Raw genomic sequence first — 67253 nt, forward strand, 5'->3', positions numbered from 1 at the left:
ATTAAGCAGTTAATTAAGTGATGATTGTGCATTAGTGATGAACACCTGCTGTTAACAAGCAGAATCACTGAAGAAAAGAGAAACACAAAAACTACAACATGTGACTTCAGTCACAGCCTTATTAATTGCTTAATTATCTCATTCACTTTAACTCTGCTTCAGTGTTACTTTAACACTATTTAGAGAGGGACCATATGTACTCTGAGCAGAGTTGATTTAACTCTGGGGATTTTACTGTAGAAAGTTTTCATCAAAAACCTTAATTTCTTTTCGACTGAAGAAAGAAAGACATGCACATCTTGGATGACATGGAGGTGAGTAAATTACTGTTCCTGTACTTGCTCTGCAACAGCAGCAGTTCAGCAGCAGCGTAGCAGATCTATTCCGCCAAGACCAAAAACATTAACATTGTCATACCCATTACCATTGTAAAATTTTCTGAGAGTTGTCATGATTGAAATACAATTATATTATTAATAAAATAAAATAATACATCAATAAAAAATAGTATTTCTACATAAATTAATATAATACAATAATAAAAAACATACATTTTATTTAACAACTGAACCATGCTGATGTCAGGATCATTTTACGCGCTCTTAGACATAAGGATGTACGTTAGATAATCTAATGTTTGTCTAGGATATCTCAGCTGTGTATCATTTATCTAGCTCACATACAGACATAAGCACAAACAACATCCTTCCCGTCCTTACTCATGATTGGCCGTCAGGATCACACTGAAATGTCATGACAGGAAGACATTCCGCAGATACCAAAATAAACAAGAGCAGAGCACCACAACTTACAAAGACATCCTGTGACAGAGGAAGACACTCTTATACAATTACAAACACACATTCTAAATTGTTACTTTAGCTTAGTATTTGATTTGTTAAAAGGAATTAAAAGGAAGACACATTTCAAACTATTACTTTGTTTTTGAAACTGAAACTTTGTAAGTTGGAAAGTCCCCTTGTAACCTTTCGTGTAAGTATCCACTAAATACTTATCAATCATTGACTAAGATGCCAGCCAAACCTGGGGGCAAAACCTGATGGTTACCTTCACTTTTTGTTTTAATCACACATTTCTGGTTTGCATACAGCGCTCAGCCTGATTTTCTACTCTTTCAGGGAAGAGAGATCTGTATGCCTGGCACACTTCGTTGTGATATTGTTGTGGTTGTGGTTGAATTGTTATGGTTAGAGTTAGTTTTGAACATTTTGTAGAAATATAATGAAAAATATTTGAGAAAAAAAATGAGAGAAAGAGCAAAGAGGAGTCAATGTATACAGGCCAGAGAGCAAAAGGACTCTGTGGCTCCTTGCTTCCTGTTTCCCACTGACGCCTATGGAAGCGCGGCCCTAGAGGAAATCCTTGTACTCTAGGATGGGCCTGTCTGAACTGGAAAGCCTGATAATTGTATCCTGAGTCCTGACTGCTGTCCCTGCCCTGTCTCCTGGGTTCCCATTGACAAGATCTGGTCACTTCCCAAACATTTCTCTGCATTTGACATGTGCTTAGTTGTACCATATGGTCAGTAGCAAAGGCTAATAGATCAGATATCTGTACTAATAAAATGCAAGCTCACAGGGGAATTTACAAATGATGATATCAGCAAAAAAAGAAATAGACACCATAGATTAAAACTGTGGATTAACTCAGAAATACAGCAGAATTTCTTTTGCAATACTACATATTAAACAACTATATATATGCACAGAAACAGAACACGAATAACCAGAAAAAAAATCCCTCAGGGAAACATCAGTGTCAGATGTTTAAATACACACTGAGCGGAAGCCGTGGTTTCCCTGCATTCTGAAAAACCGAACCACCCACAAAAAAAGTGAGAGAAAAAAAAAGAGAAAAAAACGGAAAAGCTGCACAGCCTGTTCCTTGTTTTAACACTTCTCCTCTAATTTCCCAGCATCGCTGGTTGTAATGCTTAATGATGGTAAGGAGACTTTTGTTTTTGGTTTGCTAAGACCAAATGGACAGAAACCTTTGTAGGTTATTAATTAATTATTAATAATTTTATAGATGTTAAGTTTTAAATATTTTAAGTATATACACATTTTTTGTAGCAGATTATTTTTGCTTCTTTTTTTATATATAAATTTAATAGAAACAGTGTATTACAACAAAAACTATATTTTATATATGTTATATATATATTGTTAAATATATACATATATATTTTACATACACACACACACACACACATATATATATATATATATATATATATATATATATATATATATATATATATATATATATATAAATGCCTTTTTTGTACCATAAATCTAGTACACTATAAAAAATAACTCAAATGCTATTAAACTGACTTAAAAAAATTGAGTTGAATCCCATATAACTTAATAGCTTATATAAAGAAGTTGAAATTGCTTAAATTATTTGGACGTATTTAAGTAATGTAAATGACTTATTGACCATATTTTTTTTACTGTGTATAGAACTCTAAAAATAATAATAATAATAATAAAAAAATTAAACAGTAAATTAAACTTTATACTTAAAAATCTATATAACTCAATGGGGTTAGATGAATTAATAGGCCAATATAACATTCTATATATGTCTTGTTTTAAATGTTGATTTTTTTTTTTTTTTTTGCATACAGTACTGACACATTTAAAAAAAAAAAAAAAAAAAAAAAAAAAAAAAAAAAAAAAGGATTTTTTAGGGACTCCCAATGTAGACTGCTGACTATGCAGTACAATTTCCCAAATTTTTGTAGTGTCACTGCAAAAGAATCCCTGCCTTCATGACAGTAATCGCTGAGCCACACCTTCCCTGTTTCTCTCTTCACTAATGCTGGTCACTGGGGCGTGAAGAGCAATCACATGAGCTACGCTGTGCTAAACCTTTGTGGTCTCATAGACTGGAATTCATACCAAAGTTCAGTCAGAAAGACAGAACTCAACCTATAGCTGACATTGGCTAAAAAAAAAAAATCTGTGAGAAATGAGTTAATGTTTAAATCCTCCAAAATAATTAACTTGAAACATTTCAAATTCGTTTCATAATGACTTTGCTTTCGCTTTTTCCCCCAGCAGCACGAGGAAGCAAAAGAACAGGCAGGGGAAAACACGAGAGAAAGTGTCGAGGGACAATGGCAATTAATGATGATGGGATTGCTTGTGAAAGCCTCCCATACTGCTCATCTCAGTGGGGTTAAGCAGGGCTGTAACTGTGACAACGACGGCTGTTGAGGGAATTGAGCATAAACTTTTAAACTTTCCTTCTCTCTTCACCTTGTTTTCTATCTTTTCCTCTCTCTTTCGCTCTAAACTTTAATGTCAAGCAATGTTTGACTCATTCCATTTGGCCTCTGGTTTCATCACATATATTATGAAAGGCATGTGATTCAGAGAGAAACGGAGCTGACTCAAAAAAGCTGCTTACGTGTCTGGGAGTGGGATGGAATTTGCAATGTGTCTCGCTCAATATAACCCTACAGCAGTGGGCCATAAAAGCGGCCAAATATGATACAAACAGGACGGGTTTTGCGGGAATTATTGCATTTTTAGGGTTGAAAGTCTGTTATATTCACAGTAAAACAAAGTAATCATATTGATTCCATATGAAGCTGGAAATATTACACTGGCATTACAATGAAAATTTACTGATCATATTTTCACGAGGTCTGAAGCTTCATAAAACAATCATGAGGTGTATTGAATCGAGTGCTAAACAAACGCATGATTTTTTTTTTTAATGCCTTGTAAAAGAAAGTAAGAAACTGTGGTTGACTCATGCAGGAGTCTGACAAAGAGAATAACCCACGCCTGTAGTTTCTTAACAGTCATGCGCTTGCTCTTCTATATGATGGCAGAGAGAACACACTGTTTGATTTTTCAACTCTGTTTTGAGTTCCTTTCTCATTTTCTGCAAGAAACAGAAACATGGAGATGCCTCTGGCTAAGAGTGCTTGTGATTTCAAGGAAAACTTTACCGCATGTGCCACACCAATTATCTTGATCTCAGAAGGCTTTTGTAACAGCTCATCTTGATCTCAGAAGGCTTTTGTTTAAGCGAGTCCCTCCATAACTATGAAAACTTTATGTTGAGGTTAGCAGTTAAACAAATCCAGATTGATTCTTTTTTTTTCATTACGCGATTAATTAATGCAATTTATAATGAACTTTGACTTGTAGGCAGTTCAGGCTTGAAATAGGCTGACCACATTCATGTTTCTTGCATTCAAAGACCGTTTGACGAACCTTTCACAGATTGCGATGACACATTTTAACAGTTTATATATATATATACATATATGTATATTTACAACACAATTGTCACTTGGAATTAAATACCAATAAATCAATCAATAAAAATACATATTTCTCCCTTCTGAATGCCATAATCATTAATATATATATATATATATATATATATATATATATATATATATATATATATATATATATATATATATATATATATTATTTTTATATATATTTATTTATTTATTTATTTTTTGGAAGGTCATGGAAATTATATAATTTTTTTTTCTTTTGCTATTGAAGCAAATGGAAATGCAAAAAAACTATCATATTTTCATATTTCTAATCAATGGTACATTCTTTGTTGAAGCCATTAAACCTATTATTTCAACTAATTGCATTTAACAGTGGAATTCCTGGATGAAAAATGAAATTACCCATGATTATGCAGTAAAAATGTCCACCAATCAGAGAATCACAACAAACTAATCATGCCAAAAGAACAGTTGTAAAATGGATAGTTCTGGTCCTTGATTATGATTGGAGCCCCATTAGAAGCCATTGTAAATGACTCTACAAACATACACCTGTGACCGCATTACATCAGAATGACTGCGCCACTGCGTCTGTGTGTATTTTGGCAAACATTCCGTTTCTAAAGAAATACATCGCTTGGTGTAAGAATAATATTTTTTATCAATAGCATTACATTTTTGTGTCTGTGTGTTTATTTTATGAAACCTTGCCAGGTATGTGGAATAAGCCCCACAAAGCTGAGGTTTAAAGTCAATTTAGAAGAGCGAAGGGGGTTTTAGGCACTCTGCTCCACGTTGTGTCTAACAGCGTCCCTTAGCTGTTCTAAATTCACTGTAAACCACAGCTTCTTGGGCCTATTGCTTCATTTTAGCGAATTTACAGAATGATGTAATTGATGACAGTCTCTGTTCACTCTCAGAAATGTTTGTTTAAATTTTATGCATATTTTGCTATTAATATAAAATATATTGTTTATCTATCTATCTATCTAGAAATCTATAAGATTTCTGCTTCTGAGGACACTGGAAATGTGAAAATGATCCATGGAAAAGAATGAAGAGCTTTTCTCAGAATGCTTCTAAATAATAAATGTAATTAATAAGTCAGCATATTTTGTAATTCATTTAAATAAAATTGTAATCAATTGTATATTCAGAAAAGTGGTACCGTACAGCTAACAGAAACCTACTGAAATAGGTCACAGCACAGAAAATGTGACATTAAAATGACTCAGCAAGCATGGTTATGACTTTCCACTGTGTTTCGCCCCCCTGTCTGATATGCTAAATGAAGTTTAAAACCTCTCTGGAGAGTTTTGGTTATTTCACACACATATCACTTCAGCATTAATGTGAAAGGGACTCAATGTTATGTTGAAAATGTTTGAGAAAACTGCTGAGGCAAGCGATGTGTCGTCTGCTGAACGATTAAGTAATCTTTTGGCTTAAATTTCCTCTAAATAGAGACTTTCTATGCAGCAAAATGGGAAGTTAATCAATTAGGTAATTTTGTGTCACATTTCTTATACGTGATACTATATAGCGAACAAATTTGTCCCAGACACATCTGTTAGCTTGGCCTTTGCATCCAATCAAACTGCCACATATTCATCTGATGCCTCAATACCAGTGTATTTTTATAACAGAGTCTATGGTTTCAACTCCTCAAATAACTGGAAATCATTTTGCCCAATCCTTTATTTAATTTGAATAAAAAGGCCATTACAACCCCTCAATGTTCGAGACATGGTTAATTTTATAAAAGTTAAATGCCAATTGTGAAACAAGCATATAGTGTCTTATAGCAGGTGTTCAGGTCCTTCTTGTTTATTGGTTTACTGCAGTACTTCAGCTGCTTGAAACCACAATCTCTCAGTGAGTCAGCAAATTATAACGCAACCTCAGACTGTTTGCAAGTTCAGCACGTTCACTCAAAACATCTTCTTAATCATAATACTTATAGGCCTATATCTGTAATTCACAATGCATGCAACTTTAGATGAATCTCTTATGGTGTTTAGCAGTGTTAGCCTAATGATTGAGGGTCTAGGCTGATAAAACAAAAGGCACCATGATCACAATCCTATTATCAGAAGATAATTAGTATATGGGACTGACCCTGAAATTTGTGTCCTTTAAGTTGGATGACATCTACAAAGTGCAGCTAACTAACTGTAAATGCTATCAGACTACGGGGAAACAGAAAAGAGATAAGAGACAGGCCGTTCGAAAATAAATGATGGTTGTTTCCCCTCACACACACACACACACACACACCCACCACATGTTGAACACCATTTTCTACCCACTCACAAGATTACTGTGCAAACTGCACCGGCTCTATGTTTTCTAAGAAGATCTCTTTGGTACGCATACATGGAGAAAGCCACAGAGAGCAGATAAAAAAACAAAAAACACAGTGCCCTTTACAATTAGTGCTGGCAACACATTCAGAGAAAATGGTTGTCACTCGTATTCAGCGTGAGTTGAATGTCTGACAAACAGCACAACAAATCAAGCAAGTATTAAACACGCCACCACTTAAAGATCTCATAGTCTGATGCAACAACTGGGAACTTCATACATGAACCGGTGTGTGCATTTGGTTGGAGGTTTTGATGTTGTTTAAATTATCCCCATGATTATGTTTTTAATCATGCTGCATATTCAACTGATCAGCCGTGAACATCATGCAATCAACTAGCAGGAGGGTACGGCAGCAACTCACTTCCAGCAGGCTGTGTACACCTATGTTTAGATCTGACACTTAAGAGTTTGATCTATCGCTGTGTCAGCTAGCTTGTGTTACAAGCTGAAGTGCTATTCAAACTGCACGTACTCCCTCAAATTTATTTATTTATTTACTTTTGGTTGAATTCAGTTAAGTTTATTGCGATTATTATAGGTAAAAAGGGGGGATTATCATCTATTCAATGCCATGTCACTCAAAACTACACTCTAAAGAATGCTGGGTTAAAAACAACCCAAGTTGGGTTGAAAATGGACAAACCCAGCGATTGGGTTATTTTAACCCAACTGTTGGTTTAAATGTTTGCCCAACCTGCTGGGTAGTTTTACTTAACTCAACTATTGTTTAAAAATTACAGAATTGCTTACTTAAATTGAACCCAAATTAGCTTGAAAATTAACATTTATTAATATGTTTAATAAATTAACATTTTAATTTCATTTTAGATTCATTTTAAGTCAGCCATATAGTCATTTTCAAACAATAGATGGGTTAAATAAAACTACCCAGCAGGTTGGGCAAACATTTAACCCAACAGTTGGGTTAAAACAACCCAATCGCTGGGTTTGTCCATTTTCAACCCAACTTGGGTTGTTTTTAGAAAGTGTAATTACAAAGTTGCTTAAAACCATATTTTTTAATATAAAACCCTAGGCCACAAGTGAGCCAGGACTGTTACCGGTGCCTGCTTAAAACAAATGACGTCCATGATTACAAGCCAAGACTTTAACCTTAATGCTCAACAGCAAGTGCTCAAGAGAAAGAGAGAATTGGGGTAGATGGGGGGTTACACGAGAGAGAGAGAGAGAGAGAGAGAGAGAGAGAGAGAGAGACAAAGCCCAGTCCAGACGGAAGTATTCAATTTATTCAGGTCTCAGAACAGCTGTTGCCAAAATAGCTTAGTGATTAAGAGACCAAAGGCTTAAAAGGACAAAATCTTCCAGAGCAGCCAGACCTGGTGGTTACAGTCAACAGACGGCTGGACGGAACAAGCAATATAAACATTTGAGAGGTCATTAGTAATAAACTTGTGAGCATTGTTCATTTCAGTCAGCACTCTCTTCATGTTTCACAAATTTTTCTGAAGATCTTCAACATTGAATTAAGCCAATTTCAGTCTGATACATGTCAGTTTAAATGCCACATATATATATATATATATATATATATATATATATATATATATATATATATATATATATATATATATACCATATTATATGGTATATTATATATATACATACACACACACACATAATGCATGCCATATATATATAATGTGTGTGTATGTATCTTGCATGTTTTGTATTGTAGTTTTTCTTTTATACATTCTATAATGTTTCTGCAATGAATTCACAATTAAAAATGGCTTATCTTCTAAAATTATACTTTTTGACATACAAATCAGCTCATTATGCTAATTAGGCTTTGTGCAAACAAACTTAAATGCTTTCATTAGATCCTATTCAAGAATTATTATAAACAAAACCAGAATGGAAAGTATAACTATGTTATTACACCATGCTAATGAGACAAAACTGTTGATTAAAAAAGCAAGAAAAGGAAAAAAAAAGTCACTATCTTTAGAAAAGAATTTCTTTCATTCTTTGTTGGTCCATTAATGACCCATTAAGAGGTCAATGCAGTCAATACACACACAATACACATTTAAGCTTTGAAATCAGATAGGGCTGTTGGGCCCAGCTACACAGAGAATGCTTAAACTGCTGGAAATGAAAAGACTTGCCACTTTACACTTGTGATCTAGAAAGATAGGGTGGAGATCTGTTTACAGAGGACCACAGTGGAAACTTAAGCAGAATAAAGAGGATCCCTGAATACACATAGCAAAAAACGTTAAAGAGTTTTAGAGAATCAAATGACTAAACCATTTGGAGCTGATATTATAAACGCAGTTTTGTTTTTTCCACAAAGTCACTTTAAGCCATTTGAAAAAACCAAAACAGGAGCACAAAGCCATTCAATGTGCCATTAAAAGGCTCTGAGTAACTTGTTTATGTGAGAGACCGCTCACGGCTGAGGAATTCAGACTTTCACAATCTTTCAAAAACACTGCAGATGATCCAGAGTGAGGTTTAAAAAAGGAAATAACCTGCTGACTACTAGCCTTTCTATCTCTCTTTAAAGCGCACATGATAGTTTCATTTATCGAACTTGCAAGAGTGACACAATCTTAAAGACAGTGCCTTTTACCATTACGATATAGGCTAATAATGAGAAGTGAACTGATTTTTAGTCATCTTTGAGTTCGAGTTGCCCAATACTCTGCTCTGTGATGTATAATTGTTATGGTGATGGGAGAGTATTTTGGTTTTGAAGAGAAGTAAAATGAGAATCGCCTACCCATCCACTCACAAATCCACTCCCTTAGTCTGTATGTATTGTTAGTGATTACTTCAGGTGTGAGTTTCTTTATGTTTACATATCAGCATATGCTCTTGATTATAGTATTCAGGCCAGGCTCATTGGAAAAACATGCCTCTAACTACATTTTTTCAAAACTCAAAAACATACCTATACTATTCACTACAGATTCCAGGTGAAATGACAACTACAGGCAGTAATACACCAACAACTTCAACAATTTGCTTGGTTCCTTGCACAGTAAGTTATGACCTCAAAATGCATTTACCCCAGCATATGATTTGTAAACAAATAGATTTTGACTTTTGCGATACATAACCATCTACATAATGGCTTTTCTGACATAGTAAACTTGCTTGGTAGCTCACCTGGTGCAACATTCCACTGGAGATAAATATTGCTCAAGTATGACTGCAGTGAAACACAGTTAAATAGCTTAAATAACTGTAGAAGCAAGCTGACATGGTTGCTTCATAATACGCGTTTGCTTGCTTTTATTAACACTATCAGTTAGGTTTAGACCGGCAGGGTTTAGTGTTGGTTCTACGTTATTTTCAAACGTGATACACTGTAAACAAAGATTTTTCATTTAAAGGTGCTACAGAGGATCTTTTCGTCGACTGAGAAACCAAAGACTGAGTTTTTTAAATGAGCGCATGCGTAAGCACAACCCTCCTCCTTCATTTCAAATGAACGCCTCTTAAAACTCGTGCACGAGTATTGGAACACGAGTGTTTACCACTGGCATTCGCTGTGTCGTGTTATTGGATTCATTATGTCGGACTTACCGCAGGTAACTCATAATCTGCAGTTGTTACTCCTGTCTCCTGACAAAAACATTACATGCGGCGCCTGTGGAGTGTGGAAAGTTACTGGAGCGCGCAGCTGCGCTCATCTCTCAAAAGGAACGTCATGGCAGTGATTGACAAGCCAGAGGGCCAACCGTTTACGTGATCATCGCGTAACCGATTGGCCCTCTGGCTTGTCAGTGATGTTGGCTTGGCAATGGCTGATGTTTTTAAAGGAACACTCCACTTTTTTTGAAAATAGGCTAATTTTCCAACTCCCCTAGAGTTAAACAGTTGAGTTTTACCGTTTTCGAATCCATTCAGCCGATCTCCGGTTCTGGCAGTACCACTTTTAGCATAGCTTAGCATAGTTCATTGAATCTGATTAGACCGTTAGCATCACGCTTAAAAATGACCAAAGAGTTTTGATATTTTTCCTATTTAATACTTGACTCTTCTGTAGTTAAATCGTGTACTAAGACTGACGGAAAATAAAAAGTTGTGATTTTCTAGGCTGATATGGCTAGGAACTATACTCTCATTCAGGCGTAATAATCAAGGAACTTTGCTGCCGTTCCATGGCTGCAGCAGTGCAATGATATTACGCAGCTCTTGTGAGCCCCTGCTTGCACAGGGAACGTGCCTTGCAACCATGGAGACGTTTGTGAGAGACGCTGCGTAATATCATTGCACTGCTGCAACCATGATACGGCAGCAAAGTTCCTTGATTATTACGCCTGAATGAGAGTATAGTTCCTAGCCATATCAGCCTAGAAAATCACAACTTTTTATTTTCCGTCAGTCTTAGTACACGATGTAACTACAGAAGAGTCAAGTTTTAAATAGGAAAAATATCAAAACTCTTTGGTCATTTTTAAGCGCGATGGTAACGGTCTAATCAGATTCAATGAACTATGCTAAGCTATGCTAAAAGTGGTACCGCCAGAACCGGAGATCGGATGAATGGATTCGAACACGGTAAAACTCAACTGTTTAACTCTAGGGGAGTTGGAAAATGAGCCTATTTTCAAAAAAAAGTGGAGTGTTCCTTTAAGGCCCTACCTTGTGCACAGATGATGTATATTAATATCATTCCTTTCAGTGCACCTAATAAATAGTCTTTTATCAGTTAGTAAAGACAGTTATATTGCAAAAATGTATAAAACAAAACATCCTCTGTAGCACCTTTAAGTTATATAAATAAATAAAACAAATTTATTGGCATATTTGCAAGAAAATACTATTTCAGTCTTTCTACTTCAAAAATTCACATTTAATTCAATGTGTTATTTCTTATTTCTGTGTAATTATTTGTGAAATGTATTAGCACTTTATGAGGGAAAATCGTTTCTACACTGTTTTCTACAGCAATAACTGTATAATCTGTTTTGGATAAAAATGATCATACATAGGCTACATTTCAATTTGGAAGTATTGCAAAATATGCAACAAGCGACATATTTTGCAGAAATGGCACCACAGGCATGTTTTTCCAATGTGCCTGGGTTGATCTTTTCTCTAGAACCACTGAAATCAAAATGAAAATAGTTCAGCATATATAATACCCGCTCTTTCCTCTCTATAAAGAAACAGTTACAAAGTGAAGTTCAAATAGTCTCTTTTAAGCATCTCTGTTATGCTAATAGTATTGCTGTTAACAGGATTAGCCAGTTAGTTGAGGAAGTGCTGGAGCCCCGTCCCCTAGAGAGACATCTGTGAGCTTATAGCGTAACCCACTCAATGACACTGCTAATCCAATTAGACTTTGATATACAGGTCTGTCCCTTTTCGTAAACTAGGCTAATTCAGCGACATGTGTCTGAGGTTGACTGTGTTTGTGTCTGTGTGTGTGAAAGACTGATGCAGCGCCAATACGAATAGTTCAGCATGTCTCTCATCAAAACCAACTGTGACATAAAGAGAACAAATGTGTCCTCTTCGCCCAAAGGCTGTCATCAGCTGGTGGAAACTGCGGGGAGGAAATTCATGACTTCCTGATCACTTTGGACCAGCGCTTCTATGGCGGTAAACCACCATTAGTGTCCATCAAGATGAGACGGAGCCTTTGTGAGGACATTGCTTGTTCCCATGGTGACAATATGTCTCAATCCAGAATGTGTGACATCTGTGTAGACACAGACAGGAAGGAGATTTCTTGGAAATAGAGTCATATTCATCCTAACAATTCCCTCTCTGTCAACATGGAGAGAAACTGTGCTACACTTTTAACTTTCACATAACTTAGATATGATATATAACTTAGCTATAGCTTCAATTTAAAGAAATCCCCTGAATATCGTGCATCTGGTGTCTTGAATACAACAGAGGTGCAAGATTGACTGATAAAACGCAGTGTGCAGCAAAAACGTTTCCATTTTAAGGAGTGGTTGGTCTCCCACTCAGGCCTCTGATGGTGGAACAGCCCAGGAAACCTCTTTCCACCCACACACACACACGCATGAAACCTCTGACTCAACTTGAAACCATGAGCTCTGTGGAGGCATCCTGCTGACTGCCTGGTGCACCCTGCCTCATGTTACAGCGTTTGTCACTGCAACCTGCGTACTGTAGGTCATCTGTGAAAGAGTAGGTAAACATGCAGTTTAGCTACTAAATAAGCAGTACACCAGCAACAATACAGACTGAAATCAAATTTAGGTTGTGTCTAACACAAATTGTAGTTGCAGAACATGGAATTAGGTTGGGTTTTCTTATATAGGCTAATATCATTAGATCAATGAACATGCATGCCTTCCTTAAGGAAATTCGAATTGCGCACAGGTTTAAATAAGTTTAATCGAAGTTATATTTCATTTACGTTGACTCGTGCATCCTAAAATAGACACAAATGAGATAATTGTTGACCAAAGGTAAGAGCTATAACAATATGGATAGTATATAATAATTCAGATTTGTGAGAATTGGATGAAAAATGTCAATTTTTTGGTATCTCTGCAGTTTGAGACATCTCTTAAGGAGACCTGAGAAAAGAGAAACTTCAGTCTCAATTTGTTCTTCGTTTAATATTATTGATGCTTAGGAAAAACAACATATATTTGCTTTTCTATGGGTTCATATCTTACATCCACCTGACTGCATGTCGCCCTGACAAACACTTGATATGCAATATCAACACTGGTATTGAGTCATCCAGGGGTGGGGCATTCATCTTCACAGCGGAAAAGGGACAAACTTAACCTATATTTAGAACGATTTTCGCTGGCTTTAATGTATATTTCCACTGTCTTTCACGTTACTTTGTTTATTTTGTTTGGTTTATTGTCCCTCGCAGTTGAATTTCAATAGGATATTGATAGCAGACTACAATGCGCACAAAAAATATTCGCCTCTTTTGGACCACGTCGAGATATTATGGTCAATTCAGCGGTGTTTAGCTACAGTGTAAAACTGACTAAACATTTCCATGAAACGGAACGCGTTGTGTTTGCAATCCAGCCCTTGCAAACTTCAACAGTAGTGCGTACTATTGCGAAGCTCTGTACTAGATGTCGTCAGACCCGAGGGGCGGGGCCAACATGTCGCAATCTTACTAAGAACAGCATCATCGAGTCAGGCTGGTGTAACACACTGAGCATATTAGACGTGCCCAGCCAAATTGAGACTTTACAGTCGGACGGTCAGGCTGAGGGGCCACGTCTGATTTGTGATCTCATAACTAAAGGGACCTTTATTTCGCTAGCAACAAAAGACCAACTAAAGGACTACTGTTTCATTTAAACGCTGTCACCAATTCGGACGTGTTCAACTTTCTTCGGACAATTCCTTGTTCGTCGTATAGCAAAACTTCCAGCTAAGTACGTTTAACAGCATCTTATCAAGTTTTATTTGTCCTACACTCACCGTGAATGATCTTAAACTTCATCCGACCAAAGGACATTTTACCAACAGTGAAAACCTAGATCCAAGGAAATACTGTCCATTCAGGACGCGTTCATTCAGCGGGAATAAGGAACAAAGACATTCGTGCCAACAACTGAAGAGCTTTTGGTGTTGCCGCCAGACTCAAAAGTATCAATTTGCTCAACTTCCAGGACAAAGAAAAAGACAAATTACGGATGAAAGGGAGCTAAATGTGCACGAATATCTGCAAAACACATTGAAACCGGAGATTCTTTACAAATCACCTACTGTATAAGGCACGCGCGTCCTTTCAAACTGACTCGTATTTATTCTGTATTCACTGGAGACAACATTATCTCTCTTATGCTGAGACTTAACTACAGTTGACAGTTTCCCAGTGTTCATTTCATAATATTTTATGTTTTTCCCTGCTGGAAATGTTCTCTGACAAGTAGACACAACTAAGTGCGCCTGTAGTTTTCATTGTTCTGTTTTGGAGAGGAGCGGGTCCTTTGTCTAAAGCAGCGAGGTAAGTCAGTCTTGTAAACCTTAAAGCGTTACCTTAACTTCTAGAAATCACTACTTCGTACTTCCAACCAAGAGTCCTTACGATTAATGTCAATTATTGATCTACTTTCCCATTTAAACGATTATTGGGAAACATTTTGGTGGTTAAACTTTACATATAGTGTTGCAGCGCATGTTGTTGTTGTTTGAACTTTACCAACTTGCACTATGCATTGTATTTACTAAGCATTTTTTGAGCATGTTGCTTTAGGGATATTTTATAGGCTACTTTATAACTTTTCTTGACTGCAAGTTGTGGCGCAGTGGTTTACGCATATGCTCTGTTCGAGTCCGACATGATTGGGATCAAGTTCTGAAACCTCATACCCACATGTGATTACTCAGTGTAGTCTTATAAATAAAGGCGAAAAAATTCTTGAAATATTTTAAAAGAAAAGTTAGTTTAAAAATAGTGAAGTGGAAGAAACTGGGCTACGTCATTCTATGACGTACGCTTGAATGTGTAATAACTTAAACACTGTATGACTCACAGGCGCCAAGCAGCATTTCGAAAGGAACTCCAGTCAGTATGATCAAGCAACACTGGTCATCACATAATCATTCAACCGTTTTAAATGACCTCCTTTCATTACACAACATTATTGAACCTCCCATTCTTGTTTAGTTAGTTAGTGTGAGTTATTATCCCACGGTTACTGAGTGTTCAAGTGTGGCGCAATGATCAAATGCACTCATTTTATCAATTTTTCGTGTCACCTTTGTGACTCTGCATTCTTCATCCAATCAGCATTTATGGTATGTTAAGTTATGCTGTCACAAGGTCATGAACTTGCACTTGTTTTTGTCACAGATGAGTATGAACCTGTCAACTCCTACACCTCCACTGCGACTGAAGCGAGTAGACTTTGAGGACTCTCACAACACTGATACCTTCAAATGCAAGCGCCGCAGGCTCAGCCAGCCTCCTTCCCCGGGTCTCGCACCCTGTCTTCGCCCCCTCTCCCAAAGCCTTGAGCAGCCGGGGGCCGAGAAGCACCACGTCTCGCGTATCGGACCCTACATCCTATTGGAGGCCACCGAAGGAGCTCAGACATTTAGAGCCGTTCATCAGGTCACAGAACAGGAATACACATGCAAAGTGAGCATAGATTCTTTATAATAGTGGATTTTAAGTATTTTCTTTTAATATAAGTTCTAGAAGTTTTACATAATGAAGGATCAATAATCATCTTGTTTTGGTTTGTTCCCACCAGGTGTTTTCCATAAAGAAGTATCATGAGTTTATTGCACCCTACACTCGTCTGCTTCCACACAGCAACATCTGCAAGATTTCAGAGGTGGTGCTCGGGGAGAACAACGTGTACATTTTCTTCGAGCGTAACTATGGAGACATGCACTCGTACGTGCGCACCTGTAAGAGACTGCAGGAGGATGAGGCAGTGCGCCTGTTCGGACAGATGGCAGCCGCGGTTGCGCACTGTCACGAGAACGGTGTCATTTTAAGAGACCTTAAACTGCGCAAGTTTGTGTTCACCGATCCACAGAGGTCAGTAACTATTTTTTGAATTGCTAGTTATTCAAGTCAAATCAGCTCTTGATAGTAGGGATGCATGATATTTGATGACAACTAGCAAATATAATATATATATTATATATTTTAACAATATTCAATCTAAACTGGCCAGTATTTTATTGTGCATGCTCTTTTTCCCTATTTTTATATTACCTTTGTTGCCAACTTTAAATTTAAATTTTAAAAGTACTAATAATTGAATAGCATTTTTTAATGTAATCTTTAGCAAATCGCAAAATATCCATTTTTTTATACTGTACATATAATTATGTAATACCTAAATTCAACTAATATTTATTTAATATTTTATTTATTTATTTAACTTCATTTTAAGTTTGTTTAAACATTATAGACTTTTATATTGGTATTTATATTAATATTAAAATTCACATTTTATTTCTCATCCGTCATAGCATAAAATTAATGCTTGGTATCGGAAAAAAATTAATATTGACACATTCCTAGTTTTTATTGTCATTGAACACATGTAACAAGATTATTAAAAATAAACAGATGTTTATAGGTTTTTGATTATTAAAATGACCCATTTTAAATAGTATAAAATAAATTAATTATAAATATTTATAAAATGTATAAAATAATGCATAACTATATTAAACTATATTTCAATAATGATAATAATATAAAAAAATATATATACACACAGTCAAACCAAAATTTAGACACCTTATAGTTTTAAAAAATGGTAATAAAATGACCTCAGAGTTAAACTGTCAAAAAAAAAAAAATCTTAATTATGTCAGATAACACTTAAGCAAAACATGGTCAGGTCAAATTGAATAATTTTTGGTTCCAATTTTTTATCAATTTTACTGGTAGTCCAGTATATTTTTTTTTTTTTTATTTAAAAAAAAAATGCATATCCATACAACTTACAAACTGTGCATACCTTATCTTGCTCATCTGTAAAATATTTTCTATTCACAAACGTAGGTGACTGATAGATGTTCTTTTGTTTCCTCAGAACAAAGCTTGTCTTGCAAAACCTGGAGGACTCCTGTCTTCTTAACGGGAATGATGATTCGCTGACGGACAAACATGGCTGCCCGGCCTACGTGGGCCCGGAGATCTTAAACTCACGGCACTCGTACTCAGGGAAGGCTGCCGACGTATGGAGCCTTGGCGTTGTTCTCTACACCATGCTAGTAGGACGTTACCCTTTTCAGGACGTGGAACCCACAGCACTGTTCAGCAAAATTCGCAGGGGTGCATTCACCATCCCAGAGACTCTTTCACCCAGGGCTAAGTCACTGGTGTGCTGCATGCTGAGGAAATCTCCCTCTGAGAGGCTTGAGGCTGGAGATATACTTGTCCATCCGTGGCTCCACTGCAACAACAATGTGTCCCTCAGCCAGCACTCCAGCACCAGACACTCGACGGATCAGGTGGTCCCCGATTTTGAACCGAATGAAACTGAAGAGCATTAATGAGCCTGTTTACCCACAATCAGGGGGAATGGACTCTATGAAGAGAGCGGTATTACCTCATAAAAGGTATGCAGAGTTCAAGGGCATCGAATGGAACATATTCCACAAACTGTGGTTAATGGCAGTGAGGAACTGCTGAGGTGTTCAGGACAGGCCAGAGACTGACCTTGTAGTTTTTACAAACAGAAGTAACTGTTTCTTACCTCCTGATAATATCCATTTGTGGTGATCCCTTCAAGAAAACGACACCCGGAGAGCAAAGTGCTGCTGCTAAAAACTCTTTCCTAGCAGACGTTCGTTCACAGCACGGCTTCGGTTCTGAAAAATAATCATGAGGCTCGTGCACACAATTTTAACATCAGTATTGTCTAATAAGTGCATGGATTTCCCATTGTACACCCATGTTGTGTAAATTAAAGTACCTCTAACTTAATTCCTGGTATACTTGATGCACACTTTGTGCCTTTTATGTACTGTTTACATATTTTTGCAGTGGAAAATACAGATTTGACTATTTAAAGTGCCTTTTTCCAGTAAAAACAGCTGATGTTGTTGGACTTGTTGAAGTACCAAAGATTTGAGTTCCCTCTGAGCGCATGTATCTGCAACGGGTTAGCACAAGTGCTCATGTTTCCTTTTCACGTGAAGAATTCAAAAGGGTTCTGTGTTTTCTGAGATTCTCTTTTGTAAATGTCTTTCCATTTGTTAAACTATGTATTTGTGCTGTAGAGCAGGTTTGACCCTGAGGGGATGTGGAGCACATTATGCGCCACAGGAAACGTCCATATAATGGTTTAGAGGTGTGCCTGACGAGAGAAACAAAGGCTTTACATACGTTAGTGTTTGTGATGCCTGCATGCAATGCTTTGACACTTTTTTTCGTTAAAGTACTTGTCATTTTGTAGATATCGTTTTTGTTACTAGTGAGAAGTGGACACTACATTTGTTGTTGTTTCAAGGGGTGACATACCTACAAACAAGTATTTTGTTGTTGCCAGTACAAATAAAATGAAATAAATCAAGACTGTATTGCTGCTTATTAATGGTTCATTAATATTTAATGTGGTCTGATTAATGATATTAAAATAATCATGTTGACATACAGCCCAGAAATGTACAGCAGTACTTTGAGCCTGGCAAGTTTTTTTTTTTTTTTTTTAAATAAATAAAAACGTAAAAATAAAATCGCAATCAGTGCACATTAAGTCAGTAGATATTTATTTGACACATCATTTTGGAAATAACGCAAAGGCTCTTTAAAAGGAAATTTATAAAAATGTTTTAAGCTGCCAAGAAGGACATGTTAATGTATCAATGCATCCAGTTGGGCTCATCCTGGTATTTTTGCCAAAAGCATTTGTAGAAATAATGTATGCAATTAACAACAAAAGAGAGCTTACATCTGTTTGTTTCCTGTTCTTATACTGGCTCAACTCTGTGGTACATCAAAGTGCTCGAAATTACATAGATGGGTCACAGTCAAATCTAAAACAGAAAAGGAACTCAAAAGATTACGACTTTACCACATAAGGCCCTCCAACACATAACAGTGGACAATATGAAATACAGAGCTCATCATGAAGTATTATTCAAGCCACAGTAGATGAATCTGATCTAACAAATTCCTTCAACATCAAGCTATATGATCTCAAACGGGATGTATTAAAGTTTAGTAACAGTCACCGACGTACTCTTAGTTTATAGATCATAATATCTTTCCACAAAATTGTTAGATAAACACATCAAAGAATATGAAGAGAAATTTTGCTTTTATAGTCAAATGCATTCTGTCAGACAACGGAAAAAAATAATTCACCACAAACAGGTCTCCACGGAAGCAAGTGGAACTGCAATATTTACTTCACATTATATACACCACACAAATGTTACGAAATCCAAATAAAAACCATTAACGACTAATTAAAGGCTTTATAAAAATCAAATTTTACAGACCCATCATGGTTTTTCTTTCACGTATTTATTAACTTTGGGGGTGAAACTAAAAAGGGAAGTTGATCCATAGGTCAACGCATTAGTAAATCTACTGGGCAATGTTTAAGTTGTTGTCTGTTTATATATTTTTTCCTGAGGCAAGAAAATTGCAGGAAAATGTATTAAGGCCTAAAAACAAACACTCATCTATGTAGTTCTATTATCATTAAATGAGGCAAAAAACAGGAAAATCTTTATGGGAAAAAAAAAAAAAAAAAAAGGTGTAGGCCTAACAAATATTTAAATGTGAACTATGATTTACTATCTTCTCATTTCATTCCTCAAAATGCCAATGAAGTGTAACCAGAGACAGGAGGCAAAGATAATGATCTGTTGAAATATGCCACCTAGTGGAAATACTGTGACATTTATGGAGACATAAAAACTAGTGGAAATAATGAACATGAATAAATAAATGAGGTTTGCGGTGGAAAGAGAGGGAGAATAAAACACATCTGCATAATTCAACTTACACTCAGAGACAAATAAAAAAAAGTCCTCTTTGGAAATTAAAAAAAACATCACAACATCACGCTGGTTCCCTCCAAGGCCAGTGTCAGAGGTAAGTCTAGTGAATGCAATGCAAAGTACACAGAAAAGTAAAGGAAAATTTTAAAGTGCAATGAATTGCACTTGAAAATCTCTGGATTACAACATCTCTCCTTACATCATTCCTAACAATGACCGACAATATAAAATCTAACACATAAGTAACAAAAGATCAACAGGCATAAAAACTCAGGCAAGAGATTGCTGGCTTCAGAGGACAGGGACGAGGGCTTCATCAGGCACACAGTGCACCATACCTGTGGAAAGATCCATCAATCCATCACTGGTTTCAATGAAACAAGCCGCTGCTTGTCAGGCTGGTAATATCAGAGTAATTCTGTCTGTAGTTAGATTGTTACTTTACTAGCAAATACACTGGAAGCACACATGGTTTATTTGCAGTCATTTGGCTATCAAATCTTAATGATGATAAAGCAACAGTGTGGGTGTTTGTGATACAGTACTTCCTGGAGAAGTGATAAATAATAATGGTGCAGTTTTGCAGTTCCTCACCTCTCTTCATCCATGTTCCCCTCTTCCTCTTCCTCATAGCTGCCCTCATCCAATTCCAGATCCAATTCTGTGCCGATGCCAGAGTCTCGTGGAGCCATGAAAAGACTAAAGGACACAGAAGTCAAAGGTCAAGTTTTCACACCCCGACTCTTAATGCATCGCGTTTCCTTCTGGAGCATCAGTGAATGTTTGAACCTTTTTTAATAGTTGTGTTTGAGTCCCTCAGTTGTCCTCAGTATGAAAACACAGATCTTAAAACCCTACAGTCACTGCTGGAAAGGGTTCAAATATGCAAAAATGCTTGAAAACTGGTGAATCTGCAGGAGCTGGAGGATTTTTCTGAAGAACAGAGCTCAGTTTAACTGCTCAGGACAAACAAGAGACTCATGAACAACCATCACAAAACAAAAAAACAGTCGTGGATCATAAGGTAACCACACACAGTATTGAGAATCAATGGTTCACAAACCTATGAATGGTGTTATTTTAATAAATTCAGCTATTGTTTTGTCTTGTGAACTAAATGCAAAACAGTTTCAACTAAATGCAGAGCAGACGAAACTTCTTTTAAAAACATTACAAATCTTAGTGGTTCCAAACTTTTGGACTGTACTGTATATATATAATATATATATATATATAATATATATATATATATATATATATATATATATATATATATATATATATATATATATATATATATATATATATATATATATATACAGTAAAATCATGTATATATACAGTAAAAGCAGTAATATTGTGAGAAATTATTACAGTTTAAAATAACTGTTTTCATTTATTGTATATTTTAAAAAGTAATTTATTCTTGTGATGGACAAGCTGAATTACTCCAGTCTTCAGTGTCAAATGATCCTTCAGAAATCATTCTAACATGCTGATTTGGTGCTCAGGAAATATTTTTTATTATTATCAGTTGAAAACAATTGTGCTGCTTAATATTTTTTGTGGAAACCATGATATATTTTTTCCAGGATTCTTTGACAAATATAGAGCTTAAAGTTTATTCTAAATTGATTTTTTTTTGTAACATTATAAAATGTCTTGCTGTCACTTTTGATCAATTTAATGTGTCTTTGTTGAATAAAAGTATTAATTTCTTTATATATAAATAAAAAAAAAAATCTTACTGATCCCAAACATAATACACAATATATACTACAGTCATTATCTCTTTCATTATAAAGATACTCTTTTCATAGGTTGATGCTGAATTGCTTTATCTCTGACATACAGATCCTCACCTGACAGAACGGCATGTGAAGAACACAATCCTCTTCAGTCTTTTGTTATAAAAGAAGTAGTTGAAGGACCATAGGTTGCCTTCCTCCCCATATGGGTCTGAATCCAGGTCAGGATTGTAACTGTCACAGAATCCAATCAGAACAAGCATCATAATTTAGTACTGTATCATTCAAAGAAACACTACAGAAAAGTCAAAAGCATTCATCAAGTTGAACATGGGTTTTGAAAACCGTATATCTACCTGTATATGTCACATTCAGCGAGGCTGATCTCCTTGTCTAGGGCTTCCCATAATTGAGGCTGTAGGTGACTGTACGCCTCACCCGCAGCGGCAGACAAACTGCTGTTCACTGCATTAAACACCTGCGGAAAAATTAACCATTTGATGAACCTCGGTTTATATAGTTAAATGTCCATTCACAATCAGGTGAACATGACTGATTTACATTATTGATTATATATATAGTTAATATAGTTATAATATATAATAGTTAATATTGTGTTAAGTAAGTGCATATGTCATTTTAGAAATTTAAACCATTTTATGTCAAAATTACCCAATTAACACTGGGCTCCTTGCTGAAATCATGGCCTTTGGTGCGACTGAAGTCATAGTCTGGCCGGAAGGATTCATTGAGAGTGGCGATCAAATAAAAGAGAGTCTTTCTGCTGCACTTATCTGAAAGAGGACCCTCCCCATCATCCAAACTCTGACTCAGTCTGAAAGCACAACATATTTCAATGAGCACATAATGACCTTCTGTAGAAGATATTTGTACATTGTGTAACTGAGTGGGTTGATGGCTGTGAAATGCTTATCTGTACCTCAGGAAAAGACTTGGACTTACTTGTTGGGGCTGATTCCGGAGCTCTGCGGAGGAGACAGAGCCTCCAGCACGTGCGGCTGCCCCTCCTGACAAAACTGCTTAAACATCTGCTTGTCGTCACCAGCCATCTTACAGGAGTAACTCTCAATGCTAGAAATACATCACAACAGTGACAGTGACTTGAGTTACACCCACAAAAAACTAACATAAAATACTGCAAATAACACTGTGACACCAGAACAGTGTGAATAACATGCTCTTTACTCAGTTCCTCTTTATGTGATGTGATAGTGTTCAGATATGCACGTTTTTTCAAAAGCATGTTGTCACTTAACCTTAAAAGCGAGGATTCAGTACTTACCGTCCAATTATCTTACAGTCTCCCGTTTCAATAGTGAGGAGACTGTTTATGGCCTCAAAACTTGAGTTTTCCAGGAGCTTCATGGTTTATTCAACTATATTATATATACTGACAGAACTGCAACAACTCTTTACTACCGCTAGATGTCAGTCTTTTTGATAAACAATCATAGGCCAGTTATTCTGCCGTTACACCAAACCTAAACAATGTTAAAGCACGTTAGTTTGGAAAATATACGACACAAACTGAAGATTATCAATAAGAAATAAGTAACCAATACAGGGTTAAAACCGAATAACCTCTAACTTCGATGTATCCTAAGGAAGCCCCTTTAAAACCTCTCAAATTCGAGAAAAACAGCTCTCCATTACATTCAAATGTTAAAAAAAAAAAGAAAAAAAAGAAAAGAAAAAAGCCCCCCTTGCAGATTCTTACGACCGCGTAAATAATCTTCGCCGGTTGCTTAATTCACTTCTATGTCTAATAAATATATCTTCCTTTTTACTGTGAAATTTCCAATACCTGCCATTAAACAAGCTAAAATTTAGAGGGAAATTATGCATCCCAGCTACTGAATCAGAACTTGAGGAGAATTCCAAGGCTTATAAAAGCCTTAATCCTCGGGTTATAGTTGTCTATTTGTGTGGAAGAATGACAACAGCAGAGGACGAGCGTTTTGTTTTGCAGTTTTCGGTCGCAGTAATACGCAGTTGTCTCTTTCCTGTTTTTTTACGGTCAGGATGTCACAGTGATACAAGTGCAACATATTTACCACCACCTACTGGCCTGGGGTTTAATAACGTTTCCCTTTTTCTCAGAATCATAACGAGGAAATACATACAATGGGCTCCACAAATATTGGCACCCTCGGTAAATATGAGCAAAACTGACTGTGAAAATGTGTTTTGGCCATTTCTCCTATTAGTCTTTCATTCAAAATACTCACAAAAACCTTTAATTGAAGTTAAATGTGGAATAAATACATACATATGGTTTTCTTCATGTATGTGCCAAAATAATTGGCACCCCTACAAATTCTATTGAGTAAAAAGCTAACTGATGTATATTATCATTCATATGGTATGTTTTTAAGTTCATCTTAGTGATCAGGAACATGACTTCCTGTTTCACTGGGCTCCAAATATGAAGTGACACACAAGCCAAATTCCTATAGTCATCCATCACTATGGGAAAGAACCGAGAACACAGTAATGATGTGTGAAAAAAAGTTATTGAGCTGCACAAATCACGAAATGGCTATAACAGTTTAATTGTTGGAATGTTCATTTCCACTATCTGGGAAAGGATTAAGTTAATTTTCTGAAATGTGAAGATGAAATACCATAATTTAGAATTCAATGATTTAAAAACTTTCAAAACTGAAACACTAATAAATCTTTCATAAAGGCATTTTATTTACAAAGACATTTTTGAAGAGGTGCAACTCAGGTGAAGGCAGACAGAACAGATTACATTATTTTCACATCCCAGTCCCTTAATGCATGATGTCAGTAAACTAAGGTGAATAAAACCAAAGAGAGGACATAGTCAAGACATTTACAAAGAAAATAAAATCTACAAGTCAGCAAAGATTAGCAAAGCTTAAGGATTTTCCCTGAGAACACAGCTTTGTTTACATGTATGCGTTCAGAAGTCCAAAATTGAACTGCTAAAATAATTTGATATTCATTTCACTAAATGAAAAGTTGTAGATGGTCCCCAAGGAAATTTCATGTAGCATAGCATTTATAATACAACTGCTTTCGCACAAATGAAAGAAGGGGGAAAATATCCATGACCTTCAGCTCTGTCAGATCATTAAACGATAGGATCATAAAATGTTATTAAAGGCTACCAATTAAAGGTGAGGGAAAGCACCTGTTAAAATAATGTTGATAATGACAGCCAAAGAACATTTAATAACTCAGATCATAAATACAGGACTCATAACGAACACTAGGAAAGGTGTGGCCTTGCTGTGCCTCTCTAATAATAAAAAAAAAAAAAAAACAATTTTTCGGCATACACAGTACACAACTGAAAACTTCCTGTCTCTGTAACTCATGATGATTGAGTGCTATAACACGACTTCCAACACAATCATAATACCTGAGGCTCATGATGGCTTGTTCATACCTGCAACAACTAAGTTTTTTCCTTTTTTGACAGCTTTAAGAAGTCAACTAAAGAAAACGATGAGACTAAAGCACTCTCAAGCACTATTTGATGAAGAAATATTTACATTTGACAAGAAAATTCTAAAAGGAACAATAAAACAGATCTTTGAGAGTTTGAAAATAAAAGAAATCTTAATTTAAAATGCTGTGGGGTGAATTATGTCACAGTCCTGTTAAATTCATAGTGGCAGTGGGTAGTAAGTAAAGGGGTGACCTCGCTCATTTCTAACTGTCAATCATCTCTGAGAGTTCTAAAAGAAGGTCGTCTTCTCCCTTGCCCGAATCCAATTCCAAGTCATCCTCAAGCCGATCATCAGTAAATTCATCTAAAAGGTCTTCAAAGTCATCCATCGATGAACTGGTAACAGCAGGAGCACGACCAGAAGTGGTGCTGGACCGCCGAGAGCGCTGCACACTGGGTGTTCGGATCACAGGGCTACAGAGGAAGGAAAAAAATATTTATCGTTTCTGCGTGACAATTTATTTAAGTTTAAATCAATTAAAAATATTGTCTTCCATCAGTTGAAAAACAAGAACATATCCCATACCTTTGAGGGACTGCAACAGTCTCAGCCGATGTAGTGCTGGCAGGCTCAAGGCAGCTCGTAGGCACCATTTGAATATCCTCTGTGTTGGAGGGCACCTGCTGAGTGTCGGACTGAACATCTGTCAGAGAGGTTGGTGACGCCACCTATACAAAAAAAAAAAAAAAAAAAAGTTTAAATCATTGTTTCTTTTTTTTAAATCAGCAGCAACAAAAGAATTGCTTAAGAAAATAAATCTCACCTTAAGGCGCTTGTTAGGAATAACCAGCGAGGAAGGTGTGAGACAGGCAGCATTAAGAGGTTTCACTTCAGCAGCAGAGTGAACTTTTGCAGCTTTCCTTTTTTGGGTGGACTGGGCGGCCGGCTTCATTACTGATGGCTTTACATTCACCTTGGGCTTCACTAAAATGCAGACAAATGCAGCAAAGCGAGTATGAGTTACAATTCACACACACTTATTTTAGTTTATATTAATACTGATTTAAACAAAACAATCCAGCCAGTAAAGTGCCTTAAAAATGGAAATTGATTTACACAATCAAATGAAGAGAATTGAATTTAACTCCTACCCTTGGTCTCCACTGTTTGAATTGTTCCTTCCGCTAGCTGAACAGGAATCACGGGTGAAGTCGAGGGCTTTGGTGTGTTTGACGATGGAATACCGTCTTTAGACGGCTCGGGGGAGCTTTTCTGGGGCACCACAGCAGCAGGGAGCGGAGAGGTCTTGGGTTTGAGGGCGCTCCTCTGTCTCACTGTGGTCTGAGGCTGGGCGGAGGATTCAGATGGTGGCGGTGAGGCAGCAGGTGCTGCGTCTTTCTGGTTGGTGGAGGTGACTTGCTCCTCCTGCAGCTTGCGGAGTCTCTTTTCTCGCATGATCTCCTCAAACGTCTTCACTTTTACAGTCTCACCAGAGGGTTCACTTTGTCCATTTGTCTGCAAGTTAAACGGAGGAAACGATATACAGTCAGGAAACAATAATATCCTTATGTGCTTGTTGTCTTGGGTCTGAATTGTGTCTTACCTCTGTAGCAGGTTCCAGTTTCTTTTCAGATGTGTCTGGTTTTGTCTGATCTACAGTGTTTGCAGCTGCTAAAAAAAAAAAAAAAAAAAAATATATATATATATATATATGAACACTTCCTTGGCTATTTGCCACATTTTTAAAATTATTTCCTTGAAACAAACACCATTTCATGCAATAAAAATATATGAATGTGTCTGACTTACGTGAGCTTTTATTAATTCGCAGAATGCGCCTCTTTGGAGGTCCACTTGACTCTGCTTCACTAGAGGTTGGGGTCTTGTCATCTGCACTCTCTTGAAGTTGTGCTTGCATCCTTGCAGCTTTCTCCCTGCGTATTTCCTCCAAGGTTTTAACACGTACCTCCCCAGCTGCCACAGGGGCCTTGACTGCAGCTCCTGCAGAGGAAGGTCCTTCACTCCCTTCTGGACTTTTGACAGTTGTGTTCACTTCCTGGACTTTTTTCTCCTGCATTTTTTTCTTTTCGTCAAGGATTTCAGAGAAAGTCTTAACTTGTGGTCCGCCAGCTGGTTTGACACTTTTCTTGGGAGGGCTTGGCTCCTCCTTCGGTACTTCTTTCACAACACGCACGACTTTACTTGCATTGAGGTTTCTGGATGCCTTCTCTTGCCGAATCTCCTCAAGGGTTTTTATACGGATGTCTCCGGATGATTTTGGCTCACTGTTGGTGCTAGGCAGGTCGGCGGTCAATCCAAGTCTTTCTCGCACTGGTTTCTGAACTGAAGAGAGGTAATAACGTAAATAAAGTGTGAAAAAGATACAAAACGTCTCTACAGCCACAGCAGGCACAATAAACAAGTCTCGTACCTTTCTGTGGTAGCACGTCTGTGGAGGATTCAACAGTTGCACCGAGACGTTCAGCAAGGCTTCGCTTCAGAGGTAGCTCTTCTTCCACAGGACCATCTTAAATCAAATGACAACATCTTCTGTCAGTTTTTGGCATAAGTATGTAAAAAGGGACTACAGATACATAAATGTATTACAATATCAAGCAAACAGTTGTCAAACATACCTCTTTTCAAAATTCTTTTCCCAAGTCTGTCTGTAATTTTTCTTTTTCCAATTTCATTAATAGACAAATCTGCAACAGATTTTAAACAGGTTTTAATATGAACAAATGGTTTGATACTATGAAAAGTAAAGTTCAAACACTTGAACTGCGTACCATTTCTGGCGTTATTAACTTCCAGACTCGAGAGAGACTGAATGTTTTCCTTTTCAATAGCAGTTGCGTTGTTTTGGTCAGAGCTCTGCATGGTGGACTGCCCTGAAAACAAACAATAAGTGAAAATTAAGATCAAATGTCTGAACAACAGATTACTGGAAAGCAAAAAGATTTGAGAATTTATTTACCAGCTCTCTTCAGATTGGCCATGAGGGCTTTCCTCAATCTGATCTCCTCCAGTGTCTGGATACCAAAGTTCAGCGGATCATCTGCATGACAGACCAATGATTAAATAAAGCTCTCAATACAGAATAGAAAATATCTAGAAAACATGGAAACAGTCTTTACTTTTACTTGTGATCAGTTTCCGGGGTGAGCCTCCAAGAGATTCATCTCCTTCCTCTGAGAACTGATCTGCAAATAATGAGTTTAAAAAACACACACACACACAAAAAAAAAAAAAAAACAGTAAGTAAGTATATCTAGACCAGAGATGCCTAACTCTATTCTTAAAGGGCCACCTGTAGACCATAGCCCGACCCTAATTAAAGACACCTGAACCAGCTAATCAAAGATTAATTAAGAGTTGGAACTAATGTGCCCTTCAAGTGAAGTCAGAAATATAATTATGAGTTCTGAACTTGTGAACAGAGCATAGTCATATTTACAAGTGGGGAAACTAGAAATTCTACATGACATGAGTTGTGATGTTAGAAGGGTGTACTGATTTTAAAACTCTGATCTATTCTATAATATAGATATCATATAATATAGGCCTATCTATATAGACATGGGTAAGAGGAAAGCCAATCTGGGGTAAATGAAAAAGATTTTTCATGTTTTTACTTTTACATGTTTTATTTCAATTATATTCATCATTTTGAATTCAGATGTATTCTTTAAAATGACACGTCACAGGAATGTGGGCTCACCATCCTCATCATCATCATCCACAGGGTTGATGACCACTGGTGGATGGGTAGGGCTGGGGACATTCTCCTGGGTCTCAGTTCTAATGACCCCTCTAAGCTGTGGATTAGTGGGGTTTGCAGTGGGCGCAGGAACTTGGTTGACTTGGTCCTCATGTGGGATCTCTTCTTTCTCCTTTCGCACTACTTGCCCTGTAAAAATGATAAAAAGGCCAGTTTATTTATTTGAACTGTTTAGATTGTCTATGAATATATTATTAAAACACTGTAAAGACAACCATATACCTTTGTCTGGGGCAAAATAATTCCCATCAATAATGCGTGGCTTCTCATGATGAAAAGCACAGTGAGGTTTCTGGCAGCCAGCTGGCTGGTTCTCCCAATAGCATGCGATTTCTTTGCGGTTTTTCTATAAAAGTAGTAACAGGATGGATCATTTTTGAGATCCCATTTAAGAAACAATGAAAGGATTTTAACATAAAGGGGGTTTGGAAATGGTCACAAACCTTTATTTCCATATGACGAAACTTGCAGATGTTACGGAAGCACCTTTGCTCCTGCCACAGGTTGCACACCGTCTCGCTACCCATGGCGGCCTCGCAGTGTCGAAAAGGACAGTTGTCACCCTAAAAAGGCAAATCGCAGGACAAAACATTAATTTTTAATTATGATAATATTTTAAAAATATATATGTATTTTAAATAAAAATAAGTCACAATAACATATATTACAATTAATTTTTATTATACATATATATAAATACATTTTTGATGGGTTTATGTGAAGATTCAAATCTTTTTAATGAATCATTTTTTTGAGAACTTTAAAAACTAAAAGCATACCAAGTGATGTAAAAAGATAGGAGTACATTACATACAGTGACCTACATAATCAAAACTGAAACATGGGGGGGGATCAACTTTGAACAAACAGTTGTGACAGTTTTTCGACAAAAGGTAAGTTTAGATGACAACAATGTGCTAAAAAAGGTAAAGGTTTCCTTTGAGTTTTTGTGTTTTTAGTTGAAAATGGTGTTGTGTAAACCGATTAATAGTCTCTCTACACTTCATTTTACCTTAGTACAGGTGGAATAGTAGAAGAAGTAGCAGTCATCTCCTTGCATGGTCATTCTGGCACAAGTTTATACTCTTCCAGGTCAGGAGCTCTTCAGTGATGCTGGGATCTCGTTCCGGATGCCTGCGACAGGGTCCACGGGAATCTCCCTATTTAGAGTGTTACAAGCCTGTTCATGCTCCTGTTGATCCTTTCACATTTTCACTTTCACATTCTGTCCTGAATGACGCAAAATGGTGGCCGATATTTAAATAGTGATGAGAGAAAGCGTTGCAAGAACTTCGTTCACCTGCAGTGGTTGAGACCTTCCCTGGTGATCTCAAGCGCTTCTTGAAGGGTCGCTCCGCACTGTTTGGATCCTGAAGGAATACTTGACTGATGAGTAAAGACTGAACAGGGGGAGAGGGGGCAACTTTTGCCTCTCTTAGAGACCTGTTCCCATCAGACTGCTGTGTTAAAATTGGCAGATGGTGGAAAACGTCCGTTTTTTTTTTTTCTCCAATATTGTTGATAATTGAGTGGTGAGGGGGTTTGGGGGAGTTTAAAAAAATCCTCAAGCTAGATGTTGTCAAAAAGTAGAGCCAAGGGCAAAGATGTGACTGGATATCTTGGAGATGTTGAAAAAAAGAGAGAAAAAAGGAGGGATATCTTCTACGTCTCCTGAAGCCGGGTGGAAAATTTAAAAGGGGGTAGACTGGAACTTTAAAAAAAATGCCCAATAGGAGAAAAACAAAAACCTATGGTGAGATAAAAAAGCAGCAATCTTCAGGGAAGCCAATTCATTATCCAAATCCAGTTATCCTCTGGAATGAAGGACAAGATCTTGCATAACCTACATTTCAAAAAAGAAGACAAAAACACTCCCCATGTGCTGAATAAATGGTTATTTGAATAAGGACAGGGACACAATACATGGGAAATATTCTCATGGGAGACATGTTTTTGGATTCATAGAACATTGAACACAATAATAGGTGGTAATGCATACAAACAACTTTAAAAACGAAATTGTCTTGACAATCTTAACCCATTTTGGCTCTTGGTGTCATTTTTCGAGCACGTTAAACCACATTTATCATGTTTTAAAATTGGTATCATCTGAATTAATATTTCCTCGATTTTGTGTGTGCACCTGTAAATTTAGGGTGCATCTAACAAAATCAGCGTTTGTGAATCTTAAATATTCAAGCCACATTTTTTCAGATAAATAATCAAATAAATAAATGAAACGAAAGAACAGCGAAAAACGCTGGGATTTCAATTATTGAAATTTCGCGTTCGTTTCCATTAACAGTTTTTCAATCGTTCGATTACAATGTGGCAAATTCTGATATCCACTGTTAAAAAATAGTTGTATCATTCGTCGTGTTAGGCCTTGGTGTCCTGTGTTTGGCCTGACTCCTTTTACTAGGCTGTCAGATGAGAAACACTAAAGACAACCAACGTGTAAAGAACGAGTATTTTGTATATCTTACGTCCAAGAGCTGTGTACGTGAAAATAACACAGTATTCTATGGCTTTCGAATAGCATGTTGCTAACTTAAGGTAGCATGGTGTTAACTTTAAAACGACTACTACACTTAACTAATAAAGTAAGTAACGTTAAATGAATCAATAAATAAATGTTCAGTCACAAATAAAGCGTTCACAATTACCAGTTTATACCGACTGGAATTAAGTTTGATCGGTTTGGTGCATGTAGAGTGGTCGACGCTCCTGGACTGGACTTAATCCTTTTACGACTTCACAAGCGAACAAAATGGCGGCAGTCTGTACAGGCAGGAAAGTGCTTGCGTCAGTGTGACGGACAGACTCCTTAAAGGGACAGTTCACACAAAAAGGAAAACACCGGTCATGTTGTTCTAACCTCAACGACTTTCTTCCTTTTATTCTTTCTTTCTTTTTTTTTTTTTTTGCGGAACACAAAGGTGAATTAAAACTGAATGATGTCCGTTAAGCCAGACGAAAAATCATCATAGTATCATTAAATGCTTCATGAATCAGTTTTGTAATCAGCCATCACTATATAAGACGTTTTTTTTGTTCTTTTTGGCGCACCAAAAGTATTCTCGTCACTTTATAATATTAATATTGAACCACTGTACTCACATGATCCGATTTAAATATGTTTTAGTACCTTTATGGATCTTGAGAGAGGAAATGTCATTGCTCCCTATGGAGGCCGCACTGAGCCATCAGATTTCATCAAAAATATCTTAATTCTGTGTTCCAAAGATTAACGAAGGTCTTACGGGTGTGGAACGACATGAGGTAATAATTGTCAGAATTTTAATTTTTGGGTGAACTAACCCTTTAAACCCTTTAAAACCCTTTTTTAGATGCCACGGACTCCCAAACATGGTCATTCTCATGTGAGAAACCCCCATCCTAAAATTTAAAAAGTATCTATATAGTTTCTTTTCAATAGACCCAATTAAGCTACCACATCTGCCTCTTTTTCATCATTTTTTACAGAGGTTTCTCAATCTTCGGATCTCGCTTCACCTGATCTAAGTCCTGAGTTGCTTGAGCTTCTTCATTGTTTTTCTGTTTGGACTTTGCGATCCCATTGAGGACTAAACATCATAAATCTACCCCTGCACCATGGTTGAATAACACCATTTGTGCTTGGAGACAGGCATGCAATGGCTGAAAGAAAATGCAAAAAGGATAATGATGCAATGAGATCCAGGCAGACATGCAAAGATTATGTTAGAGATCAAATTTGATAAGGGATAACTCATTTATTAAATAATAAAAGTAAAATTATAGAAACAAACAAATTAATAAAGTAAATAAATAATTATAATAAAATCCAGAGTATTGCATCTAGCAGATGCAGATTGTGCAGATCAGAGTAGGCCTATAGAGAAAGAGAGACCCAAAAGAAGATATTTGCAGAAGAATGAAAGGAGAGGTAGAAGAGATGAAGCAGAAGTGAAGAGCAAAATAAGAGCAATGAATATATATATAGGAAACTTAAATCCTCTTAAACTGTTGTGTTGGATTTTCCTTAGTTGTCAGTTATAATCATCAAAATTAAAAGAAATAAACATTTGAAATATATCAGTCTGTGTGTAATGAATGAATATAATATACAAGTTTCACTTTTTGAATGGAAATAGTGAAATAAATCAACTTTTTGATGATATTCTAATTATATGACCAGCACCTGTAATGGGCCTCATATAGAGCTGAGATCTGAAGATCCCACGTGCAACCTATGCCATTGTTAAAAATAGGAGTGGTGCTACACACTCAGAAGGGCCTGCTGAGTGCTGATAAATAGTTTTTATGAAAATATTTCTTCATAAAAGGCATAAAATCCTTGTGTCCGCAAAACACCTATATGAGGCCCATTAAAGTTGGAATTGGGGCATTCCTGTACGACTTAGTAGCTTTGCGGACACGGTGTTTATCGATGATATTAAGCTTTTAATATGAACTTATATTGATCAGACCACCTCTACTATACTGAGTAGGGCTGGGTAAAAAAATTATTGATTTCTCTATTTTAATCGATTCTCATTTTTACGAACCGATATCGGTTCTTAAATCCCCAGAATCGATTAGTCTAGTCTGTTTTCAGTTGACGAATAAGCAGAATATGTAGCGCCTCCCATCCAATGAATCGCAATAATCTTTGTGCTTTGTTACTTTTGATATGAAGCAAAGTCTCAGATTTCAAATGACATCCATCTTATTATGAGATTCAAAAAATAAATACCGTTTTGGCACTGTTTAATGTGACGTAACTTTAGCACCTCAGTTAAAGAGAAGCGGCAGCACGGAGCGCATGTGAACTTATCCTCTCCTCCGCTTTATTACCAGTTACAGCATGAAATAAACACGACTAAACATCTGAAGGTCTGTTAAAATATACAGTACAACTTACCGTATCATGTCTCGTGTAATAGCTCAATCAGTGTTGCAACCTCGGAAATACATCAATAAAACAGCTTGTAAACAATGTCACATAACGTCACATTTACCTCAGAAAAACATATTCAGTGACCATAAACTCATTAGTCAGCTAGAAAATGAACTCTAGAAAGCAACATTCTGATAAATATAGCTATGCTTCGTTACATATTCATTATAATTTTTTATGTTCTTTAATATTTAATGCATGTTTGAATAAATCAGTTATGACAGACGCAATTTAAATGTTTATATTTCAAAAAAACAAATTGGAGTAGAAATATGATTATGTAATTCTAAACTTTATTTATAATAAAAACATAATTGAGTGTAATTTAAGTGTTTGTATATAAATAAGTTAATTTAACCTTCAATATTTTTATAGTAGTACCAACTGACTTCGATATCGAATCAAAATCGTAATCGAATCGAAAGCATGTGAATAGTAATTGAATCGAATTGTGAAAATTGTGTCAATACCCAGCCCTAGTACTGAGCATACTCTGCTGGACAAGTCATTTTAGTGCTTAATTGACCCTTCGCAAAGACCTGCCCCCCTTAGTTACTGTTGCTTTTATAAACAGGATATGTTTTCACGCCACACGCAGTGAAAAATACATTGCGGAGCAAAGAGGATACTGACAACACGTCCACAGACAAGACAGAGCAGGTTACTTATGATGTTAAACAAAGTCCCAGCTTTCAAATTGTGTAGTTTTTAAAGAAATTCGAACAATAAAAAACGTTTTGTGGCTCTTTAATGTGTTGTGACAGATTGCTGTAGCGCCTCAGCTCAAGCTGCTCATGAACTGATCATCTCTTCCTACTAGTTCATTTATAGCATCAAATAAACATGAATGAACACGAGAAGGAATGCTTTTTCCGTGGAAAGACATCAATACACACCATTTTTCAAGTTTAAATCCACGAGGTTAATCTTCTAACTCCTGACTGCTTTGTCAGACAAAATGGCGGATTCGGCATTCTGATTGGTTAGATCGCTTGTCAATCAAACTCCCTGCGAAGGGTCAAATGGCAAAGAGTGTCCACAGAGCTCCTATACAGTCCCCATTAAATAGGTAGCAAATAGGACCTTCTGGGAGGAGTAATGCAGTATGGATAGTATTGGATAGGAGCTAGGTGGACAATTTCTGTATATGGTATTATTCATATGAAGGATGTTTATTCTTGATTAAACCACCTCTGCTGTACTCATCACAGTAAATTTGACTCATTTATTTGATTTGCATATCATAAAAACGTTTATTTTGCATAAAAAATGAGTGTCCACAGAGCTCCTATCCAGTCCCTATTAATCAGAATGCCTCTTTGATGCATATATAGATAGCCTAGTGGTGATGGAAAAAATAAAGAGAAAATGTCATTTTCGGTCTAAATATATAGATTAATATGCTAAACAGGTGTCTTTGACTGTTGCAACTCGTCTGCTTTTTCAGTTTCTCGCTCCGTGTTTTAAAATGCAGTGTCAACTTAAAAGTTTAACATCTTAAAACACGTCTCGACACCCTGCGCTCTTTTCCATGTTGTTTGCATTTTAAAATCACAAGCACATTCCTTTATTTAGCTCACTATACATACATACTCTAATATGTGGCACTGTAATAGATAATTTTCAATAAACAGTTGATTCAAAGAGCTGATCAGGTAATAATGAAGGTGTTAAGCAAAATTGATAGTCTACTGTGCTTAGTAAATGTAGTTTAATGTAAAATGTAAAATTAAAAAAGTAAAATGCAATAAATAGGGTATTGAAGTTATTAATGTACTTAGTTTTTTTTTTATTAGCACCCCCTTTGAACGGTTAGATTCGACCCCGGATGCTGAATCACTGCCAGAAGATATCAGTCTTCTATTAGCCTGAGAGCTTCCTGGGAAAGCCAGGAAAGAGCAGAAGTTTGGCCTTGGCCTGGGTCAAAACATCCACCAACTCCTCATTCGTGGGGGTGAGAGAGGAAACTCAAAACATCCATCTCAACTCCCGTCTCTTTTATCTCCTATTTCTCCTTTTAACTAGACCCGGCCAACAACATGCCAGAAGAAGCCGCAGAGGTGGGTTCCGGATCTGGCATGAGAAACTTGAGAAAGGGACAAACGTGTCTCAAGCTTCTCAGCCAGCTCCATCTGCTATCCTACGATGGAAGTCGCCATGCCACCTCAGCAGCAGCGGGACCTGACCCACCGGGTACAGATGCCTGGCTCCCATCACCCTTAAAACGAGTCAGGCAGGAATAGAGCTTTTTCATTGTGCAGAAATCACAGTAATCATAGCCAGCCCCCTCGAGAGCTGACCAAGTGTGCTCCGCTCCTAAACAGATAACCTAAATCTGCTAGCCATGGATTCTTATTCATTTCAAACACAGAAACACAGGGAAATTCACATGCACAGACAGACAAATGGCTTCCTGAAGACATAGAAGCTGATGTTTGACATAAAGGCCGCAACCTTAGAGGTCCCCATAAATTAAAATAACATAGTCAAATATGAGCCTTTACTATCATATAATATTGGGGTATTTTAGTGGATTCACTCTGCATTTAAAAATGGAAGTCTATCCTGAAACTCTGCAGTGTATACGTGCATGAAAAATAAAACTTTTATTCAAATTGTGAATAGATTAGAAAGTGAGCAAAGAGCACTCCCTTTATAACCGCTGAAGCTGTCAGTTACTTCAGTTGCACCGCGATTGGCTACAGTGCTCAGTGCTGCAAATCGCGTTGTAAATAGAAACCTTTGACGGTCTTCAGGCTAGAGAGAGTGAACACAAATGGGACCATTTGAAAGCAGAGGCTCACTAGCTAGCTCTGCCCCCGAGTCAGTTATGACCGGATAAGAAATGGATCTCTGATTAAGTAAACTGGCGCTCCAATTTCTCGCTTTCTGGCCTTCCCTCTGGTTTAGTGCCCTGGGCACATGTCCGGTAGACCAATGCTAATCGGTCCCTGATGGCGTACCTGTGACGCCACCTGACTGCAGTAGCTGGTATGTGTTCACACATGCTTCAGACACCGGTTCACGCAGAACCTTCCCATAGTGCCAACACCATGACACAGCGGCTCATTTCCTTTCTCAGGGATCCGGGTTACATATGTAACCTAGACGATTAAAAAAAAAATGAGAGTGAGAAAATGATTATTGAGGTTAACTTATTCTTTAAATATGCTGAAGAGCTTTTAGTTGACTACTGATAGGATGTGACTTATACATGATTTTAAAACTTTTATTATTCATATTAAAAACAAACAGGTAGCGTTATAAAAAAAATGTCCCTGAATAGTCACTAATAAAATACACAGACAATGTTGTTTACCTACTAATGTATAATTTTAATGACACCAACAATAAAATAATAATTATGACAATAATTATAAGCAAAATTAAATAATGATCTTCATATTTTCCTGTAAATGCATGCAATAGTACAACTTTTGTTTCACATTACAATTGTAGAGGTAATTTGCTAAAACAGTTTTGTTTTAGAAACAGTTCTTACATCCAACAAAAATTAGTGAGACACTTTTCTATGATAAATTAGTTGCTTGACTATTGATTAAATTGGCTCAAATGTAAATTAAAGCATGTCAGCTTGTTTTTTTAAATAATATATTGCAGTATATATTACAAATGATTTATGTTTGCACAGTCATTATCTTTTTTTAAGAAAAAAAAATTCATGTGCTCGCTTAATCTTTAATCACAATAATTTCCCCTCCCTCTTGCAACAACATCTCTTCTTTCTTTGAGGATATGTTTTCTAAAGTGAAGTGGGACAACCTGTCACTCACATGAGACAGCAATAGCCATTTTTCCACCCTACATTTTTTTCTTGATCAAGAAGCCATTTCATTCTGATATACGTCACAATGGGGAAAAAACGATATTTCAACTTCTGTTTCATGTTGACGATTGCTGAAGACAATTAAAAAAGGATTTCACAGTAACAATCACAGCTATTCAAAAATGCTCAACATGTATCCATAAGTAGGCTGTGACCTATCTTACAGTAAGCTAAAAGAGATTTTAAAACTTGTGTTGAGTTGTCTTTCAATCATTGTTTTTACATTAAATCAGTAGGCAATGCCACATTAGGAGACTTGCACTACCTAATGTAATCAAAAATATCATCTGTGATGGTTGTGCCACCCCCGAATTATTTAAAACGGCAGGGGTGCACCACGTGATACTTGTCATTCCTCCAGTACAGCTATAAAACGAGTTAAGGGAATCCATTCTGTGATAAAGGCCATCTGATCTATTTGCGCAGAACTGACTTCCCAGTGCTGGAAGAGAGCTGAGAGTCTTCACACATGTTGGCGGTGAAGATCCCTTCCCAACTGTTACAAAAGTGTTGTTGGAAGTGCTGGTGTTTGTAGCCATGGAAGCACACAATTCATCTTTTGCTCCTGTTGTAAATAAATAAATAAATATATTTCAGATCCTTATCATAAATAACCATTCAAAAAAGGCAAAGCAATGTATTTAAGCAAATCTCACCAAGTATTAACAATTTCTTTAGATTGTTGACTAAAGGATAATTCCCTTGTCCACAGAAATATCCAGAAAAGTCATCCAAGTCTAGAGCCCACACAAACGCACCTCCAAAGCTATGTTCCTGTAAGTATTTTATCTTAACAACATAAAGCAGAGCTGTTATTTGTCATGTAAAATAATCTTTAAGTTTAGACATAGTATTATGTGACTTCATCGAGTTTACCTTAATCTCAAAGCTCCTCAGATTGTCAAAGCCCACCCAGTCGCTGCCTTTAATAGAAAAAGGAACTTTCTGGTCTTCTGTCCACTGTACTATGCCACCATGTATGAAAAGACATATCTTGAAAAAAAGAAAATATTCCTTAAATATCACTGACAAGCATTTGCAAGCCATTTAAAAAAAATGTCAAACAAAAGTTTCTGTCCAGAAAAGATGTTTACTTCATAGTAAGACCACAAGCCCATCTCTTGAGTATAAGGTCCAGGAGAAGCAAAGTTATTGGCTGGGGCACCAACTCCATTCTGAGAGGAGGTGAGGATGAAGGAACGTCCATATGTGGCAAAACCCATCAACAACTTCTCGGCAGGAGCTCCCTGGAATCTCCAGTATTGTAGAGCAAAATCCTGCATGAAAGATGAAAACATGCTTGTAGTACAAACTTGTCTTGAAGCCCATGCTTAAATGATAGTGCTCAATGTCAATCACTGCGCTTACGGTGTTTGAGTTGACATTTTCCTCATCATGGATGGCACTGTACAAAGGACTGTGATGTCTCGCAATGCCGTCTTTAAACGTATGAAAATCAAATGTCTTGACACTAATAAAGTCCAAATACCTAGAAAATGTTTTTCCACATTTTAAACTTTCAAACTGCCATTTTTTAAAGTTATCATAAGATAGGACTGACATGGAATGATATGTTGCTCTTACTTTGAGATCTCTGGAATATTGTAGCTCCTTTCAATAACTTCTTTCTGTGCTGAAACAGTTGCTGTTAGAATAAGTCTTGCATCTTTGTTTGACATGCCTTCAGCTAGAAATGCTTCCAGAAGTTCCTAAAGTTTCACAAAAGTTTTTTTTTTCTTTTAAACAAGGGTTTATTTAGTCCATTATTTTTCTTGTTTTAAGCATAAAACTCAATAAATTTTGTAATATTTCTGCAAATATAACACAAATGCTGTTACTTTAAACTTTCTATTATCCAATAGGCATAATTCTGAAAAAATGTATTATGGTTTCCACAATAATATTAAGCACAACTGTTGTGATAATAATATGATATATTTCTTGAGCACCAAATCAGAATTTTAGAATGATTTGAAGAATCATCTGACAGTGAAGACTGAACATTCCGCTTTGTCAACAATATTACAGACCCCAAATGTTTGTATGGTATATATTTATGTGACATGTACTACTAAAATTTTACAAAGATGAGGTGTCTTTCTGACCTGATACATTGGAAAACTCTTGAAACCCTGTTTGAAAACATTTTAGTTTTAACCTTGCACAGTAGAGTGAATTTCAGCTTATCTTCCGGACGTATCTCTGGAGTTCCCTTGTGTTCCCAGTCCAAATCCAGCCCGTCAAAGTTATACTTCCTCAGAAATTCTATAGAAGACTTGATGAATGTCTGACGGTTTGTCCAGTTGGACAACATAATGGAGAATCTGGTGTGAACAAGAAAATGTATGGCTGCTTATTTCACTGGTAATGTGGCTTACAAATATTTCAGATTAAATGCAGAATAATCACGATCTTTGTGGATAAGCCATGTTTTTATTAAAAAAAAAAAAACCAAAAAAAAACTTTTATAAGATATAAAAATGGTATGTTACCAGTAGAGGGCAACTTTTACTCAGAAACATAGAAGGAACACTTACTGTGAATCCTGGTCTCTGACAGACAACAAGGTTATCAACTGAGGATTTCTTTAGAAATAAAACAAACATTTATGTGAACTCTTTGTCACACAGCAGAACATTTGACAAATCAAATATAAATTCAAGACTAGAAACACATAGCACTGAGCTACAAACATGCGTACTTGTTCTTAAGTGCATTGAAGGTCGAATAAAGGGCCACATCATTCCACTCACTGCCTGCTATGTTATTGGCATAGTTTATAATGGCAAATGCATAGATCAAATGAGTACACAAGTACGGGTCCACATTCTCGGGAAGGTATCTAGCAGTTCCTGCTCTGTACTGAGACCAGTTTGTGAAGTAACACACCAGTCTTGAACAGGTTACTGAGAAAAAGAGTATAAAGATACAAACATATGTCAGCAGTAATTTGAATGAATAATCTTTCATGAAGTGGATTGAAAATCACCTTACCGAACTGAAAGAGCAAATTCAGGCCTAACAAAAATGGAATAAGATCATTAGTAGATGCTTTTACATGAGATTAATATATTAAGAAACATATTCAAATACAAAAATAGACAAAAATACCTGTTAATTGCGTTATTCCCCTGTTCATTTTGTTCCTGCTACATGCCCCTTTAGTTTTGAGTGGGGAACTCCGCATGGAGTATAGTGAGGGGTGGGGAGAAAGACAGGGAGGGCTGCACATGTATAAATTAACACTAATTTCATCTAAGATTTTTTTTCTGGCCTATACAAAACACAGGACTTTTGTCAGATTTGGCCAATCAAAATGTACCCAATTATAGTAACAGACCAATCAAGATTCATTTATTTCACAATTTACTTTTTTTAAATGAAGATTTTTTTTCTTTTTCTTTGACAGACACAATGAAGATTTAGTGTGTCTCTCATGGTGGAATCAATGGTGTGTATATCCATCCCTTGAGGCTGTTCACAATAGAATGAAATGGAATGCTATTCAAAACACTTGAGAATACAATGAAAACTTCAAGCCACTTTATTGACCTGAGATTGTGAAGAAAATGCTGATGCATATAAATCTTATTTTACTGTATATTATATTTAAAGCTCTTCACATTTAAACATAAACACCATAAATATGGTCTACACATCTTATCTGGTCAGATAGTCTTGTTGTCTTATCTTAAAAAAACGAAAAAACAGATCCTAAATGACCTATTTTCAGGTTCACCTCAAGCTCTGTAACATTATTATTTTTGAATATGAAACTAGAAACTCTAGGAGTGTAACTAAACTGCAGTATCGTTGCTTAAGTCACAGGATTTGTCATCATCAACGTGATATGTTTCAGGCCTGTGGAAATTTTGCCTTGTGGATAGACAAAGATTTATCACATTATCCTCAACAGCTGTAGGACGAACTGAGACATTGCTTCTGTAAGATCATACAGGGGCACTATGAGGCCAGATATCTATCAGTAACTTCAAGCTATTATTTATGATAGTGTTGTATAAGACAGTTACATCAGGTCATTGTTCAATCAGATAGATTTGTTCTTTTTAGTGTGCCTTATTTTTGGTGGCGGGTGTGTCCAGACAAAGACAAGGGTCTAGATAGGGACAAGGGTCGTACATGTCACCCTGTGATAAAATAAGCACATCAATAAAATTCATAACAAAATCACTTGAGATAGCATCCATGGCTTCAGCTTATCCAAACAAGTTGCCTATCAGTGGGATCTCAGCTCGGAAATATACGCTAATGTTCATATTAAGTTATGAAACGTTATTTCTGAACGTTCTCCTCTGAATGTTCAAAACGTCCAGTTTTCAGATATATAAGACACTTTTTACAGAAAATGTTATATTGTTGTGGTCTTGTGAATGAGTACTAAATTATTAATAAGTAAAAATATAACCATTTGAGAAAAAGCTGAAAAAAATAATGACATAAATAATGTTTTTGTGCTAATGTTTAAAGAACATGCAGATAACTTTGAACAAACATTTTATTAACAATACTAGAAGAACGTTTGTGTATAACTTTGAGAGAACCTTGCTAGAATGTTAATCAAAGTTCTGATAACTTTCCCTATTAGCTTGGACAATATGATACTAATATTAATAACATATAAAACGTTTCTACCATATACCATGTTTTGTGTGGTTGATATTGATTTAGTTTATTCTTTATGTTCTGATTTCATCATACCTTCGTCTTTATTTTGATTTATATTTGATGCATATATATTGACATATAAATATTTATTTCATTCATGGCAATGTGAATTTTAATATAACAAGTACTATTCTCAAACAGTGAATATCGGTAGCACATGTTGTTGGTTCAAATTATACTTTCAGATTCAGATTTGTTCCATGCCTCCTGTTTTGTCCCATGGCCTATGCATTTTAAGAGAAATGTATGCATGCAAGGGTTTATTTTTTGCAGTATATTATTTACATGTTGTATTATTTATTAGCATCATATCCACCATATTTTATATTACAGTCTCAAGTACTCATTTAAAATTATTGTTATTTTCATACAGACACAATATTAAAGTCACCATGAAATCAAGATTGACAATTCTTATTTTTTATACAGAATACTGCAGTATATATTATAAATGATTTGCACATCATCATTGTTTTTAATTCACATGGCCTCATAGACGTTAATCAAAATAACTACACCCTCCCTCTTGCAGCGACTTCTTTTCTCTGATGATGTGTTTACTGGTGCGAGGGCGGGACAACATGTCACTCACATGACATCACAGCAATAGCAAACCACAACCATCCAATCACTTCCTGATGGACAAAATCAAGTCCTGCCCTAAATTTTTTCTTGTTTCACTCAGATATGTCACAATATGAAAGAAAATACTTACGTTTCACACAGACTTTAAGGCCTAAAACACTTTCCGCAAGTAAGTGAACACAGATGGGATGATGCCAATATAGAGGACTGGAGTGACACTTAAAAAAACAAATGAAGGAATAATTTATCAATTCAATTCAAACATAAATAGAATATTTATTCTAATTCCCACTCATTTCACTTCTCTTTGAAGGAGGAGTTTGCTCCAGAGACAGTTTGAGCTCTGAGCTAACTTAGAGAGTTAGATAAAATAAGGATACTGAAGAAGGAATCCGCTTGTTAAATCATGACATACTGAATACTGATTCCGTGTCCAAGTCTCCACTCTGAGCTGTTTATGAGCACTATTAATTTATAGCACAAGCTTTAAGCTAAGCTTTTAAAAACTCACGCTAACAGTGTCTTTGACACCAATATTTTGACAATGCTGAAGGATCATGATTTTTCAGTAGTTCTTCCAGCACCAAACTTGTTATTGTTATGTGCCATCACATTTCATCAGAAATAAAAGACTTTCTTTGTGCAACCAAAGCCAGGCCTGTAAGATAAACGACACTGAATCCTCTTGAATCAGGCATGTTGCTGCTGACAGTTTGACATGAGACGACAGCAACACAAAAGAGGGGCATTCTGACCTCATAGTTTCATCATGCAGTAGTGAATCAAAACAAAACAGAAGTAGGTAGTCATTGTATAGACGATCACTAATGGTGGTTATATTTAGATTTTAGAACCAGAGGGAAAGTAGATTATAGGCCTACCAGTGGGATGTTTATGTATCAAATGAAGAATTCTATCTATCTATTAAAACAAGTCAGATGACAAGATGACAAACATGTTGGGTGACAGAATAAATGTTGCAATTGCATTCATGCTAGCTGTTTGTGGATCAGATTCAGAGATTGATGCATCACTCCTTATCAACAGACAGAACTGAGTTGGACCCTAGGTGCGCTGTCCAAAATATAATATCATTACAATCGTCAGTAGTTTCTGTGATGGAAGTGGTTTGTTCAGGTCATATTACACCCAAGAAACTAAAAGTCTAACTTTTTTGAGCTCTATGTCCACATTATAACCCTCATCATCAAGGTAAAAATAACATTTTAAAACATTCTGTAGGATTATTAAAAATTGAACAACTAGAATAACAGTTAGAAACGTCATCAGTCCCCTGATTTAATACTTCCTAGAGCCACCTTTTGCTTTATTTACAGCCATTAATCTTTTTTGGATATGTCTGTACTAGCTTTGCACACCTAGATTGGGGAATATTTGCCCATTCTTCCTTGCTGAATTGCTCAAGTTCAATCAAATTCTGTGGTGAGCGGCAATGGACTGCTCTCTTCAAGCCATTGCATTGTTCTTTTGCCAGTATGTTTAGGATCATTGTCGTGTTAGAAGGTGAATGACCTGCCCATCTTCAGGTGTCTAACAGAGGGATGCAGTTTTTCCTCAAGAATTTGGATGTACTTGGCAGCATCCATTTTCCCTTCAATAGCCGAGTTCCCGCTACAAAGAAAAACACCCCCACAACATAATGCTGCCACCACCATACTTCACAGTGGTGTGTTTTGGGCTTGAAAGACTTTCTTTCGAAAAGCAAGCACAGCACACCACCCAAAACAAACAAACAACATACCTACTGTGAAGCATGATGATGGCAGCATTATGTTGTGGGGGTGTATTCTAGTTTTTCAATTTTTAATAATCCTCCAGATTTTTTTATGTTATTTTCACTTTGATGATGAGGGTTATAATACATTGAGTTGTAGATACATTTTCTTGGGTGTAAAGTGACAAAAGGTAAAGATTTTCACAGGGTATGATGACTTTCTTTAGGCACTGTATATATCATTATCTTATCTATCCACATCAATGGTGCCACTAAGTTACTTTTTAATCAGTCATCCTTGCCTCCTTGGTACAGAAGGTTAATTATGCTCATTAAATCTTTACAGAGTTCAAACAGTTATTAATCATTAAATAATGTATTAAATATAAATATTGTCATTAAATAATGTTTAAATTATTGAGTGCCTATAGAGACACTTAAATCATGCAATAAAAGCATTAAATGACATTCATCATATTCAAATTCCTAGTTAAAGTGAAAGCCACCTGACAGCTCTCAAATATAAATCATTATTTGGTTTATCAAAGTGTATTTGGATAAAGTCATGTTTAAGTTTAGAAGGTAGATTGTTTGCACTCTCTCGTTAATGACATTTTGTTATTTGTGTATAGCTTTATGTGACATTCCATTTAAGGGACATATGGATTTTGTAACTATATGTCAAGTATTTAAGAATTTAAATGATGACCAAGAGCATATGACTCATTCATTTATTACCATGCAATATTTTAAATTGTACAGGTCTCATCAACTCTTTAGTTAGACAAATTAGATTAACTAATCAAAACATCTTAGATAAATTATCTTTGTAAAGATGTCTGCATATAATTTTGACCCCATAAACGCATATACACAACATGGATACCTTCTATTTGGAGGCCAAATATTCATTATAGATTAGATATCAAGGCTGAAGTAGCATTTTTTTTTTCATTTGGTTTGGTTAATCATTACTATTTCAACTTGATCTCATGAGAATACGTCTGTATTCATACTTGAAGTATGGTTTTACCACGTGTAGCTACATTTATTGGGCTTTCTATATAGAAATGTAGAACATTAACATATTTATAGCACTAAAAATACTTACATATTAACAGCAAAAAATGGTAAGTCATTTACGTATCCAAGTGTGAATGTGTATGAATTCCCATGTATTAATATTAAAATCATGGCATTCATGTTTTAAATCTGTTGCATTCAATTGTCATATCAATACATGTTTCTAGACGAATTTATTGAATGCAGTGTACTCATCTACTTAATATGAAATGTGACTTGCGCTGCAAACTTGTTTCAAACCATGTTAAACAAGACTACACTTTGAAACCTTAAAATGAATAAAATATCTTTAATTTTTTAGCCATTTTGTAATATTTACAAACCCGATTCCAAAAAAGTTGGGACACTGTACAAATTGTGAATAAAAAAGGAATGCAATAATTTACAAATCTCATAAACTTATATTTTATTCACAATAGAATATAGATAACATATCAAATGTTGAAAGTGAGACATTTTGAAATGTCATGCCAAATATTGGCTCATTTTGGATTTCATGAGAGCTACACATTCAAAAAAAAGTTGGGACAGGTAGCAAGAGGCCAGAACAAGTCAAATGTAAATGTAAATAAGGAACAGCTGGAGGACCAATTTGCAACTTATTAGGTCAATTGGCAACATGATTGGGTATAAAAAGAGCCTCTCAGAGTGGCAGTGTCTCTCAGAAGTCAAGATAGGCAGAGGATCACCAATTCCCCCAATGCTGCAGTGAATAATATTGGAGCAATATCAGAAAGGAGTTTCTCAGAGAAAAATTGCAAAGAGTTTGAAGTTATCATCATCTACAGCGCATAATATCATCCAAAGATTCAGAGAATCTGGAACAATCTCTGTGCGTAAGGGTCAAGGCCTGAAAACCATACTGGATGCCCTTGATCTTCGGGCCCTTAGATGGCACTGCATCACATACAGGAATGATACTGTAATGGAAATCACAACATGGGCTCAGGAATACTTCCAGAAAACATTGTCGAGGACACAATCCACCGTGCCATTCGCCGTTGCCGGCTAAAACTCTATAGGTCAAAAAAGAAGCTATATCTAAACATGATCCAAAAGCGCAGGTATTTCTCTGGGCCAAGGCTCATTTAAAATGGACTGTGGCAAAGTGGAAAACTGTTCTGTGGTCAGACGAATCAAAATTTGAAGTTCTTTTTGGAAAACTGGGACGCCATGTCATCAGGACTAAAGAGGACAAGGACTAGGCCAAGTTGTTATCAGCGCTCAGTTCAGAAGCCTGCATCTCTGATGGTATGGGGTTGCATGAGTGCATGTGGCATGGGCAGCTTACACATCTGGAAAGGCACCATCAATGCTGAAAGGTATATCCAAGTTCTAGAACAACATATGCTCCCATCCAGACAATGTCTCTTTCAGGGAAGACCTTGCATTTTCCAGCATGACAATGCCACATACTGCATCAATTACAACATCTTGGCTATGTAGAAGAAGGATCCGGGTACTGAAATGGCCAGCCTGCAGTCCATATCTTTCACCCATAGAAAACATTTGGCACATCATAAAGAGGAAGATGCGACAAAGAAGACCTAAGACAGTTGAGCAACTAGAAGCCTGTATTAGGCAAGAATGGGACAACATTCCTATTCCTAAACTTGAGCAACTTGTCTCCTCAGTCTCCAGACGTTTGCAGACTGTTATAAAAAGAAGAGGGGATGCCACACAGTGGTAAACATGACCTTGTCCCAACTTTTTTGAGATGTGTTGATGCCATGAAATTTAAAATCAACTTATTTTTCCCTTAAAATTATAAATTTTCTCAGTTTAAACATTTGATATGTCATCTATGTTGTATTCTGAATAAAATATTGAAATTTGAAACTTCCACATCATTGCATTCTGTTTTTATTCACAATTTGTACAGTGTCCCAACTTTTTTGGAATCGGGTTTGTAGTTTGTTTGCTGTGCGACACAGAAAGCGTTTTCTCCTATGCAGCGACAATACAATCAATCATAAGATACAGCAAAACACAACATATATTCACAAATCAAATCAATTTTATTTGTTCGCTGTACTCCAAATCTTTAGAATCCATATGTTTGTAAGGAACAGATCCAAATTCAGCCCTTTATCCAGAAATCTTTATCTTCATCCTCAGCAGCGACCATCACAGTCAAAGCCGATGCTCGTAACGATTCAAATTTGAAAGTTGCGCCGCCGTCGAGAAGCTTTACGACATGGTTTATGGCACTGATATCGAACACTCATTGGTTCTCACCTGCTTCGTCACAGATTACGACATGCTGTGTTTCAGTGGATTGACATTTGTAATGAGTGTGTGCCTTCATGGAGAGAAACCGAATTCATATTTTCATGGATTAATAAATTAAAATCTGCTCTGTACCCCATAAAAAAGTAATACCACCAGAGTTTATCTACAAAATGATAAAAGGGAAATTACTCATATATCTTTATGACATGAAAGATTTGTATTTTACGTAATATTTTTACGTTTTAGAGCTATAAATACGTCAATATTGTATGTTTCAGCACCTTTCTAAATGTACAAAAATGTACGTTTTGTGTCTTTGAAAGTTACGTATTAATATCTATGTATTAACAATGAGACCAGGCTGACTATTTCTAGAAATAAGTTTAGGAACACCTTCACACACCAACATACCAAGCCGATACATAAGTTTATTTTACTTGTTCTGTTCTTCAGAGTATTGATTGTCTTTATTATCTCTATTATTGTCTAAATTATTACAATTTTTAGCCTATTTATTGCACATTGTCGGATATTCAGTGTCATTGCTGCAAGACATCATTGTCATTTCCTCTGATACATGTTGCATCATGACTAGAACAGAGCACATGATTATGAATAAATATGAATACTTTATGATCTTGGCACAAAATTATAGACATAAATATTATTCATATGTATGTATGAACTGCTCTTTATTTGATCAAATACACAATACAATAATTTCTACAAATCTGGCTTCTGCTGAACAAATTAAAATGAAATTGCTAAATCCATATTAAAAATAGCAGACATACTGACATTCATGCACATTTGACCACAGCAGTTCTAATTGTACATCTTATCTATAAAGCTCCACATAAATTGTGCTGAATAGGACAAAGGTTTTTTTATTCCCACATGTTTTTGTCATTTCAGTCCATAGTTTAAAGGAGATATCATATCTTACAACATCCTAATAAAGCATCCCATATTAGGATGACCTAGATAACACCCAACTCCTATAAAAACCCTAGGGTTTTGATGTTCATCTTCACATTTTCTTGAGGTACCCCAGGTATGTAACCATCAGGGAATATCTATATTGAGAATCCAGCTTATAACATTTATTTCTGCTATTAGCTTTAATGTAATTAAGGAAACTGAACTTTGTTTCTTATAGAACATTGGCAATAAAATGGGGAAGCTTACACTTATAGCAGGTAAGAAATAATGTACACTTCAAAGTGGAATTTTAAATACATTAGTATGTTTTAGGCATTTACCTGATATTATTGCATATTCTAGGTTTGGGCTTGGTGCTCTGCCATGTTGGTGAGTTATTGAGTATTTATTAGCTCACATAATTGTATTTATATCTTCTTTTTAATGAAGTATTTATATTTGACTGCAATGTTGAGAAGAGAGATGAGATATTGCAAGTGCGTGTCTTGTCTAAGAGCTTCTTTGTGTATCCATAACCAGCTTTCTCCATGGAAATGGGCTGCTACTTCACCAACTGGTCCCAGTACAGACCTGGAATTGGAAAGTATACACCTGCAAATGTCGACCCTTTCCTTTGTACACACCTTTTCTATGCATTCGCAATGATCAACCATGCCAACGAGCTTATCACATATGAGTGGAATGATGAGACTCTTTACAAGGCTTTCAATGAACTCAAAAACAGGTAGTTGAAATATCACGTTTAACACTGAAAACACAGCTGAAATTCTTTAATAATTTACTTTTTTTTTGTGAGATTGTAAGATATTGTTTTTTACAAAACAAATACCAAAAAATTTAAGAAATTAACACTGTAGTTATACACTCAAACATAAAATCAATATATACTGTTATATATTATGGAATCCGAAAATATCTCCATTATCGTCACAGAAATCCCTCTCTTAAGACTCTTTTGGCTGTTGGTGGATGGAACTTTGGTTCATCACAGTAAGTGTTCTGTATTTTTTTGTTTGTAATATCATTATTACATTTGAGCAGCAGTTAAATTGGTCAGCTGAAATGCAATCCAAAATTCATTTCAGGTTCTCCATCATGGTGTCCAATGCAGCAAACCGTCAAACCTTCATTCAGTCTTCCATCAAATTCCTGAGAACTTATGGATTTGATGGTATGGACTTGGACTGGGAATATCCTGGATCAAGAGGAAGTCCGCCTGAAGACAAACAAAGATTCACACTTCTGTGCAAGGTGGGTCCATTTGTAATCCAGTGGCTTTTTAAGCAAAAATTGTAGAGCATTTTCCTAACTTAAGCTATTTTCATTTTTATTTATCTTTCTCTTCACAGGAACTTATTGAGGCCTATGAGGCAGAGGGCATAGCTACTGGCAAACCCAGACTGATGCTGTCTGCTGCTGTATCAGCTGGTAAAGGCACAATTGATGCTGGATATGAGATTGCTGAGGTTGCCAAGTAAGTATGACGACACTGAATCATGACATTTGCAAACTGGCAGAGCGCTGAATTGAAAATATGCAGAGTCATGAGATGTTTTAAACCTCTCCTAATTTTTGTCTCAGGTACCTGGACTTCATCAATATTATGACTTATGACTTCCATGGAACTTGGGAAAGATTCACAGGACACAACAGCCCCCTGTACCAAGGCTCAAAGGATGAGGGAGACCTGATTTACTTCAATACCGTAAGAAATGATTTACTGTAACACAGAGGAGGTGAAAACAAACAAGTAAACTAATTTTTGAATTCCTCCATTTTAAAATGAACTCTCTTCTCTTCTTTCAGGATTTCGCTATGCGCTACTGGAGGGACAACGGTACCCCTGTGGAGAAACTCAGAATGGGTTTCGCAACATACGGTCGCACATTCCGTCTGACATCTACAGATACTGGAGTTGGAGCCCCAGCTAGTGGACCGGCTTCAGCTGGAACCTACACTCGTGAGGCTGGATTCTGGTCTTACTATGAGGTGGGAGATTTGGAAAAGCCATTTTGTTTGAATGGAATATATTCATTCATATTCAAAAGTGTCTATCGAACAATCTCCACATCTTATACTCTCAATGTCTTTATAGATCTGTGGCTTCCTAGAAGGAACAACAATCCAGTGGATTGATGATCAGAAGGTGCCCTATGCCACAAAGAACAGCGAGTGGGTTGGATTTGACACCAAGGAGAGCTTTGAAACGAAGGTACTTTTGAGTTTTTACTGGAGTTGGATTTCGTTGTCAGCAATTGACTAACAACTCACTCTTTTCTTCTCCATTTATAGGTCCGTTATCTGAAAGACAAGAAATTTGGTGGAGCTTTCGTGTGGGCGCTTGATCTGGATGACTTTGCTGGACAGTTCTGTAATCAGGGGAACCATCCTCTCATGGGCCATCTGCGCAATCTTCTGGATATCGGTAGGGATATTCACAAATTGTCTTTCCAAGACTGTTTGTATTTCAAGTAAAGAAAACAATAAAAACTAATGCTTAATTAATATGCTTTTTCCAGAAGTGCCTCCAATGCTTTCAACCACCACTCCCTCTGGACAAACAACCACAAAAACCACCACCACAACTACCACCACCACCACTCATGCTCCAGGACCAGGATTCTGTAACGGGAAGCCAGATGGACTCTATCCTCACCCTGAAGACCCCAACAAGTTTTATAACTGTGCTGGAGGCAATACTTTCGAGGACAAATGTGCTGTAGGCACAGTGTTTGATGACACCTGTAAGTGCTGTATTTGGCCCTAAGCACTAAGTGATCACTATTGAAAAACCTTCTGAAAAACATCTGCAAATTGTGAAACAGGACACTGCACATTTGCATATGACACGAAACATCAACTGTTTCACGTAAAGCAACATTAGTGTAAACTGAACATATTTCTCGACTGTGTTATGTCTTCATTCCATCTGGGTGTAGTTTGTAAGTGAAAGTACCTCTTTTTAAATGACTCCTTTGTAAATTCTGTTTTCTCCTTGCTTGGAAGAAATGAATAAACTGACTTGTCATCTGAGGAGAACTCCATGGAAATTGTATTTATTTATTTATTTATTTTTGTTTGTTGCAAATACACTGCTCCACAATCATAAATTAAAAACTTAAATTAAAAACAACACTCAAAATCAAACATTTTTCAAAGCAAAGCAGCAAATAAAAAATACAGGCTACATAGGCCACTGGATGCATGACAGGATCAAAAAAAAAAAAAAAAAAAAAAAAAGGGGGGGGGGGGTGCATTGTTAAAGCCATGTGAAGTACTGTTCCATCATTAATGAATAACTATTCAGGAACACATGAGTAAAACAGTAGCCTTTTAATATTTTAATAACTGCTATTAACTAACAAGAATGATTAATGAATTAGTAAGTAATAACCCTCAGTTGAATGAGGTAGTTCACTATTAGCTAATCAGTAGGGGTGTAACGGTACACAAAAATGAAGGTTCATTAGGTACCTTGGTTTTGAAGTCACGGTTTGGTACGGGTTCGGTACAGCAGGGTGAGAAAACAAAACAATATTTTCTCTTTTTTTGTTAAGCAATTTTTTACTGAACAAGCTGTGTCTCTGCCTTTATATTTAATTAAAATTTTCTTAAAGATAAAAAAATCTATCTCTGCTAATGCTGTAAACTTACTTACACATTAGCTACTATAATAAAGGTTACAATTAACAACAGAGCCCAAATTATTAAATTCAGTTACTATTTATTTTTAGATATAATCATCAACACTCAAATAATAATAATAATAAAAAATGATGTATTGTAAACATGTAAATTACACATAAGGCAGTTTTTGTATTAACTTCTGTTTCTCCAAATTCATTATTGAAATATAATCATTTACACAGTGGCTGTCAAACTTGTTTTCATGACGGATTTATTTAGGCCTTACATATCAGGTTAAGTAAAATCTAATTAATATATAGGCTAATAAAATGCATATATTTAGTGAAACAGTTTACCGCGAACTAACAAGCTGTTTACACTGAATGGCTTTTCTAGGGTAAATGTAATACTATAACATATTGTTTACAAACTGTTTTACTGACATCTTTCCACAGTTGAAACACTCATTGAGCGATTTCACGAGATATGATACGTTTCAGTTAGTTGTACTGTATCTTTCAGCATACCTTCATCATGTTCATTCATGTTCATTCTGTAGTAGTGAAGAGGAAGGGACACAGCAGAAGCAGTGTAGATGTATTCCACCAAGACCAAACATATCAACATTGACATGCCCATTACCATGCCAAACACTCAGAGAGTTGTCATGACAGAACTTTTATTCAGCATACTCAAATCAATAGCACAAATGTAAATAAAAACAAAAATGCACCTATTCTGATTGAGAAAAAAGATCAATGGCTGTCTGGCCCTTCTGGCGTCCCATACCTCCATATCTGTCGGGAGCTGATCGGAGATAGTTCTTTATGTATTTGATGATGTCAGTCTCAGACGATTCTGGGTCTGACTGCTGTACAGCACCTGTCTAAAGATGGAAAAACTTGTATCACTCATTTTAAGACATTATAAACTACAGCATTAATTACAAGATTTTTAGCCACCATCGCTCATACTAACAGACTGTAGCAATACACAAAATAACTAAAGCTCTCTAAACAAGCATGGATAACGACCTAAATCAGTAATCCTCACTATTTCTTCCAAGTAAGCCACACCAGCAGGACAAAGTCAACAAGCAAGTCATAACAATAAAAAACATGCACGGAAATACACATCTGCCTAGTATAATATGCAATGCATTTAGCCACTGCCATTCTAATAATACAAAACTGTGAAGGTGTACAAGTTGCTTTAAAGGTGTGGTGAGAAGATTTTCAAAAACGCTGTTGGACATTGTTGATATCCATTCACTGATGTCCAATTGACGTTGGAAAAACATCAAATTGTCATAAATTTTTTTGTCAATTTGACTTCCACACACTGATGTCCAATTGACGTTGGAAAAACATCAAATTGATGTCAATTTTTTGTCAATTTCACGTCCACACAATGATGTCCAATTGATGTTGGAAAAACATCAAATTGACGTCAATTTTTTGTCAATTTGACGTCCACACACTGATGTCCAATTGATGTAGAAAAAAACATTAAATTGACGTCAATTTTTTTACGTCAATTTGACGTCCACACACTGATGTCCAATTGATGTAGAAAAGAACATCAAATTGACGTCAATTTTTTTGTCAATTTGACGTCCACACACTGATGTCCAATTGATGTAGAAAAGAACATCAAATTGACGTCAATTTTTTTGTCAATTTGACGTCCACACACTGATGTACAATTGATGTAGAAAAAAACATCAAATTGATATACATTTTTTTGTCAGTTTGACGTCCACACAATGATGTCCAATTGATGTAGAAAAAAAAAATCAAATTGATGTAAATTTTTTATGTCAATTTGACGTCCACACAATGATGTCCAATTGATGTTGAAAAAAAACATCAAATTGACATAAATTTTTTTGTCAATTTGACGTCCACACACTGATGTCCAATTGATGTCGAAAAAAACATCAAATTGATATACATTTTTTTGTCAGTTTGACGTCCACACAATGATGTCCAATTGATGTAGAAAAAAAAAAATCAAATTGATGTACATTTTTTATGTCAATTTGACGTCCACACACTGATGTCCAATTGATGTAGAAAAAAACATCAAATTGACGTCAATTTTTTAATGTCAATTTGACGTCCACACACTGATGTCCAATTGACGTTGGAAAAACATCAAATTGATGTCAATTTTTTGTCAATTTGGCGTCCACACAATGATGTCCAATTGATGTAGAAAAAAACATTAAATTGACGTCAATTTTTTTACGTCAATTTGACGTCCACACACTGATGTCCAATTGATGTAGAAAAAAACATCAAATTGACGTCAATTTTTTTGTCAATTTGACGTCCACACACTGATGTCCAATTGATGTAGAAAAAAACATCAAATTGACGTCAATTTTTTAATGTCAATTTGACGTCCACACACTGATGTCCAATTGACGTTGGAAAAACATCAAATTGACGTCAATTTGACGTCAATTTGACGTCCACACACTGATGTCCAATTGACGTTGGAAAAACATCAAATTGACGTCAATTTTTTGTCAATTTGACGTCCACACACTGATGTCCAATTGACGTTGGAAAAACATCAAATTGTCATCAATTTTTTTGTCAATTTGACGTTCACACACTGATGTCCAGTTGATGTAGAAAAAAACATTAAATTGACGTCAATTTTTTGTCAATTTGATGTCCACACACTGATGTCCAATTGATGTAGAAAAAAACATCAAATTGACGTCAATTTTTTAATGTCAATTTGACGTCCACACACTGATGTCCAATTGACGTTGGAAAAACATCAAATTGATGTCAATTTTTTGTCAATTTCACGTCCACACAATGATGTCCAATTGATGTTGGAAAAACATCAAATTGACGTAAATTTTTTGTCAATTTGACGTCCACACACTGATGTCCAATTGATGTAGAAAAAAACATTAAATTGACGTCAATTTTTTTACGTCAATTTGACGTCCACACACTGATGTCCAATTGATGTAGAAAAGAACATCAAATTGACGTCAATTTTTTGTCAATTTGACGTCCACACACTGATGTCCAATTGATGTAGAAAAGAACATCAAATTGACGTCAATTTTTTTGTCAATTTGACGTCCACACACTGATGTACAATTGATGTAGAAAAAAAACATCAAATTGACGTCAATTTTTTTGTCAATTTGACGTCCACACACTGATGTCCAATTGATGTAGAAAAGAACATCAAATTGACGTCAATTTTTTTGTCAATTTGATGTCCACACACTGATGTACAATTGATGTAGAAAAAAAACATCAAATTGACGTCAATTTTTTTGTCAATTTGACGTCCACACACTGATGTACAATTGATGTAGAAAAAAACATCAAATTGATATACATTTTTTTGTCAGTTTGACGTCCACACAATGATGTCCAATTGATGTAGAAAAAAAAAATCAAATTGATGTAAATTTTTTATGTCAATTTGACGTCCACACAATGATGTCCAATTGATGTTGAAAAAAAACATCAAATTGACATAAATTTTTTTGTCAATTTGACGTCCACACACTGATGTCCAATTGATGTCGAAAAAAACATCAAATTGATATACATTTTTTTGTCAGTTTGACGTCCACACAATGATGTCCAATTGATGTAGAAAAAAAAAATCAAATTGATGTACATTTTTTATGTCAATTTGACGTCCACACACTGATGTCCAATTGATGTAGAAAAAAACATCAAATTGACGTCAATTTTTTAATGTCAATTTGACGTCCACACACTGATGTCCAATTGACGTTGGAAAAACATCAAATTGATGTCAATTTTTTGTCAATTTGGCGTCCACACAATGATGTCCAATTGATGTAGAAAAAAACATTAAATTGACGTCAATTTTTTTACGTCAATTTGACGTCCACACACTGATGTCCAATTGATGTAGAAAAAAACATCAAATTGACGTCAATTTTTTTGTCAATTTGACGTCCACACACTGATGTCCAATTGATGTAGAAAAAAACATCAAATTGACGTCAATTTTTTTGTCAATTTGACGTCCACACACTGATGTCCAATTGATGTAGAAAAAAACATCAAATTGACGTCAATTTTTTGTCAATTTGACGTCCACACACTGATGTCCAATTGATGTAGAAAAAAACATCAAATTGACGTCAATTTTTTAATGTCAATTTGACGTCCACACACTGATGTCCAATTGACGTTGGAAAAACATCAAATTGACGTCAATTTGACGTCAATTTGACGTCCACACACTGATGTCCAATTGACGTTGGAAAAACATCAAATTGACGTCAATTTTTTGTCAATTTGACGTCCACACACTGATGTCCAATTGACGTTGGAAAAACATCAAATTGTCATCAATTTTTTTGTCAATTTGACGTTCACACACTGATGTCCAGTTGATGTAGAAAAAAACATTAAATTGACGTCAATTTTTTGTCAATTTGATGTCCACACACTGATGTCCAATTGATGTAGAAAAAAACATCAAATTGACGTCAATTTTTTAATGTCAATTTGACGTCCACACACTGATGTCCAATTGACGTTGGAAAAACATCAAATTGATGTCAATTTTTTGTCAATTTCACGTCCACACAATGATGTCCAATTGATGTTGGAAAAACATCAAATTGACGTCAATTTTTTGTCAATTTGACGTCCACACACTGATGTCCAATTGATGTAGAAAAAAACATTAAATTGACGTCAATTTTTTTACGTCAATTTGACGTCCACACACTGATGTCCAATTGATGTAGAAAAGAACATCAAATTGACATCAATTTTTTTGTCAATTTGACGTCCACACACTGATGTACAATTGATGTAGAAAAAAAACATCAAGTTTACGTCAATTTTTTTGTCAATTTGACGTCCACACACTGATGTACAATTGATGTAGAAAAAAACATCAAATTGATATACATTTTTTTGTCAGTTTGACGTCCACACAATGATGTCCAATTGATGTAGAAAAAAAAAATCAAATTGATGTAAATTTTTTATGTCAATTTGACGTCCACACAATGATGTCCAATTGATGTTGAAAAAAAACATCAAATTGACATAAATTTTTTTGTCAATTTGACGTCCACACACTGATGTCCAATTGACGTTGGAAAAACATCAAATTGTCATCATTTTTTTTGTCAATTTGACGTTCACACACTGATGTCCAGTTGATGTAGAAAAAAACATTAAATTGACGTCAATTTTTTGTCAATTTGATGTCCACACACTGATGTCCAATTGATGTAGAAAAAAACATCAAATTGACGTCAATTTTTTAATGTCAATTTGACGTCCACACACTGATGTCCAATTGACGTTGGAAAAACATCAAATTGATGTCAATTTTTTGTCAATTTGACGTCCACACAATGATGTCCAATTGACGTTGGAAAAACATCAAATTGACGTCAATTTTTTGTCAATTTGACGTCCACACACTGATGTCCAATTGATGTAGAAAAAAACATTAAATTGACGTCAATTTTTTTACGTCAATTTGACGTCCACACACTGATGTCCAATTGATGTAGAAAAGAACATCAAATTGACGTCAATTTTTTTGTCAATTTGACGTCCACACACTGATGTCCAATTGATGTAGAAAAAAAACATCAAATTGACGTCAATTTTTTTGTCAATTTGACGTCCACACACTGATGTACAATTGATGTAGAAAAAAACATCAAATTGATATACATTTTTTTGTCAGTTTGACGTCCACACAATGATGTCCAATTGATGTAGAAAAAAAAAATCAAATTGATGTAAATTTTTTATGTCAATTTGACGTCCACACAATGATGTCCAATTGATGTTGAAAAAAAACATCAAATTGACATAAATTTTTTTGTCAATTTGACGTCCACACACTGATGTCCAATTGATGTCGAAAAAAACATCAAATTGATATACATTTTTTTGTCAGTTTGACGTCCACACAATGATGTCCAATTGATGTAGAAAAAAAAAATCAAATTGATGTACATTTTTTATGTCAATTTGACGTCCACACACTGATGTCCAATTGATGTAGAAAAAAACATCAAATTGACGTCAATTTTTTAATGTCAATTTGACGTCCACACACTGATGTCCAATTGACGTTGGAAAAACATCAAATTGATGTCAATTTTTTGTCAATTTGGCGTCCACACAATGATGTCCAATTGATGTAGAAAAAAACATTAAATTGACGTCAATTTTTTTACGTCAATTTGACGTCCACACACTGATGTCCAATTGATGTAGAAAAAAACATCAAATTGACGTCAATTTTTTTGTCAATTTGACGTCCACACACTGATGTCCAATTGATGTAGAAAAAAACATCAAATTGACGTCAATTTTTTTGTCAATTTGACGTCCACATACTGATGTCCAATTGATGTAGAAAAAAACATCAAATTGACGTCAATTTTTTAATGTCAATTTGACGTCCACACACTGATGTCCAATTGATGTAGAAAAAAACATCAAATTGACGTCAATTTTTTTGTCAATTTGACGTCCACACAATGATGTCCAATTGACGTTGGAAAAACATCAAATTGACGTCAATTTTTTTGTCAATTTGACGTCCACACACTGATGTACAATTGATGTAGAAAAAAAACATCAAATTGATGTCAATTTTTTTACGTCAATTTGACGTCCACACAATGATGTCCAATTGATGTAGAAAAAAACATCAAATTGATATAAATTTTTTGTCAATTTGATGTCCACAAACTGATGTCCAATTGAACCAGCTAATCAAGGTCTTACTAGACATACCACTGTGCGTCTCAATCAGCTCCATAGTTCAGTAGTCAGGGCCCTGATCCTTCTAGTGCCCTGAAATGCTTCCAATGCACCATGAAAATAGGGCAGCATCGAAGATCACTATGTTCCCGTAACAGAAGTTCTGAAGCATGAACCAAAAATCACGTGAGCAAACTCAGTACATATAATGAGCTTTTTTAAACCATTATTTAATTATATTTCGGCATAAAAATACATCGGGTAATGGACATAAAGTTGCTAACATTTATAATTTATTTACGAAATGTTGCAAGTATATTTAACAAGCGAAGTGTTTATCATAATGTATTTTAAATACCATTAAAAAATAATTTCAGAAAGATATAAATTTTGCTGTTGCTCATAACTACCAGTAGTGATGTTGTGCAGTGAGGACGTTGCCATGTAGCCGGTAATAGTCATTAAATAGTCAATGTCCCAATGTAGTGAGTCAGGGTCCTTACTGTGCTTACCAAATTCATGTACACAATATACTGATTCATGACCTCGGAAGCTATGGGAGCTGATTGAGACGCACCCCTAGAAACTTCCATGCATGTGTGTTGAGTCAAGTTGGAGATAAACTCTGTAAGACTCAGAGTTTAGACACTCTGTAAGTTTAGACACCCTGCACTGAATACATGGTTTACTAACCACATAACTTTTTTTTATTATCGTAGAATACGAATATGGACATTACACGCACATCTCTGACTGATAACAGAATACTTCCTTGTCACACTGACACATGCATTTTCCGTGAAGCTGCTTTGAAACAATATGTAATTAACATTATATCAGCTATACAAATAAACATGAATTTAATTAAATGAAACATTAAAATTGTAAAATAATAATTAAGCTCAACGCTTTTGAGAATTAATTTATTCTAGTTAAATGACTTTGTTGTGGATGATGAGCATGTGTCAGTTTTTTCATATTTTAGAGTACACTAAAAGTAAAGGGAAATGCTGAGCATGGATTTCATTTTCATGCTCATTGACGGCATAAAAAGAGGTCAATATAAATGAACAAGTTATTATAGGGTCAGCTGATGCTGGGAAGTGCAGAATGTATGGTCAATAAAAGCAACAGATTATCAAGGTATATTATCGAAAGAGTCTTGGATACCAGATAAATAGCATGTTTAACATAAACATGCTATTGTTTAGAAACCGAAGGATAGAAACCGAAGATGTAAAAGGCAATAAATTTAATCTGACTAGAGAGCTTATTACTTCACATTAGCTCAGCTATAATACTTGGCCTATTTTTCAAAGTAGGTTTATGACTTTTTTTATGATATGAAGCATATCATCTTTTTATTTATGAACATCAGCAGTCTATATCAAAAGGTGGGAAGTTGTAAGAGGTTGTTGGATTTGTTGAATTTTAGTTTTAATTTTGTCCCTTTTCATGTTTCTTTTATTTTGATGTTCTGTTTGTCTATGTTGTAAAAGAGCTGTTCAGTGAACTAACACTACTTGTGTTTTTTTTTTTTTTAAAAGACTGCAAGTTCATATTTGAAGTATGACTATTTGTAAGGGACCCTTTTCACATTTCCAAGGTTCAGAAGCGGAAGTCATAGTTGGGTAAACTTCAAAAGTGGTGAATGGAAAATGAAAGCTCTAGCGTAAGTTCTGCCAGGAGACTCAATGTTACGTCACCAATTAGTTTAGGGCTAACCAATCATTATCTTGCACTTGGAGTGTATAAGATTGCTGACACATGTTTGAGTCCGCAGATGCTGATGCAAACCTTCACCTCCATCCTCCCCACCACCACCAGGATGGTCCCTGTCCATACCTCCCAGGGGGTCGGCTATGCCCCTGCCTTATCTTCAGGCAGGAAATGCAGAGTCTGCAACCCTTTAGGATCTGAGCTACGGACGGGGCCTACGCCAAAGAACTTTCTTACAGTCTTTCTGGTAGAACTGCAACAAATATATGTATATATTGCAATATATTGCATTCTCATTTGCTCCAATAGCAATATAGTCTTTCTATTACTTTCCAAAAGAGGAAAAAATATTGAGTGATTGATTACTGTCATCAGAGAAGAGAAAGATGTCAAATTTGCTGTCTCTCCCTTAGCCGTTGTGTAAATACAAACACCCACACAGTAGTAGTTTTCTGAGATGTAATGGCAATGCAATGCAGCACAAAGTAGTTATAAATGTACATCATTTTTTAAACAAAACATGAACATATAAAATACTTTGCTAGATTTATGATGTTAATAACTTTAGATAACACACAATCTGTAAAAAGGGTCCATTGAAGTAAAATGTGAAAGTCTCTTCAAGTAATGTTATCTCAGACTTCTATTTGCTTATAAATCCAAAACAGCCACTCTAGGAAATTCAAGTTGAACAAACAGAACAACTTTTTGAAGTTTACTTCAATTTTAAATCAATTCACAACAGAATATAGATAACATATCAAATGTTGAAAGTGAGACATTTTGAAATGTCATGCCAAATATTGGCTCATTTTGGACTTCATGAGAGCTACACATTCCAAAAAAGTTGGAACAGGTAGCAATAAGAGGCTGGAAAAGTTAACAGCTGGAGGATCAATTTGCAACTTATTAGGTCAATTGGCAACATGATTGGATATAAAAAGAGCCTCTCAGAGTGGCAGTGTCTCTCAGAAGTCAAGATGGGCAGAGTATCACCAATTCCTCCAATGCTGCAGTGAAAAATATTGGAGCAATATCAGAAAGGAGTTTCTCAGAGAAAAATTGCGAAGAGTTTGAAGTTATCATCATCTACAGCGCATAATATCATCCAAAGATTCAGAGAATATGGAACAATCTCTGTGCGTAAGGGTCAAGGCCGGAAAACCATACTGGATGCCCGTGATCTTCGGGCCCTTAGACGGCACTGCATCACATACAGGAATGATACTGTAATGGAAATCACAACATGGGCTCAGGAATACTTCCAGAAAACATTGTCGGTGAACACAATCCACCGTGCCATTCGCCGTTGCCAGCTAAAACTCTATAGGTCAAAAAAGAAGCTATATCTAAACATGATCCAGAAGTGCAGGCGTTTTCTCTGAGCAAAGGCTCATTTAAAATGGACTGTGGCAAAGTGGAAAACTGTTCTGTGGTCAGACGAATCAAAATTTGAAGTTCTTTTTGGAAAACTGGGATGCCATGTCATCTGGACTGAAGAGGACAAGGACAACCCAAGTTGTTATCAGCGCTCAGTTCAGAAGCCTGCATCTCTGATGGTATGGGGTTGCATGAGTGCATGTGGCATGGGCAGCTTACACATCTGGAAAGGCACCATCAATGCTGAAAGGTATATCCAAGTTCTAGAACAACATATGCTCCCATCCAGACATCGTCTCTTTCAGGGAAGACCTTGCATTCTCCAACATGACAATGCCAGACCACATACTGCATCAATTACAACATCATGGCTGCGTAGAAGGAGGATCCGGGTACTGAAACGGCCAGCCTGCAGTCCAGATCTTTCACCCATAGAAAACATTTGGCGCATCATAAAGAGGAAGATGCGACAAAGAAGACCTAAGACAGTTAAGCAACTAGAAGCCTGTATTAGACAAGAATGGGACAACATTCCTATTCCTAAACTTGAGCAAGTTGTCTCCTCAGTTTATAAAAAGAAGAGGGGATGCCACACAGTGGTAAACATGACCTTGTCCCAACTTTTTTGAGATGTGTTGATGCCATGAAATTTAAAATGAACTTATTTTTCCCTTAAAATGATAAATTTTTTCAGTTTAAACATTTGATATGTCATTTATGTTGTATTCTGAATAAAATTCAAATATTGAAATTTGAAACTTCCACATCATTGCATTCTGTTTTTATTCACAATTTGTACAGTGTCCCAACTTTTTTGGAATCGGGTTTGTATCTGGACCTGAGGGAATAGTAGGCCTACTATTTATGCAGTATGACTCAATCTTACTTCTAAATCATTGAATGAGTCATATCTCATGAAGTTCCATTTTTAGATTGTGATTTAAGTTGACTTCAAAGCATGGACACTTCTGTGGCTTCACATATTTTAATCAAGCACACCAAGTGTTAACGTTACCAAAACATTACTAATAAAAAATACCTGCCAGTGTGTTATAAATACAACTATTTAGCAGAAAGGCAAACTCAGAGATAATTATTGTAGGTTATGTTAAACAGTCATAAATAAACCAAGATTTGTAATTGTAATCCTCTTATATGAAGATCTGACAGTTTAAAAATTCTTTGGTAACACTTTATTATAAGGTTCATTAATTAACATTAGTTAACTACATTAGTTAATATGAACTAATAATGAACTGCACTTCTGCAGCATTTATTAATCTTTGTTAATGTTAATTTCAACATTTACTAATACATTATTAAAATCTTGTTAACATTAGTTAATGCACTATGAACTAACATGAACAAACAATGAATAACTGTATTTTCATTAACTAACGTTAATGAAGATTAGTAAATACAGTAACAAATGTATTGCTCATGGTTAGTTCATGTTAGTTAATGCACTAACTAATGTTTAACTAATGAACCTTATTGAAAAGTGTTACCAATTCTTTTTTTTTTTTTTTGAAAATTTCTTGCCCCAAATTGCAGATATTCTGCTTGGGCTGTTTAAATCTTGATTATTGTTAAAACATATACATTTGTCCATTTAAGAATTTCAAAATTGTTGACAAAGTTGTGCTCTGTTCTTTATGAAATTTACTGTGGTTTTGTATATTGCCTTATTGTAATGTGTTTACTGCAATATATATACTTATGCTTTGGTGAAAAAAAAAGTTAATTGATTTCCAGAAAGTTTCCGTACTAATATATACGGTGAATAATTGTAATAGATCTAACCATACATTTAATTGTAATTTTACAGTAAAATACCATTACATTTACAGTTTTTGTAAGTGAAAAATAACAAGTCATTGTATAATTGACAGTGAAAAACCGTAAATTGACATTCCCACAATTCCATGCGTGACACTTCATATTTGATTTATTTTCATTGAAATAACTATTTCTTCTTAGTTTTTCTTTCTTTAATCAGTTATGTACATTAGGGTTTTATGTTACATCTAATGTTTTTAAATTAATGTTTATTGCATTTTTAAAATTTCATGTGTGTTACTATGATGGTGTTTTGTGTTTCTGTGAATGACACTGTGTGAACCTTCTATATACCTTCTCAGCTGGTGGAAAATCTTCTTGTGATGAACTTTGATTCATCATGTGACTCTCATCACCACTGTGTTTGGTGGTTGTCAGTGTATTACAAAGGTACAAATCAGATATTAGTACTTCAATAGGTTGGTAAATATATCAGTTAATGAAATATGTTTTTTAAGGCAAATTTGTAGAGCCAAAAAATGTTGCTACCGTATTTTTTACGGTAAATTCTTGGCAACCACAGCAGCTGGGTTTTTTTTTAATGTAAATTTAATAATAAATTACAATTAACATAATACAATATAAACCTTTAAATTGTACAGATTTGAACTGTATAATAGACAGTAAACTAAGTGCTGTCCCATAAAACCTAAAATGTTGCTACTGTATTTTTACGGTAAAGTTCTGGCTGCAATTTTTACCATAAATTTTACAGATAAGTATGGAAGACAACACGAATAATGTCTTTTATTGATCCCACTCTGTTTGAATGTAAAATGAATGTAACCAGAATCTCTTTTGCTGGTTGCATGTTGTTTATTCATATGATGTTTAATTTTTTTCTTTAAAATGCATTGTTACTCACACTAGTCATATTAACAGATGTACAGATTGAGTTATTCAAAAAGAAGCAACAAAAACAAGCATTATACACTAATAAAATACACTCAAATGGAAAGATACAGCACAAGGAATTATGTTCAGTCTACACAAATTTCCTTTATATGAAATATTTTGGATTCATTTGTGTGCTTAAGCAAATTTGCAGTGTCCTGTTTCACTGTTCGTAGATGTTTTTTCACATTAATGATCCCTTAGTTTTAAGGCCAGCCACAGCATTTACAGCTATCATTAAACACGGTGCCTGGGCCACATTTATCCACGTAAGTATTGCCTGCGGCACAGTTATAATATTTGTTGGTGTCTTCAGGGTGAGGATAGAGTCCGTCTGGCTTCCCGTTACAGAATCCTGGTCCTGGAGCATGAGTGGTGGTGGTGGTGGTTGTGGTGGTTTTTGTGGTTGTTTGTCCAGGTTTGAGGGTGGTGGTTGGAGGCAGAGGAGGCAATTCTTTAAAAAAATAAAATAAAGGTATGTTAGCAATAGCTAGGGGCCAAGCACTGATTTGAGTCTCCTAATTGAACCCTTTTGTGTCACATTTAGGTTGCTTATAATTTTTAACCCTTCTGCAGGTGGCAAAACTCTATCAAATTGCAACTTGGTGTTATTGCAATCTTGGTCTGAGTATGCCTATGAAGTTTGGTGGCACTGGTTAGAAAAGGTGCAAATTTTAAATAAATATACTTATAACTTTCCAGCATTATGGAAATTTCAAGGAATCAAAAAGATTCCTAGTGAGCATAATTCTGACAGGATAAAAGTTATCACATTGATTGTTTGTATACAGAACAATTTATCTATAGTAATAAAAGAATATCACCTCTTGACAGTGGACCAATCAGAAGATGCCAGGGGTGGGGCAAGCATCGCAAGAGTGTGTTTGCAATACGTAATTTGTTGGCTAGATGACTACAGGTGAGATATATATATATATATATATATATATATATATATATATATATATATATATATATATTTATTTATTTTTTTTTTTGTGAAAAAAAAATAGAATAACTTGACATTATTGAAGATAATTGAAGACCGGCATTAATAATTTTCATTTTGATTACATGATAATGGCAACATATACATGTCAAAGTCAAACATGCCCCTTTGCCAGCTGTGATCCCTAGTTACTGGTTTAAACTTGGCCCAGGTTTGCAAAAGATTTTTGGGTCAGCACACCTTAATATCTTCAACAATTGATTGCCAATTAAGTTTAGAATACAATGAACCAATTAGAACCCAGTTTAGGTCAGATAGCTGCTAATGGTGGATATTTTGATGAATTGAAAATTCAAGTTTTTTTTCTATGTATAAACTGTTTATATAATAAAATATGTTTTCGTTGTTTGTGTTGTCCATTATCAGTGCAAAATTATTATTGTCCAAAACCCCAATTTTGTAGGGTGTTTCCATATATATATATATATATATATATATATATATATATATATATATATATATATATATATATATATATATATATATATATATATATATATATATATATATATATATATATATATACATATTTGTTTGTTTGTTTTGTACAGACAACTTTTGAAAATTCCTACCGATATCCAGAAGATTGCGCAGATGGCCCATGAGAGGATGGTTCCCCTGATTACAGAACTGTCCAGCAAAGTCATCCAGATCAAGCGCCCACACGAAAGCTCCACCAAATTTCTTGTCTTTCAGATAACGGACCTATAAATTGAGAGGAAAGGAGTGAGTTTCTAGTCAGTTGCTGGCAAATAGTGACAACAAAATCCAACTCCAGTAAATACTCAAAAGTACCTTAGTTTCAAAGCTCTCCTTGGTGTCAAATCCAACCCACTCGCTGTTCTTTGTGGCATAGGGCACCTTCTGATCATCAATCCACTGGATTGTTGCTCCCTCTAGGAAGCCAC

The 67253-nt window shown here is 35.7% G+C and overlaps 6 protein-coding genes across 9 annotated transcripts in view; 2 read left to right on the top strand and 4 right to left on the bottom strand.

Annotated features, from left to right (window-relative positions):
• Positions 1–13801: 13801 nt before the first annotated feature.
• Positions 13802–19620, top strand: trib3 (tribbles pseudokinase 3). Its single transcript, XM_067388161.1, has 4 exons — positions 13802–14606; positions 15456–15743; positions 15859–16151; positions 17164–19620. The coding sequence occupies exons 2-4, from the start codon at positions 15456–15458 to the stop codon at positions 17624–17626; spliced, it is 1044 nt and encodes a 347-aa protein (XP_067244262.1). The 5' UTR covers positions 13802–14606; the 3' UTR covers positions 17627–19620.
• Positions 19621–19773: 153 nt separating this feature from the next.
• On the bottom strand, positions 19774–23860 carry maf1a (MAF1 homolog, negative regulator of RNA polymerase III a). The gene is made up of 7 exons (XM_067388162.1): positions 23138–23860; positions 22798–22926; positions 22507–22669; positions 22191–22312; positions 21949–22068; positions 20681–20785; positions 19774–20424 (listed from the first exon to the last, which is right to left on the bottom strand). Exons 1-7 carry the CDS (start codon positions 23218–23220, stop codon positions 20403–20405), a joined length of 744 nt encoding a protein of 247 aa, XP_067244263.1. The 5' UTR covers positions 23221–23860; the 3' UTR covers positions 19774–20402.
• A 1264-nt stretch (positions 23861–25124) lies between these two features.
• Positions 25125–31832, bottom strand: zc3h11a (zinc finger CCCH-type containing 11A). Of its 4 annotated transcripts, XM_067388165.1 has the most exons (17): positions 31725–31797; positions 30359–30428; positions 30071–30218; positions 29502–29621; positions 29281–29404; positions 28999–29187; positions 28415–28480; positions 28255–28335; positions 28067–28168; positions 27914–27982; positions 27709–27804; positions 27087–27620; positions 26881–26948; positions 26429–26792; positions 26101–26261; positions 25863–26005; positions 25125–25750 (listed from the first exon to the last, which is right to left on the bottom strand). In XM_067388165.1, the coding sequence occupies exons 3-17, from the start codon at positions 30122–30124 to the stop codon at positions 25540–25542; spliced, it is 2382 nt and encodes a 793-aa protein (XP_067244266.1). In that variant the 5' UTR covers positions 30125–30218; positions 30359–30428; positions 31725–31797; the 3' UTR covers positions 25125–25539. The 4 variants fall into 4 exon arrangements, with proteins under 4 accessions (XP_067244266.1, XP_067244264.1, XP_067244265.1 ...); XM_067388163.1 differs by having other exon boundaries at positions 30359–31832; XM_067388164.1 differs by having other exon boundaries at positions 30071–30428; positions 31725–31810.
• A 5167-nt stretch (positions 31833–36999) lies between these two features.
• Positions 37000–40986, bottom strand: ovgp1 (oviductal glycoprotein 1). The gene is made up of 12 exons (XM_067388842.1): positions 40959–40986; positions 40842–40865; positions 40549–40753; positions 40385–40432; positions 40006–40171; positions 39432–39556; positions 39216–39336; positions 38942–39124; positions 38724–38840; positions 38504–38636; positions 37827–37918; positions 37000–37104 (listed from the first exon to the last, which is right to left on the bottom strand). Exons 1-12 carry the CDS (start codon positions 40984–40986, stop codon positions 37000–37002), a joined length of 1347 nt encoding a protein of 448 aa, XP_067244943.1.
• An 8251-nt stretch (positions 40987–49237) lies between these two features.
• LOC137021092 (acidic mammalian chitinase-like) lies at positions 49238–52148 on the top strand. Its single transcript, XM_067387306.1, has 11 exons — positions 49238–49367; positions 49453–49479; positions 49630–49834; positions 50044–50100; positions 50196–50361; positions 50460–50584; positions 50692–50815; positions 50917–51099; positions 51206–51322; positions 51403–51535; positions 51630–52148. The coding sequence occupies exons 1-11, from the start codon at positions 49343–49345 to the stop codon at positions 51875–51877; spliced, it is 1410 nt and encodes a 469-aa protein (XP_067243407.1). The 5' UTR covers positions 49238–49342; the 3' UTR covers positions 51878–52148.
• A 13104-nt stretch (positions 52149–65252) lies between these two features.
• The window catches only part of LOC137021093 (acidic mammalian chitinase-like), a 3838-nt gene continuing 1837 nt past the window's right edge, over positions 65253–67253 (bottom strand). The window contains exons 9-11 of the mRNA XM_067387307.1: positions 67141–67253; positions 66918–67050; positions 65253–65790 (exon numbers count right to left, since the gene is read on the bottom strand). The exon at positions 67141–67253 is cut by the window's right edge and continues 4 nt beyond it. Coding sequence (XP_067243408.1) covers positions 65543–65790; positions 66918–67050; positions 67141–67253 — 494 coding nt within the window. The 3' untranslated portion in view covers positions 65253–65542. The remainder of the gene's footprint in view (positions 65791–66917; positions 67051–67140) is intronic.

The sequence above is a fragment of the Chanodichthys erythropterus genome, chromosome 6, assembly GCF_024489055.1.
Source record: "Chanodichthys erythropterus isolate Z2021 chromosome 6, ASM2448905v1, whole genome shotgun sequence".
NCBI classification, from domain to species: Eukaryota; Metazoa; Chordata; class Actinopteri; order Cypriniformes; family Xenocyprididae; genus Chanodichthys; species Chanodichthys erythropterus.

Bases quoted from the DNA above. Each gene is read 5' to 3' on its own strand.
- maf1a (XM_067388162.1), bottom strand. From the start codon at position 23,220: ATGAAGCTCCTGGAAAACTCAAGTTTTGAGGCCATAAACAGTCTCCTC. The intron at 22,313-22,506 runs GTAATTTTGACA...ATTTTTCCGCAG, and splicing joins AGGAGCCCAGTGTTAATTGG to GTGTTTAATGCAGTGAACAG. The intron at 20,786-21,948 runs GTGAGGATCTGT...TGTGTCCTTTAG, and splicing joins TTCACATGCCGTTCTGTCAG to TCTTTTCATGGCTCCACGAG.
- LOC137021092 (XM_067387306.1), top strand. From the start codon at position 49,343: ATGGGGAAGCTTACACTTATAGCAG. The intron at 49,480-49,629 runs GTGAGTTATTGA...ATCCATAACCAG, and splicing joins CTTGGTGCTCTGCCATGTTG to CTTTCTCCATGGAAATGGGC. The intron at 50,362-50,459 runs GTGGGTCCATTT...TTCTCTTCACAG, and splicing joins GATTCACACTTCTGTGCAAG to GAACTTATTGAGGCCTATGA.
- trib3 (XM_067388161.1), top strand. From the start codon at position 15,456: ATGAGTATGAACCTGTCAACTCCTACACCTCCACTGCGACTGAAGCGA. The intron at 15,744-15,858 runs GTGAGCATAGAT...TGTTCCCACCAG, and splicing joins AACAGGAATACACATGCAAA to GTGTTTTCCATAAAGAAGTA. The intron at 16,152-17,163 runs GTCAGTAACTAT...TTGTTTCCTCAG, and splicing joins GTGTTCACCGATCCACAGAG to AACAAAGCTTGTCTTGCAAA.
- zc3h11a (XM_067388163.1), bottom strand. From the start codon at position 30,124: ATGACCATGCAAGGAGATGACTGCTACTTCTTCTACTATTCCACCTGT. The intron at 28,336-28,414 runs GTAAAGACTGTT...TCTGTCATGCAG, and splicing joins GAAACTGATCACAAGTAAAA to ATGATCCGCTGAACTTTGGT. The intron at 27,805-27,913 runs GTATGTTTGACA...ATTTGATTTAAG, and splicing joins GAAAAGAATTTTGAAAAGAG to ATGGTCCTGTGGAAGAAGAG.
- ovgp1 (XM_067388842.1), bottom strand. From the start codon at position 40,986: ATGAACAGGGGAATAACGCAATTAACAG. The intron at 40,433-40,548 runs GTACGCATGTTT...TTATTTCTAAAG, and splicing joins TTCAATGCACTTAAGAACAA to AAATCCTCAGTTGATAACCT. The intron at 40,172-40,384 runs GTAAGTGTTCCT...TGTTCACACCAG, and splicing joins GTCAGAGACCAGGATTCACA to ATTCTCCATTATGTTGTCCA.